At 40.6% G+C, this 72,089-nt stretch overlaps 1 protein-coding gene across 1 annotated transcript; it reads right to left on the reverse strand.

Annotated features, from left to right (window-relative positions):
* Positions 1-15,268: 15,268 nt before the first annotated feature.
* On the reverse strand, positions 15,269-50,267 carry LOC126426634 (putative sodium-dependent multivitamin transporter). Its single transcript, XM_050088522.1, has 6 exons — positions 50,115-50,267; positions 33,885-34,090; positions 30,457-30,685; positions 26,757-26,908; positions 19,974-20,151; positions 15,269-15,397 (listed from the first exon to the last, which is right to left on the reverse strand). Exons 1-6 carry the CDS (start codon positions 50,265-50,267, stop codon positions 15,269-15,271), a joined length of 1,047 nt encoding a protein of 348 aa, XP_049944479.1.
* Positions 50,268-72,089: the final 21,822 nt, after the last annotated feature.

The following is a 72,089-nucleotide window of genomic DNA, read 5'->3' on the forward strand; positions in this document are numbered from 1 at the left end:
TATTTTTGTGGTTGCTAGTTTCCTTCTGTTACTATCTGATGGTAGGTGGTATGGACTCCACAAAACTCCGCAGTTGACATTAATGCATTTTGTAATGCCTGCTCTGTTCTCTGCCAACACCTGTCAGCATTATATGTGGTCTGAAGGTGGTCAGTAACTGACAGAAACCAGTAACTACAAAAATAAAGTTTTTTGCAGTCGAGACTGTTTATCTTCATTTTTAAGCTCTGGGACAAGTAGAAAATTGACCAAAGTTGGTAGTGAGTGAGTCTGACAACACTAGTTGCGAGGCAACATAAATGGCAGAGTTTTCTGCATTTCTAATGTAATTTTTGTTTTTCTAGGAACTTGATATGTTCCATGCATGATTTTGTAACAAGACATTCATCACTGAGGACTGTATTTTATTAGAATATTTATTTTTGTTAGGACACAAATTACATTACTTGAGATGCCAAAGGCACATGCTAGTAGGATTAGGAAGTAACATACAAAATGTAATGAGACGAGACAGCAGACAGTAAGATTGAGAAGATTTTAGTTGCTGGCAAATTTTTTGGGGTTGTACTTTCATGGTCCACAAATGTTTTTGGCCCTGACATGTCATATAGAGCAGAGTCAGATATCTCCACAGCTGCTTCTGATTCTGCCATGTCTTGCCGAGACTCAGGTCAGGCATGTGACATGAATATTGTGAAAAGGGGGCATGGTACGTGTTTTAATGTGATTGACAGACGTAATCACCATCAAAGATGAAACTTAACTATTGATTCTTGATTCATAAAGAAATTAATAGTGGACAAAGAACAGCAGAATTAGTACAGATCATTGACCAAAGTGTCCCTGCATAACACTGGTATTTAAAATTCTGACAGTGCATCTATGCCATTGTTTAAAACATGCATCAAAGCCAGTTTGGAATAATTCAGTATTTTGCTTCTTGACCCACCGTTTTAAAGCTGATTTTATGTCATCCATGAACCAAGCGTGCGGTGATGCTGCAGTCAACACCAGCTGTGTGTGCTACTGCGTGAAAGAGTTGGGTTACAGAGAAACAGATACTGCTGTGCCAACATATGTCACAGATGTCAATTGAAGATGTGTTGTTGAAGTGATTCACAGTGACAGACATGGTGACAAAAATAGGTTAAGAAGCAAAAGTGTGACTTTTTTCCCCCAAATTGGTTTTGATGCCTGGGTTCAATGATGGTGCAAATGTGTATAAATGCATGGCAACTGTGTTGAATAGTTGTGTTGTCTAGAGGGCTAAGATCTGTAACAATTCCAGTGCTGTATGTTCATTATTAAATATTTTTATCAATCCACATACCACTAAGTCTCATGGCTTCTTTTCTGTTAAAATCATCCACGTATTTATGTACTTTGATGGCTTCTCTATATAGCTGTGGACAACATTTGATCACTGAATATGAAATATTTGTATTTATATTTCTTTCCAATGCCTAACTCTTCATTTGGCAAAACAAAGTGGCACCAGGAGCATCTCTGAAGATGTCAAAACACAGCTCTGGACGTTAACCACACAAGTTGGAAGATTCGTTAGCAACTATGACAACTGCCCATGAAAGCATTAACTGTGTGCTGAGCAGGTTTTACCACTGTCTTGAAAAAGTTTATTTTGGACTGGGGATATTTTGTAACCCACACCTATTTCACTGGTGGTGCAATCAGTGTACCCCCTGCAAATCCTATAGCCACTCAGTGGGAACTGAAGACAGTGTTAACTAGTAGACAGATTACCAGAGACAGGATGCAACTTTAATGAAAGACAGAGGGGCTATATATTGAAAGATGTTCGGCCAAGGGATGACAACATGCGGAATGTGATGTCGATGGTGCCAAATTGTGGAGGATGATGTAATACTTAACATTAAAAAATAAATCGGCCTGACATTTATTTGGATGCTGTTGGTCCCTTTGCCACATTTTCCAAAATATGAAGTGATGACAGTTTTGGATGGATTATATAACTAGTGGAATACAAAAAGAAAACCACATAGGATTCAGAAGAGGTTCTAGGCAGTGGATGCACATACAGGTAAAGTAGTAAACATGTGGCTAATTTTTGCAGCTCTGTACTTCAGTCTGCAATGCAATGTTGTCACTGTTTTTCATCACAGCCAGAATTCTCTGAACACAATTTGCGTCCAAAACTTACTGTGTTTTCCAGTAGAAAATGAACACAGTCTGTGGAATTTGAGTGCTTGGTAACAGTGTGCCTCACACATTTTCACTCAGTGTTGGCCTGTGGCATAATCTTCACTCATTCATTAATTCACATACTGTGTACGGTAAATCCCATCATAGTGCAGAGCCTGCAGCAATGCGGGCTGATATGAGTCATGGATCACCAGGCAGAAGCAGCCAGTCTAGGAAACATCCACAAAGCACACTCACTACCAATTGAGGCTCTATCGCAGAGAAGCAGAGGTCAAAAAACTACTTAGTCTATAGTGAGAATATTGAGTAAAGTGGAAAAACCAACATCAACAGATAAACATATGTTCACTCTTTTGTCTTATCTGAGGTAAATAATAATGAATTTAGGACAAACTGCCAAAATACTAGAAGTAAAAATGCTTTTCATGTAGACTATGAATCCTGACTGGGGTTTGGGACTGAGTTTTTTGTTCTGGTGAAAATGTTTTTGGAAGGTTGCCAACAGACATCAGGTAGAGAAATGGAAATCTCCAAATATTCAAAACTAAGGTGCAGTGGTACCATCACACTTACAGGTTATCAGAACAATGGAGTTTTAAATGCCCTAACACTGATAATTAGTCAGGTTTAACTACGGTCTAACACATACAGTCGTGACATTCCGACTCATTTATGTTATATATTGCAACAGCAGTGTTCCAAGCCAACAGAAAGGTACGTTTACAAATATGGTATCAGACTAGTGTAAACAGTACCATTTATGTTGATTTCTAACAGCTTTTACAATAGGGAACTTCATGTACTGCCGTAAAAATAAGCACTAACTAAGAAAGAAAAAGAAGGAAGGGTGGGCGAGACCACATTTGTCTTTCTTTAGTTTCCTAAGGGCCTTGGGAGGTATGAAACAGTCCGTTACAGAATAGTTTGTTTATGTTTCCCTTATAGCCTACAGATATTTGCTGAAGCATGTTTTTTTTAACCCTTAACCCAAACCAATGGTCTCTCAGACCCATCATTCATTTTAAACATTCATTCTAAAACATGTGGCAACATTCAACAATGAGCTTGACTTTGTCAGCCTAGCAATAAGACATATCATTTCGAAGTTAGTGCAAAATTGAGTGCCTTTGTGACCACGTTTCACATTATGTATAATAATTAGGTAGGTCCAACACACTGCATGTTTCTAGTCAGTACATATTTTGCTTTCAGTTGATATTTTGGATATTCTTACTTTATAGCATTTTATTGTATGTGTGAATTTATGCTATTTTTAGCTTCAGCATGCAGCAACTTTATAAGAAGACAAAGGGGTCTGCAGTTGAACCAAAGAAGAGGAAGCAGAAAATGGGAAAAACAATAACATTTTTGATGATTCTAGTATCGATTCTGACTTTGTAGTAGCTGATGGTCACCACAAAACAGGAGTGGTACAATAAAGACGTTGCTTTACTGGAAGGAGAGCCTGTTTGAATTGTACTACAGCTAATTACTCACAGCAAACACAGTAATTTTATGGCAAAGATAATTTCAAGTAGAAACATTCAGTCTGTTACAGCAAGAAAAACAGCTCAGCATAATATTTTGGAAAGAGGAATGGTTCTACTAAAAGCAAAAATCGAATTTTGGTGCAAATGTCTATTAAATCTCAAACACAGGAGAATTTATTTGATGACACCTTAGAGGCATACCAAATGATAGAATGGAAAAGAAGAAGATGTGTATAAAGTACCCAGCATAAAAAAAGGAACTGGTGGTCTCATAAGTGCATCAATCGTGCTCAGCCAACATTCATGGAATGCAATAGGAAGATGTGCATCGAGTGTGAAAAAGTTATCTGAATTGCTTTTGTTTGCATTTTCTGCAATCTTTCATTTATACTCATGTACATCGTGATTGATGTCACAATATTAAATCATTTCAAGATTCTTACTAAATGACTGCACATATGTTTTTTATTCATTTTGAATACTGTAAGTTCTCAATAGTATTGCATCTACTCGTAATATGAAACAGTTGACTATTCACTTAATTTTTGTCAGCTAATGTGGGGATATGTGATAACAATATTACAAACTTTAGGAGACATGTTTCTTGTTACATACTTGAGAGATGTTTTGGGTTAAGGTCTTAAGAACAAAAAGTACTAGTAAACAGCAGAAGAACTGACTTTTTGCAGAAAGACACCCATGTTGAGTATCTACTCAATTATGTTAACTCTTTTCATTACAGTTCCAATCAAATCAGAGAATATGTAATGTAGGAAAGCTATTTGAAACGCAATACCTGCATTATTTAATGTACTACATATGCCTCCACAGATGCAGCTGAAGGTGAAACCACACAGACATTACAATAAAATGCCAAAAGCAATAATCCTGCAGGATTTCTCGCTGCAACGTGCACTAGTGTTGTTCCAGCTTGCAGACAGTAACAGTTCCCACAGCAATGAATATCATGACCATATATGTTAAACTGTGCTTTAACTTTAATGTTCTGTAGACAGCTGACACTGTTCTGTGCAAATTTACTCAAAACTATTAGATAAAAACAGCAGCTAGTAGTATGATAAGAAGATCAGTAATTTCCTTTAAAAAATAATAATGTTGCTAATGTCCAACTACATTCTGCCAAACAAAATTCTAGAAACTAAATACAAAACAATTAAGTGATTCTTGAGTCAAATATTTGGATAAATTGTTCTAGGAACTAGTTTTGAAAACAGTATGGATGTAGCCCACTAACAAAGTATTTCAAATGGGCAAAGAGGCGCTGAGGAAATATAAAAGAAAAGAAAGTAATCACAAATTATTTTGTTAATAAAAGGATGGATGAAGGAGCAAACAAGGAGATTCTAAATTAGATCAATATTTCTTCACATGTAAAAATATGCACTAAACTTCTATGGGATATTACAAGAATAGAGTCAACCAGATTAACCAGGTAAGTTGTGGAGCTCTACAAAACCAGCAGTAAAGCTAGAATACAGACAATGGAACTTGTCATGACAGTAAAGACGACTTGAAAAAAGCAGGGATAACACAACAGCCAATGTTCGACAAATTTCATGTCTCTACGCACACCTTTTAATGAATACTTTAACTCACTCCATACCCCTAATGTGGAGCCAGAACAAAATGGGTGAATGAATGGATGAAAAACATGTTTACCACTAAATTCTTTTTACACTGTACAAGTTGAACCCACATTAGAAATACCATATTTGTTGATTTCTTTGCCATTTATGCAATATGTGTTTGTATAAGTTCAGCCGTGACGGAAGTGGTGCAGATAGCAATGCAGTGTGTTGTATTGAGTTCTATTTAAACTGATGCATTATTCAAAAGAGTGAAGTACAGATGCAGCTTGATTTCGAATTACTCAATTTAATACAGGTACCAAAAATCAGCTGACAGTGGGTGAGTGAATGATGAAATAAAGAAACATTTATATTTAAAAAAATTTTAAAGCTGAAATGGCAAAATGGTTTTAACCTTAAAAAAATTTACTTTGGCAAGGAACCCATACACACAAGACAAGACAGATTCTTCTAAAGTGCAACATGCTCTAGAAAAATAATTACAGTGCAGTAAATATGATGGAAAACGTACATGTGCAAATTTTTTGATTGGTTTGTATCTGTGACCTTTTATAGGCAACTAGTTTTATTTTGGAGGCATCTTTTCTATGCCATTCAACAATATTATTCAGCCATCTTTACACCATCCAATGCCTCCCCCCTTCTGTAGTATTGTTCTTCATCACACGATTATTGATTTCCTGGTCAGAACTTTTTCCAATATTGTAATAATTATTGTCATACTTTTGCTCACAGTTTACCAGGTAAGCAATTGCCCATATTTAATAAGTCCACTGAAATGTTACATTTGTGAAAGTTTCTACACTGCACAGTATTGCATCACCAGTTAACTTTAGCAACATTTTTCTGCCTCATATAATCTCTCCCACTCTCTTTGGCTGCTTCTGTCGAAGCTTCATGCACCTATAAAACTGATTTTGCAGTGCTTCATTATTTGCAGCAATTCAGCTGAACAGAAGAGAACTGACAATAAAAAGCACAGCTATTACAAACTGAGGAATACTGAGTGTTTACAATTTTTTCCTTTTTTACAAAACTAGAAAATAAATGGACCAAGTTGTTGCAGCCTCTGTAGAGAAGGCTGGAATGTCTCAGGCTGAGAACCCACAGATCAGCACCTGCAACACAGTAACAGGGAAAACAAACAGTCACACATACTGGATTTCAAACATCCAGTTTACGTGGTTGTGGGAAACATACAAGCTGTGTAAAGGGAAATTAAAGAAACCTTTGGAAAAGCTCAGAGGGCAAACTCATATTTAGCAAAGAAAGGAAGGCTGAAATGTGGAAGAAATATACAGAGGCAGTAGATGAACATGATATGGGAGATATGACATTGTGAGAAGAGTCTGACAGAGCATTGAAAGATGTAAGTGAAAACAAGGTACTTGGAAATAGATTAAATTCCCCCAGAAATACTGAGCTCCTTGGAAGAGTCAGCCATGACAAAACTATGCTGCCTGGTGTGCAAGACATATGATACAGGTGAAATACCCACAAACATAAAGAAAAATTTTATAACTGCTATTTAAAAAAAAAAAAAAAAAAAAAAAAAAAAAAAAAAAAAAAAAAAAAAAATTATTCTGATTGTGAAGCGAGACGAAAATTTAATAGTCATGGGTGACTGGAATTCGAGTGTAGGAAAAGGGAGAGAAGGAAACGTAGTAGGTGAATATGGATTGGGGGACAGAAATGAAAGAGGAAGCCGCCTGGTCGAATTTTGCACAGAGCACAACATAATCATAACTAACACTTGGTTTAAGAATCATGAAAGAAGGTTGTATACATGGAAGAACCCTGGAGATACTAAAAGGTATCAGATAGAATATATAATGGTAAGACAGAGATTTAGGAACCAGGTTCTAAATTGTAAGACATTTCCAGGGGCAGATGTGGACTCTGACCACAATCTATTGGTTATGACCTGTAGATTAAAACTGAAGAAACTGCAAAAAGGTGGGAATTTAAGGAGATGGGACCTGGATAAACTAAAAGAACCAGAGGTTGTACAGAGATTCAGGGAGAGCATAAGGGAGCAATTGACAGGAATGGGGGAAATAAATACAGTAGAAGAAGAATGGGTAGCTTTGAGGGATGAAGTAGTGAAGGCAGCAGAGGATCAAGTAGGTAAAAAGACTAGGGCTAGTAGAAATCCTTGGGTAACAGAAGAAATATTGAATTTAATTGATGAAAGGAGAAAATATAAAAATGCAGTAAGTGAAACAGGCAAAAAGGAATACAAACGTCTCAAAAATGAGATCGACAGGAAGTGCAAAATGGCTAAGCAGGGATGGCTAGAGGACAAATGTAAGGATGCAGAGGCCTATCTCACTAGGGGTAAGATAGATACCGCCTACAGGAAAATTAAAGAGACCTTTGGAGATAAGAGAACGACTTGTATGAATATCAAGAGCTCAGATGGAAACCCAGTTCTAAGCAAAGAAGGGAAAGCAGAAAGGTGGAAGGAGTATATAGAGGGTCTATACAAGGGCGATGTACTTGAGGACAATATTATGGAAATGGAAGAGGATGTAGATGAAGATGAAATGGGAGATACGATACTGCGTGAAGAGTTTGACAGAGCACTGAAAGACCTGAGTCGAAACAAGGCCCCCGGAGTAGACAATATTCCATTGGAACTACTGACGGCCGTGGGAGAGCCAGTCCTGACAAAACTCTACCATCTGGTGAGCAAGATGTATGAAACAGGGGAAATACACTCAGACTTCAAGAAGAATATAATAATTCCAATCCCAAAGAAAGCAGGTGTTGACAGATGTGAAAATTACCGAACTATCAGCTTAATAAGTCACAGCTGCAAAATACTAACACGAATTCTTTACAGACGAATGGAAAAACTAGTAGAAGCCAACCTCGGGGAAGATCAGTTTGGATTCCGTAGAAACACTGGAACACGTGAGGCAATACTGACCTTACGACTTATCTTAGAAGAAAGATTAAGGAAAGGCAAACCTACGTTTCTAGCATTTGTAGACTTAGAGAAAGCTTTTGACAATGTTGACTGGAATACTCTCTTTCAAATTCTAAAGGTGGCAGGGGTAAAATACAGGGAGCGAAAGGCTATTTACAATTTGTACAGAAACCAGATGGCAGTTATAAGAGTCGAGGGACATGAAAGGGAAGCAGTGGTTGGGAAGGGAGTAAGACAGGGTTGTAGCCTCTCCCCGATGTTGTTCAATCTGTATATTGAGCAAGCAGTAAAGGAAACAAAAGAAAAATTCGGAGTAGGTATTAAAATTCATGGAGAAGAAATAAAAACTTTGAGGTTCGCCGATGACATTGTAATTCTGTCAGAGACAGCAAAGGACTTGGAAGAGCAGTTGAATGGAATGGACAGTGTCTTGAAAGGAGGATATAAGATGAACATCAACAAAAGCAAAACAAGGATAATGGAATGTAGTCTAATTAAGTCGGGTGATGCTGAGGGAATTAGATTAGGAAATGAGGCACTTAAAGTAGTAAAGGAGTTTTGCTATTTGGGGAGCAAAATAACTGATGATGGTCGAAGTAGAGAGGATATAAAATGTAGGCTGGCAATGGCAAGGAAAGCGTTTCTGAAGAAGAGAAATTTGTTAACATCCAGTATTGATTTAAGTGTCAGGAAGTCATTTCTGAAAGTATTCGTATGGAGTGTAGCCATGTATGGAAGTGAAACATGGATGATAAATAGTTTGGACAAGAAGAGAATAGAAGCTTTCGAAATGTGGTGCTACAGAAGAATGTTGAAGATTAGATGGGTAGATCACATAACTAATGAGGAAGTATTGAATAGGATTGGGGAGAAGAGAAGTTTGTGGCACAACTTGACCAGAAGAAGGGATCGGTTGGTAGGACATGTTTTGAGGCATCAAGGGATCACCAATTTAGTATTGGAGGGCAGGGTGGAGGGTAAAAATCGTAGAGGGAGACCAAGAGATGAATACACTAAGCAGATTCAGAAGGATGTAGGTTGCAGTAGGTACTGGGAGATGAAAAAGCTTGCACAGGATAGAGTAGCATGGAGAGCTGCATCAAACCAGTCTCAGGACTGAAGACCACAACAACAACAACATTTCAAAAAAGGCAAGTGACAGGTTTGAAGGCAAATGACAGGTGTGATAATACTGAACCATAAATTTAATAATTCATGACTGCAAACTACTGGCAAATTATTTATAGAAGAATGGAAAGAATCATACAAGCCAATTTGGAGGAGAATATTCTCTTTGCAGTTGCTAAGACAGCAGGAATAAAATTCAGGATGCAAAAGCTTACAGTCAGTAAAGAAACCAGAGTATAGTTATAGGAATTAAAAGGTGTGAGAGGAATGAGTCAGGGTTGCAGCAAACCAGACTGCAGTTACAAGAACTGAAGGACACAAAAGGAATGAGACCAGGTTGTAGCCTATCTCCCAAGTCACTCAGTTTGTACATTGAGCAACAGAAAAGGAAACCAGACAATTTTGGACAGGGAATTAAAATTTAGGGAGCAGACAAAAAATTGTTGTTTATTGATAACATCATAATTGTCTCAGAGACAGCAGAGGACTAGGAGAATCAGACGAATGGAGTGGATAATGCCTTCAGAAGAGGCTACAAGGTGAACACCAACAAAAGTAAAGCAAGGCTAGTGCAATGTAGCCTAATTAAAAAAGGAGGGGTCAGGAATATTTTATTAGGAAATGAGACACTGAAAGCTACAGATGAGTTTTGCTATTTGGGCAGCAAAATAACCAAAGCAGACACGATGTCAAATGTAAATAGGATGATAAGTTTTCCCAAAAAAGAGAAATTTATTAACATCAAATACAAATTTAAGTGTTACGTCAGTCTGTTCTGAAAGTATCTCCCTTAAGTTCCACCCTGTATAGAAGTTTAATGTCAATGATATCGATTTCTGGGAAGAGACATGGTGCTATAGGAGAATTCTGAAGATTAGATGGATAGACTGGAAAACCAAATTATGGAAAAACCAAATTATGGAAAAAAAGGAAATTTATGGCACAACGTGACAGAAAGAGCAGTTTAATTGCGAGGGCTTAATCCTGAGGCAGCAATGAATTGTTGGAGGGGAGAATCTGCAGGGGAGGGAAGGAGAAATGGTAGAGCTTTGCTGCAGAAATAAGGCTGATACAAACCTAATCTCAATCTCTTTTACCATGAGAAGGCATGTTGCATATTTTATACTATTTTCATTATGTTCAGTCATGTATAACTGAAATTCATATCTACATCTACATCCATATTCTTCAATCCACTGTGAGGTGCACGGCAGAGGATACATAACATTGTACCAGTTATTAAACTTTCTTCCTGTTCCATTGATGTATGGAGTCCAGGAAGATTGATTGAATGCCTCTGTGCACGCAGTAATTATTCTAATCTTATCCTCACAGTCCCTGTGTGAGTTATACATTTGGGATTGTAATATATCCCTAGAGTAATCATTTAAAGCTGGTTCTCGAAACTCTGTCAGTAGACATTCTGGGGATACTTTACACATATCTTTGAGAGTCTTCCAGTTCAGGTCCTTCAGTATCTCTCTGACAATCTTCCATGGATTAAACAAACCTGTGATTATTCAAGCTGCCCTGCTCTGTATACAAGGTGACAACTATTGAACTATATGAAAAAAAGTTAAATTAATTACAAATTATGGCATGCATACACTCTATTCAACATGTAAATGTCACTGCAGATATTTGGGTTTAGGTTATGACATGTTTGATATGTCTGCCAACATTGGCGATGATGTGACGCAGATGAATAGCAAAATTGTACATGATTTGCTGAATTGTCTGAACTTTGATGCTGTTGATGACCTCCGAAATGGCATTTTCCAGCTCGGCAATGGTTTTGGGGTTATTGTGTACACCTTGTCTTTAATATAGCCCCACAAAAAGCAGTCACATGTTTTCAGATCCAGAGAACCTGAATGAGAGGAATGAGGCCCATGCCAGTGGCCTATGGGTACTCCAGAGCCAGGATGGGGTCCCCAAAGTGCTCCTCCAGGGCATCAAACACTCTCCTGCTTCCATGAGGTTAAACTCTGTTTTGCATGAACCACCTCCTGACAAAATAAGGATCATTTTAGATAATGGGGACAAAATCGTTTTACAAAACATTCACATACTGTTAGGTAGTTACTGTGCCAGCAAGAGATACGGCACCGATTATTCCACGACTGGGCATTGCACACCAAACAGACACCCACTGAAGGTGAAGAAACTTCTCGATATTGAAATGCAGATTCTCAGTCCTCCCAAATGCACCAATTTTGCTTATTGACGGACACATCTAAATGAAAATACGCTTTTCCGTTAAACCGAACAATATTCAGATTGAAGTCCTGTTTGTCAGTTCTGTGGATAATAGTGCTGGTGAAACACAACCACTGTTCCATACCCTTGGGGCTTAATGGCTGACGGGTTTGAATTTTGTATGGGAAGAGACGCATGTTTCAACAACAATTCTCTCCGGTTGGTCCCCACCTGTTGTGCAGCTCATCTGATCAATTTCCTGTGGCCGGTTTGAAACACAACACACGTATCCTCGATGTTTTCAGCCTCTTTCGATGACCGATATTGCCGGCGCTGTCTTCACGACACTACCCATTCTCTCAAATTTGTGAATCAAATTCTTGATTGTTAGCACACTTGGACTAGTTGTCTTCAGCTTGAACTCGGTTGCAAATTTCCTTCGGACCACAGCTGGGGTGTTATTGCTCGTATGGTAGGCCTTTACAAGTGCTATACACTCAGGCACGCTGTACTGTGACATTTTCATGTGCAAATGGTGAAAGACCTGTGTGTATCCACATACTAATTCCCATCATGCCCTGCAGCCAACCATGTAAATAGCTGTCAGAATGTATGTTCAATATCTCCTGTTAGTCCTGTCTGGTATGGGTCCCACACATGAGCAATATTCTTGAACCAGCCACACAAGTGATTTGTAAGCTATCTCCCGTGTAGACTGAATGCATTTCAACAGTATTTTACCAATGAATCAAAGTCTAACAGCTGTTTTACCCACAAATGAGCCTGTATGAACATTCCATTACATATCCCTACAAATCGTTACAACCAGGTATTTGTATGAGCTGGCCAATCTGAACTGTGGCTCATTGATATTATAGTAATAGGATAATGAGTTTTTTCATTTTGTCGAGTGCAAAATTTTACATTTTTGAACATGTAGAGAAAATTGCCAATCATCTCTGCATCACACTGAAATCTTATTAAGATCTAACTGAATATTTATCCCACTTTGTTTCAGATAGTACTTCATTATAGATAACTGCATCATCTGCAAAAATCCTGATTTTTACTATTAATATTGTCTGCAAGGTCATTAACATACAACAACAGCGTGGGTCCAACACACTTCCTTGGGGCACAACCAAAATTACTTCTGCATCTGACAACAACTCCCCATCCGAGATAGCATGCTGTGTCCTTCTTACCAAAAAGTCCTCAATCCAGTCACAAATTTCACTTGATACCTCATATGATCATACTTTTTACAATAAGCAAAGCTGCAGTACTAAGTCAAATGCTTTTCAAAAATCAAGAAATATCACTTCCACCTGGTTTCCTTGATCCAAAGCTTTCAATATGTCATGTGAGAAAAGTGAAAGTTTGGTTTGAAAACCATGCTGTCTGGCATTGAGGAGGTCATTCTATTCAATGTACATCATTTTGTTTGAGCTCAGAATATGTTCTAAGATTCTACAACAAATTGATGTGAAGGATATTAGATGACATTTTTGTGGATCACTTCTACTACCTTTCTTGTAGATAGGTGTGACCTATACCTTTTTCCATGAACTGGACACAGTTTTTTGTTTGAGGGATCTACAATAGATTATACTTAGAAGATGGGCTGACTCAGCCAAATTCAGTATAGAATCTGACAGGGATACCATCGGGCCTGAAGCTTTGATCAGCTTTAACAATCTCAGCCATTTCTTAACACCACTGGCACCAATACTTCTTTCATTCATCTTTTCAGTGGTACAAGGACTGAATTGGAGAAATTCTCCTGGGTTTTACTTTGCAAAGGAAATTTGAAAATGTAGTTAAGCATTTCAGCTTTTGCTCTGCTACCCTCAATTTCAGTTCCTGTCTCATTCACTAGGGCTGGACGCTAACTTTGTGCATTAACAGCCTTTACACAGGAACAGAATCTCTTTGGTTTTTGTGAAATGTCATTTTCACAATATTCTGCTATGGTAGTCACTGAAGGCATCACTAGTTGATATCTTGACAGCCAAATGCATTTCATTCAGTATCTATCTATAGCCCTACTATTTGTTTTGCACCTATTATGCAGTAATCTTTGTTTGTTTAGAAGTTTCTTTGCAGTGACTGTATATCATAGAGTTTCCCTAATGGCAGTAAATAGACAACCTTGACATAATTTACTTTTAGATATGCACTGTGAAGTGTTGGATGAAAGTTCAGCCTATTCCCCTGGCATGTTTCACTCAGACTTGCATTTCTTCTTAAAATTCAAAGTTGCTCTTGTTCATCAGCATTTTTCACCTAACACAGAAACAACTCCAGCTGTGGAAGAGAACCCTTCCAATGGTACACTACAAAGATGAAATTTCACTGGATGAAATATGTTAATGTTAAAGAAGATTATGTTGAAAAACATTCTGTAAACATAAATGCACGTTTTTCAGTATGAGGCAGAGAACTTTCGAGACCTCCCTCCTATCTTCACTGATTTCATCTCTACTGGTTACACTTATTACACATTTCAGTTAATTCTGAAGTCCATTATGAAGTGCACAGCAGAAGACACAGCCCACTGTACCACATATTTACATTTCATCCTTCTCCATTACCTCATACAATTCTGTCTGTATTATGTCTGAAATGCAAAGTCTTTTTTGTGAGGTAAGGGAGATTGTTACACACAGAGAAATAATCCATTTTAAAAATGACATTCCTACAGCGTGACTATATCAAAACTATGGAAATGCTGGAAAGGCATTATTTCAGTGGATAAAAAGTGGTATTATTGGTTTGTCCCATGCATGATATCTTTATGTAATTACTGATGCAAGGGGATGGGAGATTGTCACCCCCAAGGAAGTTGCATCACAGGAATGCCATTTTTGAAAATACTGCAGTGAATGGAAAGAGTAATGACTCAAGAAATAAACTCTGGAATTTTGGTGTATGGAGTTATTACTCCTTCTATGAAAACAGGCAACAAATGTTCATTATATTGAGGTATTAAGTGGTGTGATTCATTACCATTTGGAAAGCAAGTATTCATTTATTTGCATACCATTTATATATATATATATATATATATATATATATATATATATATATATATATATATATATATATATATATATATATATTTATTTATTTCTTTTCACACATTTTGTAATTCTTCCATGAGGTCTTCCATGAGATCCTATAGCTCTGATATTTTGCTTTCATGGACTTTTACATGCTTGTAGTATTGTGATTCTTCACTGAATAACTGTCTATTAAAGTTGGAAATCTGCTGCTTGCTTTAGAAAATATGTTGCTCTGACATCCACAAATCCACAAAAATATTTATATAATAGGGCACCAGGTGGTGGTGATGAAAGGACTAATGCACATATAGCTGAGCACGACCTCACAAATTAAGTTCTGACACAGGTAAACAAGAAAAATTATCCAGTCAGTATACTCTGTGACCTTGCTACAGTCTGTGACATCATGCCTTCTACAAATGGCATCTAACCTTCAGAATAGAAAGTAGAGGGTCACACTGGTGCACTTAGACACAAGAACGAAACAAACTTGACAATTGTATAACATCAAATGTGGGTCCCATAAGTGACAGTACCAGGTCTGTTGTTTATCTTAGGTCAAATTATGATGATCCCTCAAGTACAGGGAACAAAAATTTATGGTCACATGCCATGTGGATTCACCTTTCAGCTCACAGCAGTCCCCACTGTACTCTGTCGACATCACATTGGGGCGACATGGTGGCCATCTATGCCATTGAGCGGCTCCTCCTGGGTCTTGGTGTCTGCAGCTGGTCCCACACCATTGGACAGGTCACCGGCCACACGTGTCAGCTGCAGTGAGTTGGAGCCCTGCACACAGATATATACTGGCTGTAGCCACTGACTGTACTAGAGCCAAATATGAGAAACTTTAAACTGTCAATATTTTATGGAACTTTTCCAAGGCCTTCAGATGCACAGATCATTTAATTCTACAAGAGAAACTATAAAATGTTGCATTGTGAATAGAGTCTTGTCTCAAGGACAGAAAACAGACCACATTAACAAATTGTAATACAGGAACAAAACCAAATTCACAGTGAGAGAAACACTAAGTATGGAGATCCACAAGGTTCAGTATTTGGCCCACTACTGTTTTGACCTAAATAAAACGTGATATATTGTTGAGCAATATTTCTGAGCGTTTTGTTATGAGAAATCCATGCTATCCAGTGGCTTGTTACAGAATAACTGCATCTAGTTTGACACTTTACACAAATTTTTTTCATATCTGGATTGGGCTGTGCACTAAGCTTTTATTTGATTCAGCTGCTATATTCGGGACCTAATTGTTAAATATTGTATATTGTACTGTCATGGTAAGCTATTTGGACGTCACTTATAACTCCCTGCAACTGACTTTACGAGAATATAATGATTTCAAAGCAATCTAATAAACAGGACATTGAACTTACAGAGACACAGAACTACACTGTCCACTGGTTGTAGCTTTTCTGATCTGGTATGAAGATATTATGATATGGTTTGCCATCCATGTGAGAATATTTCATTATAGCATCACTGTATTGTTCCTTCCACTGCATTCAGTGAACCTTCACACTAGATGTATTGGCCAACTCGATCCATACTACTCTGCACTACTGTTAACATACAGCTAACACTGCCAGAAAAGAAACCTGAGAAAGTACTGAGCTGTTTGAAAAGCCAGCTTGAGGGCTAGGACTAAAGTGGACATTATTGACATTGGCAGCAAGAACTGTGAGCAAATTGAACAAATTTGTTTCCAAACAAGACACACAGTGCATAAAATAAATGTTGGGTTGCAAATGTCTATGATATGCAGACATTTGCAGCACAACCACATCACAATACCTTCACAGCAGGCCAGAAAAGCTACACCCAGGCCTATCACTGAAGCCTGTTTGTGTACAGTGTAGTTTTGCCTTTCTTTAAGGTTACAGTTCTGTTAGTTTGGTTACTCTGAAATCTTCTTCTTCTTCTTCTTCTTCTTCTTCTTCTTCTACTACTACTACTACTACATAAGCCAGTTGCTGGAAGTTATAAGTGAACTTTAAGTAACTTTCAACAATAAGTACAATGTAGAGTAGTTAACAGTAACTTTCTGAATATAGTGGGTAAGTTAAATAAAAACTTAGTTTCTCCAGGGAATTATCTAATTCTCTTAGGAAATGGCTTTCAAAGACTGCTATCTGAAATACACCTCTATGATACTGGAAAGGTGGAGATTCAGTCACTGAGTAAATAAGTGAAGACTAAGAACTCTCAGGTACATGATGGATTATCTAGCGGAATACTAAAGCAATGTGCTGCCTATGTTGGTCCAGTACATGGCCAAATTTGTAATTCTTCTTTTAGGAATGTTTAGTTTCCTGAATGATTAAAGAACATAACAGTGAAACCACTTTATAAAAAAAAGAGAGAAAAGGATAATGGAGACAAATTCACATTTCAGTGCCAATGGCTTTTCAGAAGAAGTTTAAAAAAATTAATAAGTAGCAATAATATTTTGTCTAATTCAAGTAATTGTGCAACTGGGAATTTGCAGAAGTGACTTTATACTGGCTGACAAACCCAGTGACTGTACATGGTTGTGCACGAACTGACCTCTGCTCTGTAGCAGCAGCTATTTACAGATGCATATAAATCTGTCTTTACAGAACAATAAATTATGTATAAGATTTTTGAAAACATAGTCAGTGATCTTAAAAGTAGTTAAAATCAGGACTCTTTTAAATTTTAATTTTAATAAACTATGCAGTTGTTGAATTTCAACAGTAACATAAAAGACAGAAAAGTAGAGAAAACATATATACATTAAGCAATTAAGTTATTTTGATTAACAACTAGCTGGATGCACAAAAAACAGCACATGTAGCTGGTTCTGGTTTTATCAGCAAAATTTTAAGTGTGTACTAGGATTGTGTGGAAGAAAACATTGAGATTTGAGGGGTCTCACTAAAATCCATCATCCTGGTGCTGTAGGGAACAGAACACCATGTTATAGTAAAAGTAGCTTCTTTTCCACATTTTCAAAGGTCTAAACGAAAAAATTTTACTGTGCAATCAAGTTTTGAACACAACACAACTGTTCAGAAGAGGAAAGTTTACACTTTTATCACAAATGCAATGTAGAATGAAATGAGTCAGTTCTTAATTGCAAAAGCCAGAGAATCTGAAATCTGTTCAATACTGCCCCACCTACCACAAATGAAAAGAAAGTTTCAGGTAAACCCTAGGTATTTTTTGGCATAGACTCCAAATCTGCGATGAAATGAAGATTTCCATTTGAAAATAAAAAATTGACCACTGCATTGTGGGAATGGAAGTTAGTGGGTAGCACATATATATACAATCCAAATGGTGCTCCGTATATCTGAAAGAATGCCTATTCACTGTGAAGTAGCACTGAAGGATGCATCAGAATGCATGGTAAGCGCATGCCTGTAGCATATACTTCTATGTAACACACAGATGGGAAAGAGAGGACACATTGGGCCATATCTCAACAGATACTGGTTTCCGAACACATCTTTTATTCCATTTTTGACCAATATTAGCTCCTATAGGTATATGTAACAATTTTCTATAATACCCTGTATATGCAATGGGTGACATCACAGTAAGTGGAGGAACTGTACCTCACTACATTCTGCCATGTCTAAATATAATATGTCAGGCTCTTACTTTCTCCCCATTTTATTATCAGTTTCTTGGTAGTTCTCCTTTTACCTTAAGTTGCTTTGTTTGCAGAAATATTGAGCTTTTCGGTCACCCCGACACCGCTATATGTGATCCAACATGACACACGGCATTTCCTGTAAGCTCAATCTCTCTGGTGAGCGAGATGACCTTCGACAAATGATCGGCATATATAGTGGAGCCATTCTTCTGACTCTCAGCATCCATTAAGTCACAGAGCATGTTGTGTAGCTACATCATAGAAGCTGAGTTGTCAGATCGGCCCCAGTGGGGTCACAGCAGAATGGCTCATGTGACTTTTTTTAAAACTAAGTGCCAAGATTAGTCTCTTGAGAGCCATTTAGGCCACTAGACTAAATACATTCTGCAGTTGAGAAAGACACTTTATAATTTAATAATAAAATTAAATAAATTAAGTTTAATAATAAAGTTAAGGACAAAAGAGATAAAGCTAGTGTTCTTTATGCCACAGAATCTTGGTCAAACACATGTAAATAAATAGTATGTGGCCTGTGAAAAGTACGACACTGCTGGTATATATCGCATCAGTTGTGACAATTGTCCTGCCAGGTATGTGTGGCAGACTGGCAGAGGGTCTGCTATTACGTTTCGAGAACATGATAGTCTGAGAAATTTGAGGTCTACTTTAAGTAGCCACTTATGTGATTCTGGCCACTCCATAACAGGTGTAGTCAATAATTTAAAGGTCTTACACAGAGAAGTGAAGGACTAGATCTTTAAAGGATGAGATTGAAATTATGTGGAGTCTAAAGCTATACCCCAAACACATCCTTAACAATCAGCTGGAGTTAAGACGTTAAAATATACTGTCTAACTTTGATTACCTTTCAAAGATGTAGTGTCATATTTGCTTGGTTATTGATCCTGGGCTTGTTGTTACATGTTCTTACATCTGGTCTATTTGGTTTTACAATTTTTTTGCCGACATATTTTATAATTTATATGATTATGCTGTGTAACAGAGGCCTCAAACATTCCCAAGATATTTTGATTGAATAAAAGTGTTTGTAGCTTTCCCTGCTATGTGCACGGTGATGCTAGTGCCCTCCATGATACACATGAACACACTGGCACACTGAGCAGGCTGAAGCATTGCTGTCTGCAGCTTCCCAGTATGAAGTGAGGATTCATAACCAGGGGCGTTCAATGTATCTAGCTGGGGCTTTTACTTTTCTTGTTTTTTTATTTTGCTCTTTTCACTGTAGGTAGGTGCACATTTAATATTTCAGTTTTCAACCTGTCAATTTGAATTACGACATCCCGCTTGTTGTGGGTAACAGTACTTTACTTTGAGATGTCGTCCCCCACTCCTTTTTGTATCAGGGGTTAAACATTTCACTGATGTGTATTTCATATTGGTTGTCATCAGCATAGGTTATTAGGATAGCTATCTGTTTATCATAATGTTCATTGTACATTTCCTATCTTGTACACCTGAAGATGTGATTTTAAATCACGAAAGTTTTTGTGTTCCCATAATAGTTCATATACAAGTGAAAGAGGTTTATTTCAGAAACACTTCATAATTAACTCCACCACTAAAACAGTTTTTAATTCAACAGTAAATGTGTCTCCAAAGAGATTATATCTGAAATTGACTGCCTAATCACTTGTCAGGGCATCGCTCAGGTGGAGACAGTGCTGCCACTGTTACCACTGCCACTCACCCTGCCCCTCTCCTCACGAGCAGCGCCCTCCGGACTGGCGGCACGAAGAGGTCGGGGTCTGGTGGCGGCACGCTGCGGTCCCCCTCGCAGGCGATGCCCGCCACCCACGACGCAACGGCGCCCACGACGAGTGTCAGCAGGAATCCCAGCACGACGACCCACAGGTACGACACGCGGTACAGGTGGAAGTACTCGCTGCAATGTGGGGGATAATACGTATTGTACATACGTGTAACATGTGGATCCCAGGAGTGGGGTGCATGTGACATCACGATATAACTGCCGATGTTCTTGTTGTGGTCTTCAGTCCAGAGACTGGTTTGATGCAGCTCTCCGTGCTACTCTAACCTGTGCAAGCTTCTTCATCTCCCAGTACTTACTGCATCCTACATCCTTCTGAATCTGTTTAGTGTATTCATCTCTTGGTCTCCCTCTACGATTTTTACCCTCCACGCTGCCCTCCAATACTAAATTGGTGATCCCTTGATGCCTCAGAATATGTCCTACCAACCAATCCCTTCTTCTAGTCAAGTTGTGCCACAAACTCCTCTTCTCCCCTTTTCTGTTCAATAGCTCCTCATTAGTTATGTGATCTACCCATTTAATCTTGAGCATTCTTCTGTAGCACCACATTTTGAAAACTTCTATTCTCTTCTTGTCTAAACTACTTATCATCCACATTTCACTTCCATACGTTTCTACACTCCATACAAATACTTTCAGAAACGACTTCCTGACACTTAAATCTATACTCAATGTTAACAAATTTCTCTCCTTCAGAAATGCTTTTCTAGCCATTGCCAGTCTACATTTTATATCCTCTCTACTTTGACCATTGTGAGTTATTTTGCGCCCCAAATAGCAAAACTCATTTACTACTTTAAGCGTCTCATTTCTTAATATAATTCCCTCAGCATCACCCAATTTAATTCGAGTACATTCCATTATCCTCGTTTTGCTTTTGTTGATGTTCATCTCATATCATCCTTTTAAGACACTGTCCATTCCGTTCAGCTGCTCTTCCAGGTCCTTAGGTGTCTCTGACAGAATTACAATGTCATCGGCAAACCACAAAGTTTTTATTTCTCCTCCATGGATTTTAATTCCTACTCCAAATTTTTCTTTTGCTTCCTTTACTGCTTGCTCAATATACGGATTGAATAACATTGGGGATAGGCTACAACCCTGTCACAGTCCCTTCCCAACCACTGCTTCCCTTTCATGCCCCTTAAGTCTGCAATCTGGTTTCTGTACAAATTGTAAATAGCCTTTCTCTCCCTGTATTTTACTCCTGCCATCTTCAGAATTTGAAAGAGAGTATTCCAATCAACTTTGTCAAACACAGGCTTGCCTTTCCTTAATCTATTCTCTAAGATAAGTCATAGGGTCAGTATAGCCTCACATGTTCCAACATTTCTACTGCCAATACGGAATTTTAATTGAACGCTACTCTTTCCGTTTACTAAACTACCCCATACACTGTGCATTTTTTCATATTTCCATCCTTTTATTCTCAGGTGATGCTTCATTCCACTATTATGAGTCACATTTGAATGTTTTCTGCATATTCTTTACTGATTTTATGTTAATCTCGTTTTATGAGACATTGTATTTCATTAATAGTTGCTTGTAGGTGGAAGGTACACAGTGTTTCAATAGCTTTTCAATAAATTATTAGGAACAGTATAAATGTATTGAAGTACTCATATATGCAGAAATGTTAAGAATAATCAAGAAGTTAGTATTGATTAGAATGAAAGCAGTTGCTGACGTGTGTGAATATTACCAGACTATCAGTTTAGTAAGTCATGGTTGTAAAATACTAAAACAAGTTCTTTACAGAAGAATGGAAGAACTGGTAGAAGCTGACCTGGTGGAAAGTTTGTATAGATTCTGGAGAAATGCAGCAAAATATGAGGCAATAGTGATCCTACAACTTATCTTAGAAGATACATTAAGGAAAGGCAACACTACATTTACAGTATTTGTAGACTTAAGAAAGCTTTTGACAGCCTTGACTGGAATGCTCTCTTTTAAATCCTGAAGATAGTAGGGGTAAAATACAGGGAGCAAGAGGCTATTTACACCATGTGGAAGTTATAACAGTTGGGGGAATAGAGGAAAGCAGTCATTGAGTGAGTGAGGCAGGATTGTAGGTCTATCACTAATGTTATTCAATCTGTACATTGAGCAAGAAGAAAAGGAAACCTAAGAAATATTTGGAGTAGGCATTAAAGTTCAAGGAGAAGAAATAAAACTTCTGAGGTCTGTCAATGACAGTGTAATTCCCTCAGAGGCAGCAAAGGCCTTGGAAGTGCAGTTGAAAATTATGGACAGTGTCTTGAGAGGAGGATATAAGGTAAACATCAACTAAAGCAAAACAAGGATAATTGGATATAGTTTAATTAAACCAAGTTATGCTATGGGGATTAAATTAGGAAATGACACACTTGAAACAGTAGACGAGTTTTGTTATTTGGGCATCAAAATAACTTAGGATGACTGAAGTAGAGAGGACATAAAATTTAGACTGGCAATGGCAAGTAAGGCGTTTCTGAAGAAGAGAAATTATGTTAAAATTGAGTATCAATTTAAGCTTTAGGAAGTCACTTCTGAAGCTATTTTTATCAGTGTATGTAGCCATGTTCGGAAGATAGAGTTCACACATGAAGAGACTAGAAGCCTCTGAAATGGGGTGCTATAGAAGAGTGTTGTAAATTTAATGCCTAGATTGTGTAACTAATGAGGAGGTACTAAATACAGTTGGGGGGCACAACCGCACTAGAGGAAGTAATCGGTTGATAGGAGACATTCTGAGATACCAGGTGATCAATTCTGTACTGGAGGGAAGTGGGGGTGGGAGGGAAGGGGGCTGTAAAAATCATACAGGGAGACCAAGACATGAACAGAGTAAGCAGATTCAGTAGGATGTACGTTGCAGTAGTTACTCAGAGATGGAGAGTCTTGCACAGGCTAGAGTAGCATGGAGAGCTGCATCAAACCAGTCTCTGGACTGAAGGCCACAACAACAGCAATAACAAATAATAATAATAATAATAATAAATAACAAAATATATGTTCACATTTTGTGCATGTCCAGGTGTGCAATGGGAACATGTGGTGATAAACACTGGAACCAATCCTTATATCGTTCAGTGTAATAGCATCGGTGCTCTTTTTACACACTCGTGATCTACAGCCTTAACTAAGACAGGTAGTGCAAAGCTGATCTTCACTAATTTTCTCTTTTAGTTCCAGGTGAGAACATAGGAAGGCAGGTTGTGGTGTCGACACTGCATTATCTGTGGCTAACATTATCCCAGGCTGAAGTTATCGCTGAATTGTTACTCGATATTTTATTAAAAAGATTTATGAATGTAAGTCCTATATGCTATGGAAGGTAGAAAGTGTACGAGATGTGGCAGTAGCTGCTCCATGCCTGCTCGGGTGACTTTTGGCACCCACTGTCCACAACCTCCTCACTGCCCCACTACTACTGCAGGCCGACACCACCGTGGACAGTGAAGCTCTTGACACTGTGCTTCCAGGTGACCAGCTGAGTTGCGAAATGCACGTTCCTGTATGATATTTCAACAACAGACACAGTTGTCACCTTTGGGAGCTGCTAGCTGGGTCACTATGCATACTTGCTGCCTGGCCTACAACTGGACCGAAACACTGTCTACGTCACACAGTTATTCGTAGCTGAGACTGATTCCTAGTGCCAGTTACACACTGTGATCCTCTTTTGTTTTTCAGAGACCGCACTGATATTCCGTGAAATGCAAATGCCTTCAGTGTTTACCACCCCTGGTGGGCAAGGTGCCCAGCCTTATTTAAACTGCTATCTCCATCCCAGTTTACTAAACTTTTTGGACTTCTTTGTATTGCTAGAATCCTTAATTACAGCGTCCCAGAAATTTTGTGTTTACACGAGGACACTGGCCTTAGAGCATTTCATCTTGAGATTATATCAGAGGCAGTGCTCAGCAACAACTGATTTGCCAAGCTGTTTTAGTTGGGTGTGCCAGTGAACCTGTTCTCAATTGTTCTACTAGTCTGCCCGATGTAAGATATGCTACATACACTTGACCTTCTGAGAAGAACATCATCTCTAATATTGCAAGCCACATTGCTTATCTTTGTTGACGTGAGTGAAAGACTGTGGATGCCATTTTCCATACAGGCATACTAATTTCAGTAGATATTGAGTAATTATTTGTATGTAACCTCGCCCCCCCCCCACCCCACCCCCACCCCCCTGTATCTCAGGAGTTGATTACAAAGCCCACTCAGTGTACCAATCCAACTAACCTCTATTTCAATACACTTCTTGTAGATGATATAATTCTGCAGCAGTGCTCTCATGATATGACACTACACGAGGAAGGCTTTGTTGCAATGCCCATAGTTCGTAATAATGGCACAGTACAATGAGCCTACACCTGTGTAGTTCTGGAGTACATCGGATAGTGATTCAGCTGGAACTAATGTATAAAGTAATATATCTTTTGTTATTATAATATTTTGTAACAATAGCAAAATGTATTTCCTTAGTTTTAATTTATTGATTTATTTTGATGTTTGGGGACCCATGTTTCTTATGTCACATTTAACTATATTCCTTTATTTCTGAAAGCCTATGCCTTTGTATTTTGAGTTTCCAGGATGAAATACTGATAACCATATGTGAAAAATTATGTTCCCACTTATCAATTATCAGCAGAGAATTTTGGTCTTATCAATATTTAAAACTGTTAAAACCCCATTTTAAATTTATTGCATCTGACACTAATTGATTATTCAAGCTTAACAAAACTTAAATCACTATTTGGTTAAAGTATTATACACATTCCATTTGTGAACAAATATTGATATGAGTGATACTCTACAATCCATCTTATATCTTTGGTTTATGTTTCTCTAGCTGGAGGTAGTTGGCAGTGAGCTGTGGAGAAAGGAACCCGTTTTGTAACTGTGTTGATGATCAGACATGTGGAGGCAAAACTGCAACTTCTCTCCATTGCACCCATGTGAAACACATTGTTTATGTGTGAACAAATCTGAAAAACTGAAATTTATTATTTTATTTATTTCTTTATTTTTTTTTTTAAGAATTTTATTTTATACCTGATTAGATAATTCTGAGAACATGACAGAAATGCATTGTTTACTATTTTATTGCATGAATGAATTGTGCTAGTATACTGAGACCAAGAAGGAGAAGGATATATTGTTCTGAAACGTTGTCAAGATCCAGACACCCTTTTGATAAAATCATACCCCATTTTTTTTCCAGACAGCAAGCAAGAACAACAAGTACAACAATGTACTTATGATTAGTGTTATTCTTAACTATTTATTGTTCACTATGTTAATGAAATATTTCTAGCACCTGAGCCCTGCAATTTCTTTTAGTCAACTCTACATATCGTGTCCACAGACAGACGTGTGACTTTTTATTGCAACAATTATTCAAACATATTTTAATCATACAGCAGGACACGGTGGCTTTAGAAGACCCACTACATACCAGCTAGCAAAATATCTGGAACACCAAGAGAATGTGTATTTCAGAAAAAATTGTGTCATCTCAGTAAAACAAACATGTGAAGCAGTGCAGCAGGAGCTAGGAGTCAAACTCAGCTATAAATAGTGGTGTAATACAAATTTTAACATCATTCTTTACAAAAAGATATCTCCAAGTCAAAAACAAAGTCATATTCTATGCGAAAATGGGAACATGTCTTTCAGCACCCATGTAAGGAACTATAATCTGGGAACTTCCCTCCATTACTCAACAAAATAGACCAATTAGTACAAAATAAGTCATTAGGTGGAATCCTTGGGAATCTCTGTGCACCCCCCCCCCCTTCCTTCCCTTCCAAATTGGGGCATCTTTACATTCTCACTGTGCACTCAGAGCTGTGAGGAGCGATGTGACGTGCGGTCGACAGGTGTATTACAGACACTGTCCTACAGATCTGTGCAAAACTTCATCAGGGTTTCACTGTGGTTTCCTTTTTTGCAACTGATTGGACCTTACTTTCTGAATAGCCCTCGTATGACTTTCTTAAAAAAAAAAAAAAAAAAAAGGTAAATCAAGTGTGGAATGTAACAACATTATGAAAAAGATAATTGCAGTCTCTGGCTACTGAGACCTGACTTGGTTTGTGGCCTCATCAGACAGAGACTGCTGTCATGTGGGAGTGAGCCCCATTTGAATGTCTCTGTGTGGGGGGGGGGACGTGCGCCCAATGAGGTCTTGTTGGCCAAACCCTCATTTTCTGGTGCCTGTCTGCAACTCAGTATATCTGCTATATGGTGAGTAGCAACTATACTTTTCACAATACTGTTACTAAGAAATGAGATTTATGAAGAAGAATCTAGACCCCAAAACAGGTTCTATGTGCTATTAAAAATTACATATCAATAAGCAAAGTTTTTCCTCTGTAGCATGGAACCCGTGAGGTGTGGAACTAACAACTTATGACCCAAACCTTCCCCCAAGGGGATCAAAAGAATGTGTGCCTTCAAGGTTATAAACTAAATATTTTAATGTCATGCAGGTGATAGCAAAGGTGATATAATGTGTGAAAAAAGGGAAAAAAATTGAATTTTGTGAGAGTCCAGGCAGCAGGTACACTTATCAATACATCTCACGTCAACTGAAGAAGATGACTGCATCAGTCATTGAAGTATCGTGTGGAATAATGGAACTGACAACTCTGCTGAGCACCCAAAAGTACAGTGTTAATTTATGACGCTACGGAAATGTTTGAGGAGATGCTGCGGCCAACCTTGGGTCCTGGGTGGGCGGCAGCGGTGTGGCCGTTATGTTGAAGTCGCAGCCATCCGTCCTCGTGGGCAGCCTTACTGCGTCCGGCCGGGGGACGCCGAAGCCGACCCACATGGAGAAGGTGAGCCACGTGGCAAGGCCCGTTATGGCTCCCTGCAACACCGTCACATAGCAGTAGGCCTCAGTGGGAAGAGGTGATGAAAAATAGTCAAAAGAGTCTGCAGGCATCTGAGAAAAGTTCACGTCGCTCTTTCAGTTGACGGTGAGCAGAAAGAACTGAAGGATGAGAAAGCCTCGTGGGCATCTGTAGATATTTATGCAATCTGGGCAAGACTAATACTGCCATTTCTGATACCAAAGTATTTGGGAAATTCGTGTCGATTGTTAAGAAAAGTAACGAGGAAAAATGTCACTGATTACTACCCTTAAAAGTGAAGCAATGGGAAACGAACTTAACCATCCAGTGGGTTCACCATTTTTCATAACACAAGCCGGCATACGGTATACTTTGTACACTTGTAAAGAGTAGTGGTCTTTATGATACCGAGATTAAGATGTGTGAGCAAAATCATTGTTTAATCTTAGTTAGATTACACAACCGTATAATAAACTTACATACCCTTGCTAAAGCATTGCTTAACTAAACTATAATGAAATAAACTTTCATTACGTCGCTCTGTTGCCAAGGATAGGTGTTACTTGTCGGTAATGACCCACGGTATACAGCTGCATCAGACCCCAACTAACCTATTATTTCATTACTAATTAACTCGTAGAGAACAGCTTCATTAGGGGGTTTTGCTGCTAGCTCACCATCTGTGTCACTTTCGTGCGTGACCCATGAATTTTTTTTGTTTCCTAACACGCTGTTTATTTTATGTTACTGCTAATCACTTGGACATATGTCAACCACCAACCTAGCTGATGCAAAAACGAAGGAATTGGTATAGCCCCACAACTGTGAAACAACAATGGAATAGTGCAAAACAGTGTCATTTGTGTTGGCGGACTTTTTACTGATTGTTGCCGCTTAATGATGTCGGCAAAGATACGGACATTCTATAGTTCACAAAGCTGACCATCAACTGAGCTGTGTGTTAATAAATGTGAAGAGAAACGAACACATTGTTCCACAGTGTTGGGATATCATTTAATAACAGTGCACCACATTCAACTATCAAGCAGCAGAAGGTGCAGATGTTTATGTGCAAGTTCGGTAAGCTAAAACTGTTATATGACATATACTGAGCTGTTACAATTCTCGCAATGTCTGTCTCAGTTTCACGGATGGCTGCCATCAGGTCAGTAAGTTGACCTTAACACTGGAATAGCAGTCTTGCATGGCTAAAACTGGTGTCTCATGTGTCAATTCCTTTACAGATACAAAGCGAGCTGGTGCATTGGTTAGCACGCTGGACTCCTACCTGGGAGGGCCACAGTTCAAATCTGTGTCTGGTCATCCACATTTAGGTTTTCCATGATTTCTCAAAATGAATCCAGCCAAACTCCAGGATGATGCCTTTGGAAGGGCATAGCAAATTTTTTTCCACATCCTTGAACATCCTGAGCTTCTGCTCCGTCTATTGATCTCAATGTTGACTGGATTAAATACTAATTTTTCCTTCCTTTCTTTCTTTCTTCCTTCCTTCCCTTCACACATGTATTGCATATTCTCAGGACCCTCCCAAATCCTGGTTTTTCAGAACTTTTGCTACAACTGGTTTCGAGATTTCATTTTATAATCATTCTTAGTATTATCTTCGGACAGGTGATATGAAAGCCTACACAAGCTATCATCCATTTTTTAACTGAGTGCTATCAGGTTCCCTCCTTTTATAATACCTTTTATCTTTCATTTATTCACACTTCTATCAGAGTACTGCTCATCCTAATTGACAATTATTTTATAGACCGATCTAAAGCAAAAGGGCTAATCATTGCAGTTGGCACTATGGCACTATTAGTTCCTTTCTCAGGGAACAGAGATGGATAGATTGGGGAATGTTAGAAGGAGGGGTAGCTCACCTGGACACCAGAATGAAAAGGAGCCACTGATTGTGACAATGAGGGCAGAGAGGATGAAGGAGGGAAAGGGAAACTTTTCTGAAAAAGAGAAATACCTTAATTTCTAACACATATTTAAGTAAGTTTTTTCTGGAAGAATTTGTTTGGAATGTGTCATTATATGGAAGTTAGACAAAAACAATAAACACTACAGACAAAAAGAAAATAGAACGTTTTCAAAATGGGTGCTACAGAAGAATGCTAAGAGACATGTGGGTTGTTTGGATAATTACGGAAGAGGTACCAAATCAAAATGGAGAGAAAATAATTGTGGCACACCTGAAAAAAGATCAGATGAGTGGTACACATCTGGAGGCATCAAAGAATCATCAGTTTGGTAACAGACGGTAAGTATGGGGGACAGAAATTGCAGAGGGAGACCGAGGCTCAAACACAGCAAGCAGGTTCAAGTGATGAAGGTTGCAGTCATTAAGCAGCTTAGACATGATGTGTTTGGGGAGAGCTGTATGTAACCAGTTTGTTGGTGATGTTCAGTATGTAATGGAACAGCTCAATTGTATCAGTGAAGTATGTGATAGACTCCTAATTTCCTTTATGGTACAACAAGATATCTTCCACAATTTTTTTGGATTACAACATTAAAAAATTAGTGTAACATTCACACACAAACTAACAAAAATTCATATAAGGAAAAATATTCTCACACAAATAATGTAATTTTAAAACTGTCATGCATATTTTGTGCATTCATGTAACTAGAAACATTCTCCCCCTCCTCCTCCTCACCATCACCACAATTACTACTACTGTTGGCATTAATATTGGATACTGAACTACAAAAATTAAAAATTAATTATAAATGAAATATGCAAGAAGTTGCTTATATTTACGATGTGATTGATACTTACAGCAAGCAATATCTTTGGATGTTTTGGACCCACTGAACCTTGGCGAGCAGCACCAGTTACAGTCTGACATGTTTTGGAAGTAAGTTTCCGTGTAGCATAAAGGCAAGGTGCATTGTGTCGTACAGGATGCGACAATTCAGATAGGGATTGTGAGGGTAAGATTAGAATAATTACTGCATGAACAGAGGCATTCAAAAATCATTCTTCCTGCACTCCGTACATGAATGCAATGGGAAGAAATCCTAATAACTGGTACAGTGGGACATACCATCTGTTATGCACTTCACAGTGACGTGTATGGTAGAAATATAGATGTAAATTATCAGTAAAGATTGAATGAAATGTGGAGAAAAGAAGTAACCTGCCTGTTACAGATCCTTTAATATAGTACACACAACGAAATTTGAACCCTAAAATCTCTTCCGCATCTGTAGATGCCTTGTGCATGGCACAACAAACCCTGATAATGAATTAACACTGAATGGCAGATAAAACAAAATCATTTATTTCAACACTGACAGAAAAACAGGTCTCATGTCGTCTCTTGTATTTACTTCTGAGAACACTGAGGGGTAATGGTACAAACAGATCACTGTGGGAGTTTGTCAGGCTTGCTATGTCTCATCTGCTTTACTTCAGTTATTTCATCACAGTGCCAATAACAATAGATAAGTGAGTTCACTACCGGTATATCTCGGCATCCCAGTTCTACACACCAGACCTCTCTAGCAGAGTCTCTGGCGAGGCAGCAGAACGAGGAGTACGTACCAGCTCGTTGGCGTGGGGCAGGAACATGCCGAGCGAGAAGAAGCCGAGCACGGGTCCGCCAACGGCGCCGAATATCGTGAGGCTGGCCTGCAGCATGCCACCCAGGAACTGCGCCATGAATGCCAGTCCCAGGAACAGCAGTCCGAACACCAGTGCCAGCAGCTTCCCCACAAGCGGCGACCGCGACTCCGCCAGTGGGTGGCCCCGGTACCGCACGTACACCGCAAAACTGCGTCACCGTTTCGTCATGAACGGCAATCGCACAGCTGGCTAGCGACCATGTACGCAGAGCCCCTGCACTAACACAGTAACTGATACCTGTCTCTGCAATGTTCCGGCGGTGGTCTCTCGGCAGTCTGTTCACGGTATCGTGACAGTAATCCGTGTTTACACCGATAGGACAAAATTGTGAGGCCGCTGCCTATTGCCAGATTCAGTGCAGCCTGGTGCACTGTAGGTATGTGATGTGAGAACAAGTGGCTATGAGCACTGTGGAAACTGCACAGTTCATTGGATTTTGGCGTACTACCGTCATTAGCATCTACGGACAGTGGTCGAAGGGTGGTGGAATCGCAAGTCGGTGACAAGGTGTTTAATGTCTGTGCCAGTTAACAGAGTGTGGAGGTCTGTGGCTCGCCTGCTCTGTGAAGAAGCACGGATGGCAGTCTTAGCGATATCTGAACGAATTCACCATACGCAGCGAGAACTAGCGGAAACTAGCAGTAAGCTCTTACATCTCCATTTATACATCAGTAACATAATGCAGTGTTATGACTGGAATGAGGTGGACTGTAACATTCAGGACCGTGGAGATCAGTGCAGAAATGGCAACTAATAGGCAATAAGAGGAAATTCCATGGCCTACAGAAAGGCAGAGGTGAAACATCAGTCGCTGGCAACTCTCAAACTGTGATTAACATGTCTGGGAGAGAATTAACAAAATAGGAACATTCAGTTCTGTCGAAAGGAGGCAACTTTCCAGTCACGCCACTAAAGGTTCCTACGGAGGACATTATAGCGAATGTGGAGGCAGGAATCCGTTTGTTACCATCGCACTCCGTGGATGCAGTTGGGACTGAAACAGTCAGAATATTACGCCAAGCGAAACCATCTACCAGCAATTTGTCTCAATCGGAAAGGAGGGCACTGAGGGAGATCAATGCGCGTAAGAGCATTATTGTACTTGCAGCTGATAAAGGAAATGCTACGGTTTTCCTGAATACTGAAGATTATCACAAGATTAGTGACCTTTTGGATCCCACTATGTACAAAAAGCTTCAGAAGGATCCTACAACCAAAATATTGAGAAATACCAATCAACTGGTGAAACAATCTTCTCTTTCTTTGGATGATAAAAAACAACTCTGCAAAACGAAGCTTATCCACAAAGACTTTTTGGACTCCCAAAGGTGCATAAACCACAGGTCCCGTTGAGACCAATTGTGAGTGCCATAGGATCTCCGACACAAGAGGTGGCCAGATACCTCACCTGCTTGCTGCAACCACACATCGGCAGAACGGACAGTTACATTAACAACTTGGCGCATTTTATTGAAAATCTGAGGGAGCTTAACATCAGCCCAAGTGATATTCTTGTGAGCTTCGATGTAGTGTTTACCATTGTGCCTGTAAACGAAGCTATTTCATATATAGCAGATATTTTTACGACTGACATAGTGGCTTTATTTAAACACTGCCTGACAACAACTTATTTCCAGTATAACTAGTTTTACGAACAGATCGACAGGGTGGCTATGGGAAGCCCTCTCAGCCCAGCTGTTGCCAATTTATTTATGGAGATCTTCGAACAGCCAGCACTGCAGACTGCCAGTAAAAAGCCTGCTAAATGGTACCGCTATGTTGATGACACATTTGTAGTGTGGACTCATGGTGAAGAAGAGTTGGATGTCTTCTTGGTGCACCTGAACAGCATTAATCCGAAGATACAGTTTACGATGGAGAAAAAGAGCAATGGTCAACTCAATTTCCTGGATGTGTTGGTAATTAAACGGGTGGATGGGACGCTGGGCCACAAGGTATATAGAAAGAACACTCACATGGACTGATACCTCCACAAGGAATCTAACCCTCATCCTAGGCAAAAAAGAGGTGTCATTAAAACCTTGGTGGCCAGAGCCAACAAAATCTGCTATGTCCAGAGCAACAATGGTCACCTACTGGAAAAGTTTTCCTACCATTTACTAATAAGGTTACGGACCGTGTCGGGAAAGTTCTGGCCAAGTATGGGATCAAAACAATCTTCAGACCCACCAAGAAGATTAAGGAATATTTAAGAATTGCAAAAGACGCCCGACATCCCGTAGCAACACCTGGGTATACAAAATTCCATGCAGTTGCGGACAAGTATATATTGGAACAACGAAAATAAGTGTAAATACCCGCTTAGCTGAACATAAAAGAAACTGTCGCTTAGGACACATCAAAAAATCGGCCGTAGCTGAGCATGTTTTTCGAGATGGGAATCATGAAATTAAATTTAATGAGACAAGTGTTCTAGCACGAACATCCCATTATCATGCGCGCTACTATTTATAATGATTATAATGTGAAAGTATGATTAATGAAGCATCAAATGTATGTAAACGTGTCAAATGAGTTAGAAGAGAGATTGCATAATCAATGAAAAAGATTTTTATTTATTCAGGTCTAACATTAAAAACCTCTAAAATGACAGGCATCATCAATTTAATTACAGCTACCATGCTCTTAAGCAGAGAGAATGATAAAATATTTTGTACATTTTTAGTTTAGTCAGCACAATAGACACACATTCATACTTGTTTACTTTTGCAGAATTATGTTATGCTTTACCCTTTTAACAAGAAGAAACAAGAAAGCTTGTACTTATTGGCTCCATTCTCACCTGATGATGCATGTAATGGATTTATCATCATTCTCACATCCCCAGCTGGACCTGTAAGAGCTTTGGCAACTATCTACTTATCATATTTCTTTTTGTTTCGCACTTGTTGTGTGGATCGCTTGGCTCCCAGAAGCATATATGATACATATAGTGCTGTATCACCAACATTACTCGTTTTTTTTTTTTTTTCAGACCACTCTATCACTCACTCCAGTTCAACCAGTGGAACAAGTGTGAGTGTAAGTAACTGTGAACCAAATGTGATCAAAGGCTGTTCACTTACGTACCATTTACAAAAGACAGAACATTTCTTGGCAGATGCTCATTCTCCTGTATCTTCTCCTGTGCAGACCAGGCTCCAGACAACAAAAATGATCTACAATTCAAAACAAATAATAAAGTAGGCCCATCCAGTTAATGCATTTAAAAACAAACACACACACACACACACACACACACACACACACACACACACACACACACACACACACACACACACACACACATTGGTGCACAAACACCATACATCAACTGTTTTTAATACAGGGACATATGACATCCATCCACACATAGCCCACATATTCCTCTCATCGCAGCTGCAGTAGGCCTCACCTTAAAGTAATCCTCCAATGTGACGGCAGCCAGCGAGTTGACAGCTGACGAGACGGTGCTGAGGGAACCACTGAAGATGCCAGCGACGAAGAGGCCCGGCATGCCGCTCATTGTGTCCACCACATACAACGGCATCAGCTGCAAATGAAGTGCTCGTGTCATTCCGAGGGCAGCTGCATTACATCCGGCACAGGAGACCGTGACAGCGCTGACTCGGGTAAACACAGGATGGACCGACATCTGCCAGATTTCTTGTCAAATACCTCTCAGTTCAGTTACCACAACTGCATTGTAATTTGGAACTTCCTAGCAGACTAAAACTTGGTGCAGACCACGATTCAAACCTGAAATGTCACCATTCAGTGGAATGCTCTTCCTGGCTGAACTACCCTGGTACAGTTGGCACCCCATCCTCACAGTCTGACTATTGCCAGTGCCTCTCCAGTACTTTTCAAACTTCACACAAGACTACCAGTACTCCTTGCTCTATCACAAAATTATCTCAAATTACCTTATAAATTATGTAACAAGAACCAAATTTGTTACTGAAATAAAGCATCTAATTTAATTAGATATTTAGATACCTATTTACTGTGAAAAAATTGGAAAGAAAGTTTATGATAGTGCTATAAGCTTTACTGGAGTCAAGAGCAATAATTACAAGTATACACACACACACACACACACACACACACACACACACACACACACACACACACACACACACACACACACACACAACGGGTAGAATGGCCATAAGAGTGCATTACTGTTTTTTATGTTTTGTGTTGTTACCAGGTCTGGTACAATATAAAAAAGGCATGAACATATTAGGACATTAAGTGGTCATTGTGAAGGAGACAGAGAAGCTGCATAATCATATGAGAAGCGTTATCAGCACCTGCAGAGGCCTCATATTGAATTTCCATTTGGGCAGATTTTCTAATTATGCAATATCCAAATTAAATTTTTGAAAACAGCTAAAAGTCACACTTTTTTTGTTGTATTGACTGGTTTCACTCTACAGATTAACAAGAGCATCATCAGAATATACACTGTAAAAGATACAAATTGAGGCAATACAGGAAACTTACACTGACATCACATGAAGTACATATTCTCCTTTCAGTATGGTGACTTACGTTTAAAGTTGGCTGACAGGCCTAATGATTAATGTGGCTCTACTATAGTACTTAAACTTGTGTTTAAAGTGTGTTTAAAGTACAGCAGTAAACGATGACATAGATATGACAGCATGAGAGGAACATACAAGTAAATCTGTAAAAATCAAAATATCTTTCAAAATACATGATAAAAATACATATCTAAAATATCCATTCAAAAATGCATTCAAAACTACTGCATTTAAAGATATTTCTAATAGGATGATAGGGCAGGTAATATATGTTTCCAGAATGAGATTTTCTCTCTGCAGAGGAGTGTGCGCTGATATGAAACTTCCTGGCAGATTAAAACTGTATGCAGGACTGAGACTCGAACTCAGGATCTTTGCCTTTTGTGGGCAAGTGCTCTACCAAGCTCTACCAACTGGGCTACCCAAGCATGACTCACGCCCCGTTCTCAAAGCTTTACTTCTGCCAGTACCTCATCTCCTAACTTCCAAACTGTATATTAAATCATATACACACATCCAAAAAAGCTTTGCATCACCCCGGTTCCCAGAACTCCTGAAGACAGATGTTGTCTGTGGATATTGAATCACAGACACGGTCCCTTTGACTGTTCAGAGCTCCATTAAAAGTGCCCAAAGATGTAAACAACCATGCATGAGCAGCACCTATTAGATGGAGGGGACTGACAGCCAATCAGTTCCAGTGATTCCACCACGAAGGAGGTACACGGCTCATGTTGTCTATAGTTCAACCGTGCCTAGACAGTTAATACTGCAGTTTGATCATGTCTGCATTGTAACTTTGTGCCAGGAAGGCTCTCAACAAAGGAAGTGTCCAGGCGTCTCAGTGTGAACCAAAGCGATGTTGTTCGGACATGGAGGAGATACAGAGAGACAGAAACTGTTGATGAAATGCCTCAATCAGGCCGTAATACTACTGCAGTGGATGACCGCGACCTATAGACTATGGCTCAGAGGAACTCTGTCAGCAATGCCACGATGTTGAATAATGCTTTTTGTGCAACCACAGGATGTCATGACTTGACTCAAACTGTGCCCAATAGGCTGCACGGTCTGAAACTTCCCTCCCAACATCCGGGGCAAGGTCCATCTGTGCAACCATGACACCGTGCAGCGTCGTACAGTTGGGCCCCTACAACAGGCCGAATAGATCACATCAGTGTATCAAGCGTTCATGACTATGACATCATGAGTGAACTGCTTAATCTTCTTCAACTCTTGCAATCATACTCTTAATACATAGTACATGGAACAGAAAATACATTGGATTAATTAATCATCATCATCATTTAAGACTGATTATACCTTTCAGCATTCAGTCTGGAGCATAGCCCCCCTTATAAAACTCCTCCATGAGCCCCTATTCAGTGCTAACATTGGTGCCACTTCTGATGTTAAACCTATTACTTCAAAATCATTCTTAACCGAATCCAGGTACCTTCTCCTTGGTCTGCCCCAACTCCTCCTACCCTCTACTGCTGAATCCATGAGTCACTTGGGTAACCTTGCTTCTCCCATGCGTGTAAGATGAACCATCTAAGCCTGTTCGCCCTGACTGCTACATCTATAGAGTTCATTCCCAGTTTTTCTTTGATTTCCTCATTGTGGACACCCTCCTGCCATTGTTCCCATCTTCTAGTACCTGCAATCATCCTAGCTACAGTCCTATCCGCAACCTCAACCTTGTTGATAAAGTAACCTGAATCCACCGAGCTTTCGCTTCCATACAACAAAGTTGGTCGGAAGATTGAACGGTGCACAGATATCAAAGTCTCTGTACTGACTTCCTTCTTGCAGAAGAGAGTAGATCATAGCTGAGCACTCACTGCATTAGCTTTGCTACACCTCGCTTCCAGTTCTTTCACTATGTTGCCATCCTGTGAGAATATGCATCCTAAGTACTTGAAACCTGTTCTAACTCTGTTCCTCCTATTTGGAACTCAATCCATTTATATTTCTTTCCCACTGCCATTACTTTCGTTTTGGAGATGCTAATCTTCATACCATAGTCCTTACATTTCTGATCTAGCTCTGAAATATTACTTTGCAAACTATCAATCGAATCTGCCATCACAACTAAGTCATCCGCATTGCTTATTTTGTGTTCACATATCTTAATCTCACCCAGCCAGTCTATTGTTTTCAACATATGATCCATAAATAACATGAACAACAGTGGAGACAGGTTGCAGCCTTGTCTTACCCCTGAAACTAGTCTGAACCATGAACTCAATTTACCGTCAACTCTAACTGCTGCCTGATTATCCATGTAAAGACCTTTAATTGCTTGCAAAAGTTTGCCTCCTATTCCATAATCTCATAGAACAGACAATAACTTCCTACTAGGAACCCAGTCATATGCCTTTCCTAGATCTATAAAGCACAGATACAATTCCCTGTTCCACTCATAACACTTCTCCATTATTTGCTGTAAGGTAAAGATATGGTCCTGACAACCTCTAAGAGGACTAAACCCACACTGATTTTCATCCAATTGATCCTCAACTAATACTCGCACTTTCCTTTCAACAATACCTGAGAAGATTTTACCCACAACGCTGATTAAAGAGATACCTCTGTAGTTGTTACCATCTTTTCTGTTTCCATGTTTAAAGATTGGTGTGATTACTGCTTTTGTCCAGTCTGATGGAACCTGTCCCGACCCCAAGCCATTTCAGTTATCCTGTGTAGCCATTTAAGACCTGACATTCCACTGTATTTGATGAGTTCTGACTTAATTTCATCCACCCCAGCTGCTTTATTGCACTGCAATCTATTGACCATTTTCTCCACTTCCTCAAATGTGATCCTATTTCCATCATCATTCCTATCCCATTCTACCACGAAATCTGAAACATTACTGATCGCATTTTCACCTACATTGAGCAACTCTTCAAAATATTCCCTCCATCTGCCCAAGGTATCCACAGGATTCACCAGCAGTTTTCCTGACCTGTCCAAAATACTTGTCATTTCCTTCTTACCTCCCTAATTACATTCCAGAATGGTTTTCCAGCAGCTTGACCCATAGTCTCCAACCTGTTTTCAAAGTCTTCCCAAGATTTCTTCTTGGATGCTGCAATTATCTGTTTGACTTTGTTTCTTTCTTCAACATAACTTTCTCTGTCTACTTGAGTTCTAGTATGTAGCCATTTCTGATACGCCTTCTTTTTCCTTTTACAGGCTGCCTTGACTGTGTCATTCCACCAAGCTGTTTGCTTCATCCTACTTTTACACACTACTGTTCCAAGACATTCTTTAGCCACTTCTAGTACTTGTAATGGTACTTTGACTACCGCGCCTCCGCCAATACAAAGATATAATTTACGATCGTGCACGCAGAAGAGCGCTGCGCCAGCGACCGATTTTCATAAATAATTTTGTTCGTCTTTTTACTTTTTGTGTCGGTTTTTGTTTTTAACAACTAATTGATGACACTCTCTCTCTTGTCTTCATATGAAACACGTGTATTTTTCGGCGATGTGTTGAATGTGCTTTTGGGTGGAAATGAAAATTATATTACAAAGTGAGGTTGTTTCAATAGTGATTCGAGGTGGTTATCGACAAATTTGTAAATTGATCATGACAGTGACAACTTGACGTTTTCAACAGACGGAGAAAATTGAAAGACGGGTCGTCCTACAAAAGAAATTAGGACAGCCATGAAGACTATATTGTAATTAATACTGCGTATCTAACAAGATTATAAGGTAAATTTCAATTAGTTTCTGATGCTATTTCCGTACAGTCGCTTTTTGTAGTGTTGCCAGCCCGGTCTGCCATGCACGGTCAAATTACAGCATGATCTCAATCAATAATACGAAGTCCACCTTATCCATAACTGAAACCACCAAAATTCAAAACCCAATCAGAGTTTCTATTTTATATTTTTCACGGCAGAACCCTGAGAAAAAGGAAACACTACAATTGGCGTCCTGGTGACAGGACTTACAATCTCCGGATTTGATACAGGTGCAATTATTATAAATTTTGGACATTTGATCTCATTTTAACCACTTTATAGCATCAGAAAATTAATTTGGACTAAGTCTCATTCATTTCAATTGTAATGTTACGTGCATGAAATTTACAACAATAATTTTTCCCTGTTATTAATTCGTGTTAATTTTCATTTTCATGCTGAGGAAATTAATTTGGTAAAAAATAAAAAAAATAAAAATAAGGAAAAAGAATAACGTTCCATAAAATAATTTGCACGGACACGAAAGAAAAATTTTGGATTGAAAACTGTATATTTGACGCTACATTTGCAACATAAGACTGAAGAACAAAAAAAAAATTGATGAGTACCGAAATTTACATTTTTTCCAGTTCAAGCAGCCACCTGTACTTCCTTTATTCCGATCCATTTATTTCGCAATTATTTTTTCAAATTGTAGTTAAAATTGATTTACTATTATTGCAAATGATAGGTGAAGAGCATATTCACAGTCATTTATTTGTGAGAGGGAAATTTCAGTACCAGTTTAATAATAATTCAATTTCTAATTAAAAATCATATCGAAATATCCATTTCCATAAGAGAACTTTCAGATTTCAACACATCATATTTTAAATATATTTTTTTTTTTTGCCATTGGAAAATTTTATTTGCAATTAATTACGAAAACCACAAGATGGACGCTAGACGCGTAGAAATTGTTTCCGCGGACGAGCTTAGTGAAAGTGACACATTGCAAAACATGTCCGACAGTCAAATGAATACTGAACTTAATTGTGAGGATGTTCAAGACATAATTTTACCGGATCGATTAAGACAGCAACCCCTATTATTTAAACAGATATACAGGCGAATGGAGAGTGAGTACTACGCGACAAAACGCGACATTGACAACGTCAACTTCAGAACCAGACATCAATCAGACACGAAAAAATGACGAAACTAAGACACAGGACTCTGACATGCTCAACCAGATTCTGAAGTTACTTGGTGACCGAAACAGAAAATTTTACGAAAGATTTGACGCTTTAGAAGAGAAAAATGACAATTTAAAACGTGACATTGGGAAATTTGACACTAAATTCGATGAACTGACACGGGACATAAAACAAAATTTTGAAAAACAATCGAGACAAATTGCCGACTTGACAGAAACCACCAGTAGTCTTGAAAGGAAATTTACTGACTTATCAGACAAGGTTACGAGACAAGAAAAGGTATTTGTGGAATTCAGTGACGAGACAAAAACTGACTTACAACGATGTAATGAGAAATTTTTAACAGTAGTTTTTGAACAACAGAAAACCAGTATCCAAGTTGACGAATTACGACAGTCACACAATTCCGTAAAAACAAACCAAGAACACTTAGACCTGACAATTACAGACCTTTCAGACAGATTAAATGATGTAATATTGGAGCAGAAATGCTTACAGGAAAAGTTAGAAAAACTTGAAGACAGAGCAGATGTAGCATCTCTGAAGAATGACACAACTCTAGCAGAGAAACTTGTACGTGAATGCAAATTATGTGATGATTATTTAGATGAGAAGTTTGAGACAATGACACAGATCATTTTAGATAAGACAAAGGAACAAGTAAAGGGAGAAACAGATAATATTCAGAAAGAGGTACATAAACTTAAAGAAAATGTAATACCAAGTTTGTCAGTGATACCAAAACTCATAACAGGCAACCAAAACACAAATGAGAATCCGAATAATGCTAGACCCAGCACACAGCCGAAAATATAATTACCAATGAGTGATACAAATCCCAATGAACCATTTTCAATGCTACCACAAGATCAAAATTGCTATCAGACATCACCACATACTATGCACAGTTTGACACAAAATGTAGGACCCATAATACCATCGGGAGCAGCTGATGAAACATTAGTACGACATGGATACTTTCAGACATTTTCATGTGATGAGAAAGACAAAGTGGATCTAATTGTTTTCATCCGCTCTTTTGATGGTATTTTCCCGAGACATTGGTTAGAAGCTGATAAAATTCGATATGTTACAAATTTGTTACGTGGAAGAGCAACTAAGTGGCGAGCAGCAATGAAAAGACGATGTTTAACATTTGAACAGTTTGAACAAGCATTTCTTGAGGAATTCTGGTCGATCACAGAACAGCAAAGTTTAAAACGAGAAGTGTACAATCCAGAAATTTACAACCCAAGGAAAGAGACTTTACGTCAATACTTTGAACGCTACCTAGACAAAACATTATATTGGACAAAACCAGCAGATTTACCAGACGTAATTAGAACACTTAAAAGCCACTTACCATTTCCTTATCGTGATAAATTAATAGGAGTGTCCGGAGACAACATAAAGAATTTTTTCAGTTATGTTGATGAGACAGATGTTGTTTACAGAGATGAGATCAGGAATTTCAATCAATTGTATCCGAACCATCCAAGCAATTCACGTACGCACAACAGAAATGACAGAGGCTATTGGAATCCGCCTCCGACACCACAACAAAACACTCAAAGAAACAATTCGCACTGCACTGGGACAAATCCATTCAATATTAGGAGAAACAACTCGCAGCATTGGCAAGGAAACAGTAATTATTACTATAATTGTTATCCGAACAGTAATTACAATCAGAACAATAACAGTTATATTCAAAATAACAACAACAGAAGAAGGAATCGAAATCAGAGATCAAAGAAGAGAGGATAACAGGTAGCATCCATGATATTTTCAGAGAAACAACGTACAACAACATCCAAACATGTTTTGCAGGAATAACAGTAATGACAATACCAGTTACAGTCGTGGACGAAATAATGTATGTGGAAATCACAATGGACCACCGCCACGACACATGCAATACAGCAACCCTCAATTCCTACCTAACGGAACTCCCAATGCGACGCGAGTTAATGTCAACAACCAAACAGCTGATACTTGGGTGACGCGCGACAGAAATGTAAATATTATTGAGTTGGGCAATGAACCCAACCCGCAGCAACAACCGAATTTACCAGAAAACGAACGACGACCAAGCTAAGCGCTCGAGTTACGGTCGATAGGGAGCAGGGCGCAACGGAACCGACGATTTGTTTTCTCGGATATGATGACAGTAAGAAAATAGAAAATGAATTATATCAGGATGTAGATTTTAATAGTACCAGTAAAACAAAGAAGATTATTCAGGCTATAACACGAGTTACGATTGGTAGTTATGCAGTGGAAGTAATGTTAGATACAGGAGCAGCAGCAAGTGTCATTTCAATGTCCTTATATAATGAACTCAAACAAATAATGAACATACAAACATTGCCAGTACAGAATTGTCACTTTATAAGTACCACCGGTAACAAATCGAAGAATGTGAAATTTCAAGCGCTAATTAACTTCAAATTTTCAAATATACCACTCAATTACAATTTTCTGGTAGTAGACAAATTAGTTATGTATTGCATATTAGGGATCGACAGAAGCGTCCGATACCACGCGTCGGCTTTGACCCGTGACGTAAGGGTGTTGTCGTGTGTGACGTCATGACGGCGAGGAGTTTGGTTTGAGTGTGGCTGCCTACAGTTCTGTTTTATCTTATCTTATTTACTTTTGTGATCTGTTCTTTCTATCTCGTGAGATTTTTTTTTTTTAATTTAAAAACACTTATTACTTATTTTAATTATCTGTTTCCTCCAATTTCTGTTTTAGTTTATTATATTTATCTTTCTGATATGTTCGTTCTAACCCGTGAGATTTTTTTTTTTAAAGACAAAAAGCACTAATCAGCTACAGAAGCATCTTTATCTTCTACGGGTTGCAGGGGTTACGACCCCTGGGGAGGTGGGTGGGTATTCATGCATGGCTGTCTTCACTTACACGTTGTAGCTACGCAAGGCATCTAAATTTGTTTATATTTAGTTTGCCCCCCACCCAAAACACTCCATTTCCAGCGCTTGTCCCGTTAGTGTCATTAGGTTTCTTGTGGAAAGTGTGTATGTTTGTTTTAGTTTCCGCCATATTTGTGACGTCATGGGTCAAAGCAGACGGGCGGGATCGGACGCTTCCGTATTTCCCATATTAGGAATTGACTTTTTGAACCAATATCAAGCAATCATAGATTTAGGAAAAGGGAAATGTCATTTAACCGTAAACCAACAACAACTGACAATAGAGTTAACACAGGGTACAAACTTAAACAGTAAACAAGGTAAGTTCGAACAGTTACATTTTGTGTATCCACCAGCAACAAACATATGTGATTTAACTTTTAATGAAGCTGTAGCTCAGGAATTATACCTAATGATTTATATGAAAAATGCACAGAATCTGAATATCTGACAAAGGTTCAAAATGGCTCTGAGCACTATGGGACTCAACATCTTAGGTCATAAGTCCCCTAGAACTTAGAAGTACTTAAACCTAACTAACCTAAGGACATCACACACACCCATGCCCGAGGCAGGATTCGAACCTGCGACCGTAGCAGTCCCGCGGTTCCGGACTGCAGCGCCAGAACCGCTAGACCACCGCGGCTGGCTCTGACAAAGGAACAACAACTTGAATTACTTGAAGTTTTGCAGCAATTTGCTGAGGTATTTGTGGAGAAACCTCGAATTATTAGAGGCTATACTTATGAGATGGATGTTAAACCACACAAAACATACTGTAGAACATATTATAATATTCCTTAGTCAAAGAAACCCGCAGTTTTGAAAGAGATTGAAAAAATGCAAGCTTGGGGTATCATTGAAAAGGTCACATTCACCATATTGCAGTCCGATCCTAGCAGTTAATAAAGAGGATGGTAGTGTAAGGTTAGTGCTGGACGCACGAGAAATTAACAAAGTTATAATCCCAGTCAACACACGACCGACAAATTTGGAAGAACAACTTTTAAAATTTCATAATGTACAGTATTTAACCAATATCGACCTCCGCTCATCGTTTTGGCAGGTGAACCTCCATAAAAACAGTCGTAAATACACTGCATTTCTATGTGAGGGACGTAATTATCAATTTTGTGTTCTACCCTTTGGTCTACGAGTGAATGCTGGAGTATTTATTGAAGCCTTAGATGCTGTTCTTGGACCACAATTGTTATCGCAAATCACAGTTTATGTTGACGACATTGTCATTGCCACCACTACTTGGGAAGAACTTGTTAATCTTTTGAAGCAACTTCTGACTAAATTTTCTGACGCAGGTGTCACTATCAATTTATCAAAGACGAAATTAGGGAGGGGAGACATCAAATTCCTTGGTCACATCATATCAACTGAAGGCATCTATCCAGACTCAAGAAAAATTGATGCAATAAAGAATTTTCCATCCCCACAGAATCGTAAACAACTCAAAGCCTTTCTTGGTCTATCTTCATTCTTTAGGAAATTTGTACCCTACCACCTTCTTAACAGTCCACATCTTCTATCTTTACTCAAAAGAAATAATATTTGGAAATGGACAGAGTTCTGTCAGACAGACTTTGAAGCGATTAAGAATGCTTTAGTTAATGCACCGTTGTTATGTCATCCTGACATGACATCAGACTTTTGCCTAGTAATAGATGCTAGTTCCTATAGGCTCGGAGGATTTTTATTCCAAATTCATGTAGAAAATGAACAAACAATCATCAAACCTATAAGTTTTGCTAGCCGCACGCTCACTGAATGCGAAAAGTCATATTCAGTGACCGAGCGCGAAACACTTGGCATAGTATGGGCATTTTGCAAGTTTCGCTACTTTCTATGGGGAAAACGTACTAAGCTTTATACTGATCATCAAGCTCTTTCTTTCCTGCTATCATGCAAGTTATTACATTCACGTCTTGCACGCTGGTGTGCATCACTACAAGAATATGATTTTGATATTATATATATAAAAGGAGAATCCAACATTATAGCCGATGCTCTATCTCGTTTGCCACAAGGCCTACAAAAATTTTCAGATGTGACAGAACAAACATCAGATTTCAAAATTTTACTCATGTATGACGGTACATTTGCACCTTACTACAAAAACATGTGCAGGAAGCTAGCCATATTGCATGACAATGATCCCAGGTGGATCCAGAAAAAGAATAAATTACGTGCAGGAACAGACCCACATCTTGAAAAATATTACACATTACACAAAGAAGTATTATTTCACCGACGAAACCCGGAATCACAGCATTCGTGTGTTTGCTTACCTGAAGCTCATGTCGATGATTTTATTTTATTTACACACAGAACTTGGGGACACTATGGTGTAACCAAATGTACAGATAAGATTATACAATATTGCTATTTTCCAAATTTAAGGCGAAGAGTATTGAGTAATATTAGGAAATGCATCATATGTCAGAAAGCCAAATATTCTAATCGCACAAGCATGAATGAATTGCATCCAATCATACCTAAGAGGCCATTACAGCTAATTTCTTTAGATATTGCAGGACATTATCCACAAGCACATGGAGGAATGAAATACATCCCTGCTGTGTTAGATGTTTCCACAAAGTATTTAAAATTATATGCTTTATGTTCAGTTTATACCACTGCTATTACCAGACGTCTATTAACAGATTATTTTGTAAGAATAGGAAAACCTGAAGTTATGATCACGGATAATGCAGCATATTTTACCAGTTTAAAATGGAAGTCTTTTATTGAAGAACAGAATGTTAAACATATTTTAATTTCAAGATTTCACGCGGCAGGAAACCCAGTAGAAAGAACATTTCGGGAATTTGGACAGTTTATGAGAACACACACACCAGAGCAGCACACAAAATGGGTAGAATACCTGGCACCATTTGAACAAATAGTGAACAATTTAACTCACATTTCTACTGGATACACACCAACTGAATTAATTATGGATAAAACAGAAAGAAATGAATGGACAGACCCTCTACCTAAATTTACAGCAACAACAAATCATGTTAGTTTAGAAGAAAAGGTAAGACAAGCTTACACAACATTATGTGACAAAGCTAAGGAAAGAAAGCAGAAATATGACAGAGGTGTCAGGAAAGCACAAACATTTCAAGTTGATGAGTTAGTTTTACTAAGAACACATCCTTAAACCCACAAAACTGAAACATTTAAACAGGAAATGGCAGATCTTATACTCTGGACAATACCGAATTGAAAATATTCCACACCCTGGCTGTTATTCATTAGAATATCCATTAACACATAAACCCAGAGGTCTACATCCACACAGACATTTGAAAAAATACATACAGTAAAATGTTAGCCAATGAGAAGAAGATAATTAATATGATATACAGTTATGATGAGCCCACATTTAAGTTATACAGATACTTACAATCTAATGAATGCAGGTAAGTCTAGAAAGCAATGTGAACCATGCAATAGCTAATTAGATATTTGGTTATAAGAGGAGTTGCTATTGAGGCATATACACATTAGAGGAGGCAGAAAACTGAATACAATTATTTTCTTTAGGAGGCATGTGATAATAGTAATGTTGATATGAGAGATGTGAGTGACTGAATGGGATGAGTGAATGTAATTTTAGTTTAATAAGAGGATAAATAGTAATAAAACATGCTGAGAAATAAGTATGTTATTTCGTGAAGAATGAATAATGGTTGAGTAATTGAGAATATGTTGAGAGGAGAGAAACTAGATTTGAATGCTATATCACATGTACTCATGGAATACAGAATGAAAGTAGTGGAAAGAATATTATTTATTGAAAGATTGGTATGCCTGAGATAGTAACATATGTGATGTCTTCTATATTCTTATAACTACAGGTGAAAGTACAGATTTATGTGGAAAGAATTATTTACAGCAGCCACTGTTGGAAATATACCAGAAGATTTAAATCTATAACACTTTAACACTAAACTAATGGGAACTTGTAATGAAATTTTTGGAGTTATGTAGGCTTGACACTTCAGATTGGAAGAATTATTTAAGAGAACATATTTAGCAGTCATCTAATGATATAATTAAAGCTCATCTACTGTACTGAACTAATGCACTATTAAATAGAAAGGAGTACACAAAACATCAGTCCTCTGTTGTGGCTCATACTCTCATCCCTCCCTTAGAAAAATTTATACATGATGATGAAATATTTGACATTATATAATTCGTAATTATCTGACAGTATGGAGAGACATACACACATATTTATTTATGAATAGAATTTTACAGGTACCACAAGGTAAATACAGAATAGATATACAGCATGGAACACAGCAGCAATTATCTAAGAAGATTTATTTATTTATTAAGTAAAACATTTATTTATATTGCTTGATACTCATGAAAGGAAGGAGATGAACTACACAAACTTTATAAGAACATGATTGACTTGAACTAGATATGTGTGTGTGTGTGTGTGTGTGTGTGTGTGTGTGTGTGTGTGTGTGTGTGTGTGTGTGTGTGTGTGTGTCTGTGTGTGTGTGTGTGTGTGTGTGTCTAGTTCAATATAGAAGAATTAGAAACAGTATTAGGTATAGGAACTTTTACATTATATTAAGTTAACATGTATTTTATTTATCATATTTTATTTTGTGTAGTCCACTGTAGGAGATGACTTTACTAGTATTTATGAAGTAGTTAGCAACCATCCCATGAACCTATCCTCCTACAGAGGGCTGTCTTGAAGCTTGAAATATGTGTAAATTTTATTCCAGGAGACAAGATGAATTTTAAATTGAATATTCTAGCGAGTTGCCACAATTATCTTCAAATGTTGCAAGTGTAACGAGAAAAAAAAAGGAATGAAAGAAAAAAGAATGAGCTAACAAATAAAATGTATATTTCAATCTGAATGTAATGTAATTCACATGTCAGCGCAATGATATTGAATGTAACGTAAAAATTTACTATATTTATCACTTAATTCTGTATATGTACTATATGACAACAATGTAACTATCTAATGTAATGATTAATTGTAAATATTTGTATATTTATGTACTTACTATATCAAGAAATGTATTTTAATGAGATGTTAATGAACTGCAAAGGACTTGTGCATATAGCACATGATTCATATAAATGGAACTGAAAATGCAAAGAAGAAACCAACGTGATGGAACACTGGTCAAGAAATATTTACGTAGTGCCTATATGTCTTGAAGTGTATGGTCTTCAGGTTGGTGTAAAAGACAAGCTCATCACCTGTCGTAGGCAGTGAGGTGTTTCCTTTATTTTTTTTTTTCTTTATTGAATTTCAATTCCCCCCGAAGGGGGCAGCCTGGCAGCAGCTTAGTACGCCGCTCTTCAGCCTACAGATTTTGTGACAAAGATCAGGAGAACAAATAATAATAAAAAACAGGCGATAAAATTGGGGACTTAGAGAGTAACAAGGCGAAAAGAAATCATGGAACTTAAAACAAACAACAGAGGGATGATAATGCTAATAAAAATACATACGAAGCAGACAGGGAAAACAGTAGACAATTAAAAAACACGGCGACAGTCTGGATTCTGTTCGCAAAAGACATGAAATTCACACCAAGCAACAGCATGGTTTCTGTTCGCAACACGAGAAAGACAAACAACACTGAATAGTCACTGGAACACTGCACGAAAAAGGTGGCAAATGTGACACCACAGTCGAGAGCAGGTGTGGGGAAACTGGACAGAAGATGGGAAAACAAAAAAGGGGGGAAAGGAGAGTAAAAGCGAAGGTGGGGAACCGGGAAAGGAGCTGATGGAGGATGAGGACCCATAAGAGGGGTGGGGGGCAGACGCGACTGGGAGGGGGGTAGGCAGAGGAGGGGAATACAAAAGGACTGGGGGGAGAAGGGAGGTAGGGAGAGGTTTAGTGGGGAGGAAACAGGACGGAAGGGGGGGGAAGAGGGAGCCCAGGGAAAGGACAGAGGAAAGGAGGGGGAGGGAGGATCAGAGTTGATAGGAAGGATAAATGGAGGGAGAGAGGGCATCATCCGGGAGGGGGAGTTGATGGAAGCCATGAGGTGTTTCCTGTGCCCTCATTGACCATTTATACCCCGGTACACGCCACCAAAATTCGACTGCTGGAGATCACAATTTCGTGTTGACACATTGCACAAACTTTGGATTTTCTTCAAGTCACACGCAAGAGATCCAGGCAGTACACACACACTCAGAATCCGATACTACGTTTAAAGACATTGGAGCAATATAATAGAAACATTTATTGTTCGAATTAAATCCATTGTAAACACAAATCATGTGATTGTGAACTGAATTCAAACGCTGTGCTAAGCAACGATAATACGCTGCAATTCAAAGACATTAATGTTGCGACTCCAAAAGAAGAAACACACCGGAAAGACTGTATATAAAGACTGATAAGCAAAGAGCAAATTTCTTATTTTCTCATATATATATGTATCTATGTAAATTTTCTATACTGCCACGCTCGCTTGCGGAGCGTGTCAGTAGTGGAGGCATTGTAATGGTACATTGACTACCGCTCCTCCGCCAATACAAAGATATAATTTACAATCGCGCACGCAGAAGAGCGCTGCGCCAGCGACCGATTTTTATAAATAATTTTGTTCGTCTCTTTACTTTTTGCGTAGGTTTTTGTTTTTAACAACTAATTGATGACACTCTCTCTCTTGTCTTCATACGAAAGACGTGTATTTTTCGGCGATGTGTTGAATGTGCTTTTGGGTGGAAATGAAAATTATATTACAAAGCGAGTTTGTTTCAATAGTGATTCGAGGTGGTTATCGCCAAATTTGTAAATTGATCATGACAGTGACAACTTGAAGAAGTTTTCAACAAACGGAGAAAAGAGAAAGACGGGTCGTCCTACAAGAGAAATTAGGAGGACAGCCATGAAGACTATATTGTAATTAATACTGCGTATTTAACAATATTATAAGGTAAATTTCAATTAGTTTCTGATGCTATTTCCGTACAGTCGCTTTTTGTAGTGTTGCCGACCCGGTCTGCCATGCACGGTCAAATTACAGCACGATCTCAATCAATAATACAAAGTCCGCCTTATCCGTAACTGAAACCACCAAAATTCAAAACCCAATCAGATTTTCTATTTTATATTTTCACGGCAGAACCCCGAAGGAAAAGGAAACACTACAAGTCCTGTGGTGGCGCGGATGGCTAGCGCGGGCGCGTACAGCACTATGCCCATGTAGAGCACCATCTGCAGCGAGAAGGCAATGCTGGCGCACAGCCGGGCCGCCACGCCGAAGCGCATCTCCAGGTACTGCAAAAGCTGAGCACCGGCCATGGCTGTCAATATGCTCGTGCTCATACGCACACCACAGCCGACAAAGGCATACGCGGTCAAAAGCACAAAATGGAGCCACGCATTAACATGAAGTTCTGCTTCAAATTAGGGAATGAAACGACCGAAATTCATCGAATACCAATGCAGGGCTGCAGTATCGAAGCAGGGGGTAAAATGTATAGTCGTGGACAAAACGAGCGAAACCCCTGGCCTTTTCGTTATGCTGATTCGCACAGCTTTAAAGTCTGCTACACAGCGTATCAGGTAAGGCGACGAAGTGCTACCAACATACTATGCACAGGCGTGAAATTGAAAAATTAGCCGAAATTTGTCAGACTGTTTTCAATCAAGTTTAAGACTCTATTAATACTGAAACTTCCTGGCAGATTAAAACTGTGTGCCCGACCGAGACTCGAACTCGGGATCTTTGCCTCTCGCCGGCAAGTGCTCTACTATCTGAGCTACCCAAGCACGACACACGGCCGGTACTCACAGCTTTACTTCTGCCAGTATCTCGTCTCCTACCTTCCAAACTTGCCAGAAGTAAAGCTGTGAGTACGGGGCGTGAGTCGTGCTTCGGTAGCTCAGATGGTAGAGCACTTCCCCGCGAAAGGCAAAGATCCCGAGTTCGAGTCTCGGTCGGGCACACAGTTTTAATCTGCCAGGAAGTTTCATATCGGCGCACACTCCGCTGCATAGTGAAAATCTCATTCTGGAAACATCCCCCAGGCTGTGGCTAAGCTGTGTCTCCGCAATATCCTTTCTTTCAGGAGTGCTAGTTCTGCAAGGTTTGCAGGAGAGCTATTGTAAAGTTTGGAAGGTAGGAGACGAGATACTGGCAGAAGTAAAGCTGTGAGTACTGGGCGTGAGTCTTGCTTCGGTAGCTCAGATGGTAGAGCACTTGCCGGCGAAAGGCAAAGGTCCCGAGTTCGAGTATCGGTCGGACACACAGTTTTAATTTGCCAGGAAGTTTCATATCAGCGCGCACTCCGCTGCAGAGTGAAAATCTCATTCTATATTAATACTGATTAGTGTGTTAACCACAACACCTAAATATAAGATAGAAATGAAAGAATAAACGCTAGGTAGGTCTCTAGAAGGGCGTAGCGATCCAAAGGGTTGGAAAAGGGCACAGGTTATCCCCGTCTTCAAGAAGGGACGTTGAACATATGTGCAGAACTATAGACCTATATCTCTAACGTCGATCAGTTGTAGAATTCTGGAACGCGTATTATGTTCGAGCATAATGACTTTTCTGGAGACTAGAAATCTACTCTGTAGGAATCAGCATGGGTTTCGAAAAGACGATGGTGTGAAACCCAGCTCGCGCTATTCGTCCACGAGACTCAGAGGGCCATAGACACGGGTTCACAGGTAGGTGCCGTGTTTCTTGACTTCCGCAAGGCGTTCGATACAGTTCCCCCACAGTCGTTTAATGAACAAAGTAAGAGCATATAGACAATCAGACCAATTGGGTGATGGGATTGAAGAGATCCTAGATAACAGAACGCAGCATGTCATTCTCAATGGAGAGAAGTCTTCCGAAGTAAGAGTGATTTCTGGTGTGCCGCAGGGGAGTGTCGTAGCACCGTTGCTATTCACAATATACATGAATAGTGCAGGGAATAGCAACTGAATCTCAATGTAGACAAGTGTAATGTGCTGCGAATGCATAGAAAGATAGATCCCTTATCACTTAGCTACAAAATAGCAGATCGGCAACTGGAAGTAGTTAATTCCATAAATTATCTGGGAGTACGAATTAGGTGTGATTTATAATGGAATGATCATATAACGTTAATCATTGGTAAAGCATATGCCAGACTGAGATTCATTGGAAGAATCCTAAGGAAATGCAATCCGAAAACAAAGGAAGTAGGTTACAGTACGCTTGTTCGCCCACTGCTTGAGTACTGCTCAGCAGTGTGGGATCCGTACCAGATAGGGTCGATAAAACAGAGAGAGAAGATCCAACGGAGAGCAGCGCACTTCGTTACAGGATCATTTAGTAATCGCGAAAGCGTTACGGAGATGATAGATAAACTCCAGTGGAAGACTCTGCAGGAGAGACGCTCAGTAGCTCGGTACGGGCTTTTGTTAAAGTTTCGAGAACATACCTTCACCGAAGAGTCAAGCAGTATATTGCTCCCTCCTACGTATATCTCGTGAAGAGACCATGAGGATAAAATCAGAGAGATTAGAGCCCACACAGAAGCATACCGACAATCCTTCTTTCCATGAACAATACGAGAATGGAATAGAAGGGAGAACCGGTAGAGGTACTCAAGGTACCCTCCACCACACACGCTCGGGTGGCTTGCGGAGTATGGATGTAGATGTAGAAGAATTAGCATGAACTGTACTAATGAAAATGAATTTCAGCTTATCGAGGTAACATAACTGGTTTAGTAAGACTAAGTACCCCAGATAGTTACGAATTAGCAAAATATTGTGCGCATTCTTTCTCGAAATGATCTGTGTCAACGTTCAACCCAGTCATACTGGTTTACCATTGCTGACCTACCATGAAAATGTGCAAATTTAGCAATGCGTGAAGATTCATAACGAAATTCAGTTAAAAATCATTTAGCGATATGAAGTGGGACAAGCATGTAATGGCAGTCGTGGGGAAGGCAGATAGTCGTCTTCGGTTCATTGAAAGAATTTGGGGAAGATGTGGTTCATCTGTAAAGGAGACCGCTTATAAAACACTAATACAAAATAATCTCGAGTACTGCTCGAGCGTTTGGGATCCCTATCAGGTCGGATTGAGGGAGGACATAGAAGCAATTCAGAGGCGGGCTGCTAGATTTGTTACTGGTAGGTTTGATCATCACGCGAGTGTCACGGAAATGCTTCAGGAACTCCAGTGGGAGTCTCTAGAGGAAAGGAGGCGTTCTTTTCATGAATCGCTACTGAGGAAATTTAGAGAAGCAGCATTTGAGGCTGACTGCAGTACAATTTTACTGCCGCCAACTAACATTTCGCCGAAAGACCACAAACATAAGATAAGAGAGATTAGGGCTCGTACAGAGGCATATAGGCAGTCATTTTTCCCTCGTTCTGTTTGGGAATGGAACAGGGAGATAAGATGGTAGTTGTGGTACGAGGTATCCTCCGCCACGCACCGTATGGTGGATTGCGGAGTGTGTATGTAGATGTAGATATAGACGTACGGTCGTGGACAAAACGAGCGAGACCCCTCGCCTTTTCGTTATGCTGATCCGCACAGCTTTAATGTGTGCTACACAGCATAACAGACAAGGCGACGAAGTGCTACCAACATAATATGCAAGTTCACTCACAAGGAGAGGGCACGACCGTGGGGGATTTGTCCGAAATTGTGTGGTGAAACACGACCCCTAACATCTCACATGGTTAAAATAGTAGGACGCACTACTCGGAAAATCCCGAGAAAAATCGATCCAAAGTTTCTTAGATGCCTTATCAGTATAAAATATTAGTCCATGGCCAAACTGCTGTCTAACCTACATGGTTAGAGCTCGGACCCTTACGCCAGAGGTCTCGGGTTCGATTCCTCCTCTGGTACTTTTTTTTTTCTTCTGTTGCTTGCAAAATTACAGCGCATTGTTAGAGGAGAATCGTGAAATTAATTCCTGGGACGATTGAAAAAAAAATCATTCTATAATTCACCCTCAATTATCGTCACCAATATCCCGAGACATGATTAAATATGCCCAGTTTGCCTCAAAATTATCAGAAACTCAAAACATTTTCGTAAATGTTAATGGGGCATGTTTTTGTACAGATTTATTGGAAACGCACTGTGATTGTAAAAAATCCGCTTTTATGTGCTGCGCAAGATGTTGCAAAAATTATTGCTTTGTTTGTTTTTACGATAATTACCACTGCGGTTCTTGTTTATAATTATTATATACATAAAAATAATTGAATGTTTCCCAATCGACTTTGTTATTCTGATTAAAAGCCCAATGTTACTCCTCATCTACTTTACAATGAAAAATGGAAAACCCACCGCCATGAATTGTGTTGTTGGACAAAAAGAAAATACTTTTTATTCAATAATGTAACTATTTGTTAAAGATAATGTAGGTTTGGGAAGCTTTCTGCATAATTGGTGGAATAACCAAAGAAAATGAAACAGAACAGAAAAAATTGTGCTGGAGGAGGAATCGAACCCTAGACCTCTGGATTAACACTCCGTGCCCTAAACATCCAGGCCACTCGGCGGCTGGTCAGTGGGCTAACATTTTATGTTCGTAAGGCACCTAAGAAACTTTAGATCGATTTTTCACGGGATTTTCCGGGTAGTGCATCCAAATATTTTAACCACGCGGGTTTTAGGGGTCCTCTTTCACCACACAAAATTTCAGACAAATCCCCGACCCCACGGTCGTGCCGTCTCCTTGTCAGCTGATTGCTGAGATAGCTAGCACTGGAGAAACAGCATCCTCTGCCACCACTTCGCGGGAAACGAAATACCTCAAGTACAAGCCAACGTGTTGTATTTGCATATATGTGACTATGACTTGTATCTAAAGTGTGGTTATGGATAGTACGTATGCTCAGATTGCGAATCTAACATCATGAATAAAGACAAGGGGAAATGAATTAAGCGTCCAACCTCTTCTGTAACATCAAATATATTTCAGTTATTCATTTTTAAATGAACTGCGCAGAAAATCATTCACCAGAAGTGAGTAACTTCTTAGTAACACCAGATGATATTAACAGCTTGCCGGCGCGGGTTAGCCGTGCGCTCAACGGCGTCATATCGCGGACAGACTTGCTCCTTGTACCGTCAGTTCGAATCCTTCCCCGGGCATGGATATCTGTTAGGTTGTTGTTGTTGTTGTTGTTGTCTTCAGTCCTCAGACTGGTTTGATGCAGCTCTCGATGCTACTCTATCCTGTGCAAGCTGCTTCATCTCCCAGTACCTACTGCAGCCTACATCCTTCTGAATCTGCTTAGTGTATTCATCTCTTGGTCTCCCTCTACGATTTTTACCCTCCACACTGCCCTCCTATACTACAATGGTGATTCCTCGATGTCTCAGAACATGTCCTACCAACCGATCCCTTCTTCTAGTCAAGTTGTGCCACAAACTCCTCCTCAATTGTATTCAATACCTCCTCATTACTTATGTGATCTACCCATCTAATCTTCAGCATTCTTCTGTAGCACCACATTTCGAAAGCTTCTATTCTCTTCTTGTCTAAGCTATTTATCATCCATGTTTCACTTCCATACATGGCTACACTCCATACAAATATTTTCAGAATCGACTTCCTGACATTTAAATCTATACTCGATGTCAACAAATTTTTCTTCTTCAGAAATGCTTTCATTGCCATTGCCAGTCTACATTTTATATCCTCCCTACTTCGACCATCATCAGTTATTTTGCTCCTCAAATAGCAAAACTCCTTTACTGAGTGCCTCATTTCCTAATCTAATTCCCTCAGCATCACCCGACTTAATTCGACTACATTCCATTATCCTCGTTTTGCTTTTGTTGATGTTCATCATATATCCTCCTTTCAAGACACTATCCATTCCGTTCAACCGCTCTTCCAAGTCCTTTGCTGTCTCTGACAGAATTACAATGTCATCAGCGAACCTCAAAGTTTTTATTTCTTCTTCAAGGATTTTAATACCTACTCCGAATTTTTCTTTTGTTTCCTTTACTGCTTGCTCAATATACAGATTGAATAGCATCGGGGACAGGCTACAACCCTGTCTCACTCCCTTCCCAACCACTGCTTCCCTTTCATACCCCTCGACTCTTATAACTGCCATCTTGTTTCTGTACAAATTGTAAATAGCCTTTCTTCCCCTTTATTTTACTCCTGCCACCTTCAGAATTTTTGCCTTTCCTTAATCTTTCTTCTAAGATAAGTCGTAGGGTCAGTATTGCCTCACGTGTTCCAACATTTCTACGGAATCCAAACTGATCTTCCCCGAGGCCGGCTTCTATCAGTTTTTCCATTCGTCTGTACAGAATTCGCGTTAGTATTTTGCAGCTGTGACTTATTAAACTGATAGTTCGGTAATTTTCACATCTGTCAACACCTGCTTTCTTTGGGATTGGGATTATAATATTCTTCTTGAAGTCTGAGGGTATTTCGCCTGTTTGATACATCTTGCTCACCAGATGGTAGAGTTTTGTCAGGACTGGCTCTCCCAAGGCTGTCACTAGTTCTAATGGAATTTTCTTTACATAAACGGCCGTATCTTTAGATTGTGTTGACATAGCTCACTTTTTTACACCACCAAGAGACCGTATACCGCAGAAAGTGTGATACATTTCCACTTATTATGTCCACCCCTACTCGAGGTAAACGTGTTTTAAGGGTTAGGTAGACAGACAGACGGTCAAGAAAGTGATACGAGTTTTTACCGATTTACGTGACGATATCCTAACAACGAAAATAGTTACCACAGTTACTGAATATGAGGGCTGCATAATAATTTCCCCTACTCTTTATTCGAAATGTTTCAGTTGCAGTCGATACATCAGCATACTAATCGTAGCTACGCTTAGGATCCAAATCACGTATAAAGGAATGCAAATAAAATCAGTTTGCGTATACACGTGGTAATTCAGATCCCACTATTAATGCAACCGCGTTTTAAATGTGCGAGCATTCCCATTACTTGCTACCTTAAGGAACACGTCGGCTAATAAACGATTTCTGGCTGTGGCAGAATGGAGAATTCGAAACATTTTAGAATACGTTTGGCAGCTGCGTCGCCGTTTATTTCCTGGGGTGGTGCAGAATTATCTTACTAAATTTACTCGCTAATAACAATTTTTTGTTATTTCGAGAAACATCCCGAATGATTGTCACATAAGCGGTGGCATAAAGTCAGACGATTCATGTTTTTGAGTCCAGAAAACTTCATCCAACAGAAAATGCAGATCATTTTGCCATTTTCATTGCGAAATTGCCGGCTTATTCATGTCTGGGGTAATAATAGAGGGCTGTTTGCCTGGGTTGTCTGCTAGCGTAGTGAAAGGTGTTTGCTACTGCAAGGGAGGTCTGGTTTGTTTTCTATTCGATGGAGGAGGATAGACTATCAGTTAAGGAATTTTAAGAAATTCTCCCGCCTCCAATAGGTTTTATTGCTACCTTTATTCTGTACTGGTGCCCTGTGGATATCGATGTGAAACTCTTGTAGAATTTCATACTTGTTACTGCCTACTTTTTCCGCTTCTGTCAATAACTGAATGATTTTTAACTGAATTTCGTTATGAATCTTCACGCATTGCTAAATTTGCACACGTTCATGGTAGGTCAGCAACGGTAAACCAGTATGACTGGTCTGAACATTGACACAGATCATTTCGGGAAAGAATGCGCATAATATTTTGCTAATTCGTAACGATCTGGAGTACTTAGTCTTACTAGAACAGTTATGTTATCTCGATAAGCTGATATTCATTTTTATTAGTACAGTTCATGCTAATTAGCGTTTATTCTTTCATTTATATCTTATATTTACGTGTTGTGGTTAACACACTAATGAGTATTAATATAGTCTTACACATGATTGAAAACCGTCTGACAAATTTCGGATAGTTTTTCAATTTCACGCCTGTGCATATTATGTTGGTAGCACTTCGTCGCCTTGTCTGTTATGCTGTGTAGCAGACTTTAAAGCTGTGCGGATCAGCGTAACGAAAAGGCGAGGGGTCTCGCTCGTTTTGTCCACGACTGTACGTCTATATCTACATCTACATCTACATGCATACTCCGCAATCCACCATACGGTGCGTGGCAGGGAGTACCTCGCACCACAACTAGCATCTTCTCTCCCTGTTCCGCTCCCAAACAGAACGAGGGAAAAATGATTACCTACATGCCTCTGTACGAGCCCTAATCTCTCTCATCTTTGTGGTCTTTCCGCGAAATATAAGTTGGCGGCAATAAATTGTACTGCAGTCAGCCTCATATGCTGGTTCTCTAAATTTCCTCAGTAGCGATTCACGAAAAGAACGCCTCCTTTCCTCCAGAGACTCCCAACCGAGTTCCTGAAGCATTTCTGTAACACTAGCATGATGCTCAAATCTACCAGTAACAAATCTAGCAGCCCGCCTCTGAACTGCTTCTACGTCCTCCCTCAATCCGACCTGATAGGGATTCCAAACGCTCGAGCAGTACTCGAGAATAGGTCGTATTAGTGTTTTATAAGCGGTCTGCTTTACAGATGAACCACATCTTCCTCAAATTCTAACAATGAACCAAAGACGACTATCCGTCTTCCCCACAACTGCCATTACATGCTTGTCCCACTTCATATCGCTCTGCAATGTTACGCTCAACTATTTAATCGACGTGACTGTGTCAAGCGCCACACTACTAATGGAGTATTCAAACATTACGGGATTCTGTTTCCTATTCATCTGTATTAATTTACATTCATCTATATTTAGAGTTAGCTGCCATTCTTTACACCAATCACAAATCCTGTCCAAGTCATCTCGTATCCTCCTACAGTCACACAACGACGACACTTTCCTGTACACCACAGCATCATCAGCAAACAGCCGTACATTGCTATCCACCCTATCCAAAAGATCATTTATGTAGATAGAAAACAACAGCGGACCTCTCACACTTTCCTGGTGCTCTCCAGATGATACCCTCACCTCCGATGAACACTCACCATCGAGGACAATGTACTGGGTTCTATTACTTAAGAAGTCTTCGAGCCACTGACACACTTGGGAACCAATCCCATATGCTCGTACCTTAGTTAGGAGTCTGCAGTGGGGCACCGAGTCAAACACTTTCCGGAAGTCGAGAAATATGGTATCCATCTGATACCCTTCATCCATCGTTGGCAAGATATTATGTGAAAGAAGGGCGAGTTGCGTTTCACAGAAGCGATGCTTTCTAAAGCCGTGCTGATGTGTGGACAGCAACTTCTGTCTCAAGGGAATTCATTATATCCGAACTGAGAATGTGTTCGAGAATCCTGCAACAAACCAATGTTAAGGATATTGATCTGTAATTTTGAGGATCTGTCCTTCTACCCTTCTTATACACAGGCGTCACCTGCGCTTTTTCCAGTCGCTCGGGACAAGAGATTCGCGATAAATGCAAGCTAAGTAAGGAGCCAATGCAGTAGAGTACTCTCTGAAAAACCGAATTTGAATCTCATCAGGACCTGGCGATTTATTTATTTTCAACCCATTCAGCTGTTTCATAACCCCAGGGATGTCTATTACTATGTTCTCCATACAGAAATCCGTATGATACTCAAACGGCGGTATGTGTGTGTGTGTGTGTGTGTGTGTGTGTGTGTGTGTGTGTGTGTGTGCGTGTGTGTGTGTGTGTGTGTGTGTGTGTGTGCGTGTGTGTGTGTAAACGCTTCAGAGACGGAAAGGAGGGTGTTGAGGATAAGCCGCATTCAAGCCAACATGCACAGTCCCAAACAGCCTCAAGGGAGAGTGACGGATGCTTCTGGATGACCGGCAACGAACTTTAACAATGAGAACAGAAGAGTTTAAAATAAGCTAAGACAGTAAACACACACATAAAAAAAAATTCTGTATCACCCCAGTTCCCAGAATTCCTGAATATAGATGATGACTGAATGTTGTGCCACAGACACAATCGCTTTGGCTGTTCAGAGATGTCACTAAACCCGCCGAAAGATGTAAACAACCACGCATGAGCAGCACGTATTAGATGGAGGGGGTCGGACAGCCGATCAGTTCCAGTCATTCCACCAGGAAGGAGGTACATGGCTTGTGCCGTCTGTAGTTCAACTGTGCATAGACGGTCAGTACCGCGGATTGATCGCATCCGCATTGTTACTTTGGGCCAGGAAGGGCTCTCAACACGGAAAGTGTCCAGGTGTCTCGGAGAGAACTAAACCGATTGTGTTTGGACATGGAGAAGATACAGAGTGACTGGAACTGTCAATGACATATCTCGCTCAGCTCGCCCAAGGGCTACTACTGCAGTGGATGACCGCTATCTATGAATTTTGGCTCGGGCCAACCCTGGCGCAACGCCACCATGTCGAATAATGCTTTTCGAGTAGACAGGACGTCCTGTGACGACAAACTGTGCGCAATAGGCTGCACGATGGGTAACTTCACCACGGACGTCTGTGGCAAGGTCCATCTTTACAACCACGACAATATGCTGGGCGGTACAGATAGGCCCAACAACATGCTGAATGGACCATTATTCACTGACGAGTGCCGCATATGCCTTCAACCAGACAATCGTCGGAGACGTGCATGGAGGAATCCCTGTCAGGCTGAACGCCTTAGACACACTGTCCAGTGAGTGCAGCAAGGCGGAGGTTCCCTGCTGTTTCGGGGTGGAATTATGTGCTGCCGACGTACGCCGCTGGTAGTCAGAGAAGGCGCTGTAACAGATGTACGATACGTGAATGCCATCGTCCAACTGATAGTGCAAGCATATTGGTAGCATACTGGCGAGGCATTCGTGTTCGTGGGCGACAATTCGCGCCCCCATCGTGGGCATCTTGTGAACGACTTCCTTCAGGATAACACCATCGGTCGATTCGAGTGGCCAGCATGTTCTCTAGACATGGACCCTATCAAAAATGCCTGGGATAGATTGAAAAGGGCTGTTTATGGACGACCACTCTGAGGGATCTAGGCCGAATCTCCATTGCAAAGTTGGTCAATCTGGACCACCAGTGCCTTGATGAACTTGTGGGCAGTATACCACGACGAATACAGATATGCATCAATGCAAGAGGGCGTATTAGAGGTACCAGTGTGTACAGCAATCTGGACCACCACCTCTGAAGGTCTCGCTATGTTGGTGATACAACATGCAATTTGTGGTTTCCATGAGCAATAAAAAGGGCGGAAATGATGTTTATGTTGATCCCTATTCCAATTTTGTGTACAGGTTCCCGAACTCTCGGAACTAAGGAGATGCAAAACATTTTTTGATGTGTGTACTTTATTCACAAATATTCGCAAACTTCGTAAATATCCAACAACGTGAGACCACTGTACGTACAGATTCCACAAGAAGCACTTGTTGATAGGTTCGAATAGTTTTACAACCAGTGTGAGAAGTTTCTTGTATTTAATGGTGATTGCTCTGCAGGCCAGTAAAGGAACTTTGCTAGCAACTTTTGTTTCCTTTATTTTCAGAGAGTATCAGCGAACTTTTCAGGTGCACCTCGTGTTACGACAGTGTCACCAGAAGTGTGAAAATTCCGCAATAACATGAGGTTAGACAAATTGCTGTTTATTAATGTAGCTTTTCTAACGTGTTTCATACAAAATTAAAAGTGTGTGACAAACGCCAACATGTTTAATATGTTGCTGGTCCAACGTCTCTTGTTAAGTCTATGACCAAGTATCTCATAAGTGTAGCTGAAATTTAAATGCAGTTTAAACCTTTGTGATCTGAAACGACTTCCAACACCCGTGTCATTAATAAAAATGGCATCTACTCTGCCTATTTCTCATCTGGAGTCTCAAACACCACCAACCCATTAGAAGTCAGACCAAATGGTGAGCAGATATTATGTTGTATTAGATAAGGGCTTCAGAAAGAAGTGCCAGCTAATTATACAGCGGCAATTCCCCCTTGCTTCTTACTTTACAGTATTTACATACACTATGCGATCAAAAGTATCCGGACACCTGGCTGAAAATGACTTACAAGTTCGTTGCGCCCTCCATCGGTAATGCTGGAATTCAATATGGTGTTGTCCCACCCTTAGCCTTGATGGCAGCTTCCACTCTCGCAAGCATACGTTCAATCAGTTGCTGGGAGGTTTCTTGGGGAATGGCAGCCCATTCTTCACGGAGTGCTGCACTGAGGAATAGTATTGACGCCGGTTGGTGAGGCCTGGCACGAACTCGGCATTCCAAAACATCCCAAATGTGTTCCACAGGATTCAGGTCAGAACTCTGTGCAGGTCAGTCCATTACAGGGATGTTATTGTCGTGTAACCACTCCGCCACAGGCCGTGAATTGTGAACAGGTGCTCCATCGTGTTGAAAGATGCAATCGCTATCCCCAAATGGCTCTCCAACAGTGGGAAGCAAGAAGGTGCATAAAACATCAATGTAGGGTTGCGCTGTGATAGTGCCACGCAAAACAACAAAGGCTGGAAGCTTCCTCCATTGAAAACACGGCCACACCCTAACAAAAAATGGCTCAAGTGGCTCTGAGCACTACGGGACTTAACATCTGTGGTCATCAGTCCCCTAGAACTTAGAACTACTTAAACCTAACTAACCTAGGGACATCACACACATCCATGCCCGAGGCAGGATTCGAACCTGCGACCGTAGCACACCCTACCACCACCGCCTCTGAATTTTACTATTGGCACTACACACGCAGTCAGATGACGTTCACCGGGCATTTGCCATACCCACACCCTGCCATTAAATCGCCACAGTGTGTACCATGATACGTCACTCCACACAATGTTTTACCACTCTTCGATTGTCCAATGTTTACGCTCCTTACACCAAGTGATGCATCATTTGGCATTTACCGGCGTGATGTGTGGCTTACAAGCAGTCGCTCGACCATGAAATCCAAGTTCACTCACCTCTCACCCAACTGTCATAGTACTTGCAGTGGATCCTGATGCAGTTTGGAATTCCAGTACGATGTTCTGGATAGATGTCTGCCTATTACACATTACGACCCTCTTCAGCTGTCGGCGGTCTCTGTCAGTCAACAGACGAGGTCAGCCTCTACGCTTTTGCACTGTACACGTCCCTCCACGATTCCACTTCACTATCACATCGAAAACAGTGGACCTAGTGATGTTTAGGAGCGTGGAAATCTCGCTTACAGACGTATGACGCAAGTGACACCCAATCACCTGACTATGTTCGAAGTCCTTGAGTTGTGTAGAGAGCCCTATTCTGCTCTCTGACGATGTCTAATGACTACTGAGGACGCTGATATGGAGTACCTGGCAGCAGGTGGCAGCACAGTGCACCTAAGATGAAAAACGTTTGGGGGTGTCCGGATACTTTTCATCACATACTGTATCTGCATATCCTCTACAGTTAATTCTGTTTCTCTCTTCTTAACTTCCGCAGTTTAGTCTGCGCAGTCCTCCTGCTGGAGATTCCTGGTGCTACATGGGCACCTGTCAGCTCACTCTGAGATAAGTGCAGTTACTATATACATGAATTCGAAATATGGGTTAGCCACCTGGACACACGACAGCATGGTCGTGTATGCGACAGGCAGGTTGCCTTCACTCATACAGAGTCTGTGGGCATCAGGTAGCCCGCAGGTGGGCATGTGAGCTGCAAGAGCCTACTGTACTCCTCACCTACTGAAAAAAAAATACAGAATTGACCCAGACGCTAAGGCAGACATTCTCGTAGAAGTCTTCACAAATGACTTCATCCACATCCATGAACCTACCAACCCAGACCACGTTCCAGAAGCAGTGGGACAGCTACAAATATTTATGGCGAGTCAGGATAAAAACTGCCACACTGAAGATATCACTGCAGAAAGAGTGACGACTCCAACCACCTCAATGCAAGGAAGGCAGGTGACCCTGACCTCATGAATAAGATGCTGAAACTAATGCTCCCAATAGCAGCCTGGCCAAGGCATTCAATATCTTACAAACTGGACAGTACACCTGTTATAACCTTTAATCACCAATAATTGCGTGATAACAACTCAGTATGTCTCATTCGACTGCCGTGCCGTGACATGCGGCCGGCGCCGTTCGTAGCTAGGTGGCGCTCCCGCGCTCAGCCGAGTTGCGGAGCGCCTCTATCGCCGTTTGCGCGTACTGTCGTGGCGGCACTGTTAAATGTCGTGGCACTGTCACAACACTTTCTACACCCTTGAAAAAAAAAAAACACTCACTTCCTTGGAGACACGGACAGCGCGGAGACATCCATGGCCTCTTGTGAGGCCCCGAGAAAATTCCGCAGAGAGACACGAGAGTATGGTCGAAAATGTCCAGGACGGAGCTCGTGCGTGGAACGTGCCTCCTGGACGAGATGATGGGTGAAAACTCCGGAGCAGCATCCATAGGTGTCGTGGACCTGGGGGTGTTCTCCAGCGAGATGGGTCCCGGAGAAGGCGGCGTCGCGACTGGGGCCGGTTCTGGTGTACTCGGAAGCGGTAGCGACGTCAGCTGCATCAACACGTACGGTAGACCGGCAGCAGCAACAGGACTGGTTCTCGGGCTGGAGGAGGTGAAGGAAGGGGCGGTGGCATCGGCGAGGCTACCACTCGTGGGCGCATCTGGTCGTAATGGCGAACAATCGTGCCGTCGTCCGTACGTATTTCACAAAGCCGGCGGCCGCGAAGAACCTTGACCACCCCTGGAATCCATTTAGGGTGAGATCCGTACCCTCGTGCCCACACGTCGGCGCCCACCGAATATTTTCCCGCACTAGGGGACACAGCACAAGGCCTGACAGGGTGAAGCAGGTGCAGTAGAGTGCGCGGTTGGCGGCCATGCAAGAGTTCAGCAGGGCTGCGATCACCCAGAGGCGTGAAGCGATAAGAACTCAGAAATTGCAGCAGAGCGTCGTCTGTGGAAAAATCACTATGGAATTTTTTCATCTGGCTTTTGAAAGTGCGGACAAGGCGCTCGACCTCCCCATTCGATTGCGGATGGAAGGGCGGTGCTGTAACATGATGAATCGCTTGTCCAGTACAAAAATTACGGAACGCCTGTGAAGAGAACTGAGGGCCATTGTCCGTGACGATCGTGGATGGAAGGCCTTCTAGCGCAAAGATTTTGGACAAAGCCAGCGTCGTCGCCGCTGTGGTGGGCGACGGACATCGAACAACAAACGGAAACTTCGAGAAGGCGTCAATCAACTAGCCAATAAGTACCGAGGAAGGCGCCGGCAAAGTCAGCGTGCACCCGTTCCCGTGGCTGCGCCGGATCAGACCACGGAGAGGGCATTGTACGAGGTGCAGCCAGTTGTTCAGCACACTGGCCACACGCAGCAACCATGTGGGCGATGTCCAAATCAATACCAGGCCAATAAACGTGTCTGCGGGCCAGGGACTTAGTCCGAGAAATCCCCCAATGGCCTTCATGCAACAGTTCGAGAACATCCTTGCGAAGAGAGGCTGGCACCACGACCCGGGGAGATGCGCCATCCGTGGCCAGAAGAACAATACCATCACGAACAGACAGACGAAGGTGCAAGGCATGGTAGTTGCGAAGGGGATCCGATGCCCGGCCCTCGGTCCTGTCCAGCCAACCGCATTGAACAAAATCGATCACCTGACGCAGGACCGCGTCCCGCGCAGTAGCCGACGCGACCTGCGAACCAGTAAGTGAAAAACCCTCGACCGCATGACGTTCTTCCTCATCAATGTGGAAACAGAGTAGTTCATCACGATCGAAAACCGGGGGGGGGGGGGGGCCCATCGGCAATCGCGACAATGCGTCAGCGTTGGCGTGCTGGGCCGTGAGGCGATAGTGAATCTCATAGTGAAAACGAGACAAGTATAAGGCCCAACGTTGCAGGCGGTGAGCTGCCTTATCCGCAAGTGACGCCGATGAGCTGAACAGAGAGACCAGTGGCTTGTGGTCGGTGATGAGGTGAAACTTAGAACCATACAAAAAACTGCTGAACTTTTTTAGAGCATAAATGATAGAGAGCGCCTCCATTTCGATTTGAGAGTAACGCCGTTGCGCATCGTTGAGGGTCTTGGAAGCATAGGCGATGGGTTGTTCCGACCCATCCTCATACCGATGGGTGAGAACAGCCCCTAGGCCATACTGTGATGCGTCAGTCGCCAGAACCAACTGCTGAACCGGACGGAATGTGGCAAGACAAGGCGCCGAATGGAATTGAGCCTTCAGGCGGACAAAAGCCTGCTCACACTCGTCGAACCAACAGAAAGGGACGTTTTTTCGTAACAGCTGATGCAGAGGATGAGCTACCGCCGCCGCGGATGGAATGAATTTGTGATAATAAGCAATCTTGCCTAGAATCGCCTGAAGTTCTTTGACCGTAGACGGCCGGGGTAGAGCGTTAATGGCCGCAACGTGCTGACGTAGAGGACGTATACCCTCACAGGACAAGTGGAAACCAAGACACACAACGGAGGGTTCGAAGAACTGTGACTTGTCCAGATTGCACCTCAACCCAGCCAAACGCAAAACCCGAAACAGTGAACGCAAATTGCGATGGTGCTACTCAGTGGAGGCCCCCGTGACAACAATGTCACGGGGGCAGCCGGAAACGGAAGCCGTGAGCTGCTCCAAAAACCGCTGAAAAATGGCCGGCGCGCTAGCGACGCCAAATGGTAACCGCTCGTACTGCTACAACCCACAAGGAGTGTTGAAGACGAGAAATTCCTTGGAAGAATCATCCAACGGCAACTGATGGTATGCCTCCGATTAGTCAAGTTTGGAAAAGAACTGACCCCCAGCGGGCTTGGTAAATAACTCCTCAGGGTGGGGAAGAGGATAAGTGTCAATGAGGCTCTGAGCGTTGACAGTGGCTTTAAAATCACCACACAATCGCAGACTCCCATTTGGTTTAGAAACCACCACGATTGGCGATGCCCATTAAGTGGAGGTAACAGGAAGGAAAATCCCTGAAGCTGTTAACCTGTCTATCTCAGCCTTGACAGGTGCACGCAACGCTACCGGAATAGGGCGTGCCCAGAAAAACTTAGGGCGAGCTGTAGGTTTAAGAGTAATGTGGGTTTCAAAATCCTTGGCGCGACCCAGACCAGCATAGAATACGGACGAAAATTCAGAACACAAGCCATCCAGCTGCTGATACGGAATATCCTCAGATATGAGGTGGACATCATCATCAGAGGAGAACCCGAACAACTGGAAAGCATCATAACCGAACAGGTTTTCAGTGCCCGCATGATCCACCACATAAAAAGGTTTATTATAAGTTCTCAGATTTCGCGTAACTGGAGACAAGGGAGGGGAGCCCAACTCCAAATACGTGCGAGAATTAATGAGAGTTACTGCAGAGCCAGTGTCCACTTGCATGCGAATGTCTTTATCCAGAACACAAACAGTAACAAACAACTTATTTGTTTGAGAAAGCACACAGTTGACATCCATGTCCGATGCCTCGTCCTCGTCGACAGGAACTTTAGGGGACTGACACACAGAAGCAATGTGGCCTTTTTTCCTACATGAATTACACGTGGTCCAACGTTTTGGACACGCGGCCCTGTCATGCTGTACGAAACAACGTGGACAAGAAGGAAGTGCGGAACGAACTTGCTTCTGTGGGTGCTGTTGTCGCTGCAAGCGTTGCGGCCCACCGCGACGTTGTGTACGCGAGTGAACCGCCGCCACATCTTCGTTCTCCTGTGAAACAGGCAAATTGTCCGTGTCGAAAGTTGACTGTACAGCGCCTACATCACACCACGCGTCTATTTGCCCGCCATCAGCGTAAGACACTTCAAAGGATTGAGCGATGCTTAGAACTTCCGACAACGACGGGTTTGGCTGTTGTAGGGCGCGTTGCCGAACTTCTTTATCAGGAGCAAGCCGTAGAATAGCATCCCTAACCATTGAATCAGCATAAGACTCATGATGAGTGTCCGTGACAAACTGACATTTCCTACTCAGACCGTGTAGTTCCGCCGCCCAAGCCCGGTAAGATTGATGGGGCTGTTTACGACACCGGTAGAACGTCACGCAGGCGGCAACGACGTGGGTGTTTTTTCGGTAATAGTTAGACAATAAGTCACACATTTCTTGGAAGGACAGTGAGGCAGGTTCCCGCAGAGGGGCTAACTGAGATAGCAGCTGGTAGATCCGTGGGGAAATCCAAGATAGAAATAACGACTTACACATAGGAGCGTCGACAATGCCGAAAGCCAAGAAGTGTTGCCGCAAATGCTTCTCATAATCCTCCCAGTCTTCAGTGGCCTCGTCGTAAGGAGGGAATGGAGGTGGAGAAGAGGAAGACAGACGATGAGTAAGCGACGTAGACAACGCCTGAATAGCAGCCGTCAATTGTGTTTGTTGTTCAATGAGCGCTTGGATGAGCTGTTCCATGTCTGCCCCGTCACGAACACACAAATCCACAACGCAGTGAAAATATCCGACCTCGCCACCAAAAAGTGTTATAACCTTTAATCACCAATAATTGCGTGGATATTCAAACACACTCACTTAGAAACAATAGCTGGTTACATGATAACAACTCAGTATCTCTTATTCGACTGCCGTGCCGTGACATGCGGCCGGTGCCGTTCGTAGCTAGGTGGCGCTCCCGCGCTCAGCCGAGTTACGGAGCGCCTCTATCGCCGTTTGCACGTACTATCGTGGCGGCACTGTTGAATGTCGTGGCACTGTCACAACAGTAACAATGAAATCTGACCTGAATAACCAATGAGCAGATTTATGCATACATCACATACAAATATTACTGAAAATCAGAACCAAAACACCCGGAGATAGAAAAGAGAGAAAAAAATTATTGGTAATAGTTACGGTGTAATTAGAGCAGGTGACGGATGCCAGCTTGATCTGCCACAGTATGCCATGACCATCCCCTGTGATATGTTCAGTTGTAGCTTATCTTCACTGAGCCAGTGCTTATTAACACACAATGTAGTCTTCTTGTTTACACCTAATAGACTACTAAGATTACCAATTTTATTTTTTAATGACCTGACATTTATATATAAGAATAATCATGAGTCATCACCACAAAATGGTAAATGTGGATTCTTAGGCAGTAGCACGTCATTGTCTTCACTTTATACACAGTCTTCTGTTAAGAGGAGATTGCATACACGCAACAGCAGATAGCTCCTTGATTGCATTGAATGCAGATGCTCCCGGCAAAGTAATTTGCTCAGAACCACCCACATAAAAATCACGGTTGCTTTCTTGTTCTGGCAGTCTCTCATACAATGACTTCTTTCTTTTCATACAAAATTCTTTGTATTTGTTTTATGCAATGTCCTACTAATATAATTGAACATTTGTAATACTGTCCAATGAAAGGAAAGTAATTGTTTCCTTTTTTGTCTATGCATCTGTAGCATCAACAGTAAATATGAAAAGATGACCAAATAATGTATTACTTATATTATTATAAGGTGATAATTAAATGGCACAACTGAAAAATGGGACTGCCTGTTCGGACACATCTTGAGACATGAAGGAATAGTCAAGTAAATTTGGTACTGAAGGGAAGTTGGTGGGTTAAAAATTACAGAGGTGCACCTAGGTCGGACTATGGTATGCAGGTTCAAATGGATGTAAGTTGTGCTTTATAATAAAATGTAATGGAAGCTGTGCCTTATAACAAAATGTATCCAAGTTTCCTGAATAAATTAATTACAGTTACAGCTCATGCTTTTAAGTGTGATATCCTAATGGATTTGTGCATCAATACAAATTGTGAGGCGTATCAAATACAAGTCGGTATCACTTTCATTTTCAATTAACTATTCTCAGTTCAAATACTAGCAACAAACATTTGATATAATAGTCTGTTGATGTAGACCCATTTATAATATGATCCAGCATGTTAAAGAAAGTTTACAAGAAAAACACTCCATCCGAACAGCCCTTGAAGGACCAACGGTACTGACTGGCTGCTGTGTCATCCTCAGCCTTAGTCATCACCGGGTGTGGATGCAGAGGGGCGTGTGGTCAGCACACAACTCTCCCAGCCGCTGTCAGCTTTCGTGACCAGTGTCGCTACTTCTCAGTCACGCAGCTCTCAATAGGCCTCACAAGAACTGAGTGCACCTCGCTTGCCAACAGCACTGCGCAGACCCCGATGGTGACCCATCCGAGTGCTAGCCGAGCCCAACAGCTCTTAGTATCGGTGATCTGACGGGAACTGATGTTACCACTGTGGCAAGACCAATGGCCAAGGAATATATTGGTTTCATTTTTTATTGTGTTGAGACCACAGGAAACTAAGGTGCAATTGACTTGCGCATGTTCCTTGGTGTAATACGTAACTCACAGACTTCAGCATGTTTACGCAAAAAACATTAAATACAAAGTAATTTTTAATCATTATGGGCTCCAAATATTTAGGTATTCTGTGTAATATTTTCTCCCCTAGCTGATTTGTATGTTTGCGATATTATTTATTTCAGTGTTACAAGGTCAGTGATTAAAAAATGGCTACTTAGAAATGGCTTTCACACAAATAAAGAGTATTAGATACGTATTTCAACACAGGAGGCAAGCTTACAGGATACTCCCTCAAGGTAAAATTCACATCTGTTGGCAATAGTTTGTCAGTGGTGTTACTAATGCAATATGCCTTATGCCCTTGTTCCCTGCAAACCAAGTTGAACCTGGAATATTAGACCATGAATGCCTGTGTAATAAAATCTCAATCAGTACTGTAATGTTTAATACAGTTACAATTCCACATTTTGCTCGTCTTTACTCTCAGTGCATTTCCTTTGCCAAAACTGAATAATAAATCTATAAAAATGTAATTGCAAAAATCACAGTACAGCGTGTAAATATACTATCAATAGTGTACAGATTACAGTGAGTACTGATATTAGCTAACAAGAATAGACGCTATGTTAACCATTTTTGATTATCATGTTGATGACTAATGTAGAATAGAAGCAAATTCTTCCGAGAATGGGACATTAATACAATGAAAAATCTTTATATACACGTCAAAATAAGAGTTTAAAACTGCATCAGAATAATGGCCACAAAAGATGAAACTCTAGAAATGTACCAAGAACTGTTCTTCACTTTTTGATAGAAATAATAAAACTACATTAAATGTGTACATCATAAGCTATTTATTTCACAACATTACTTTCCATCCCATGATTGGAATACAGTCATTTTTTGAGCATTCCCCTAACCTACTCTTTCTGCCCAGGTATCTTAAATAAGCCAAAAATCTATAGTCATTCTTGAAGCACTTAACGATGCTGTATTTTACGCGCATTCCTCCAGCTTGCAGCAGTATCAGTATTTGGGCATAGTCTGAGAGCGTTAAGACAGTACACAGTAGTTGAAGCGGATTGAGTAACTTCTGTGAACTATGTTACTTCCCAAATCTGTTTAGCTTCACACTTGCAAATATCTATTTTAATTTTTTTCTTTTTTTTCCTTTATTGGATTTCGATTTCCCCCTGAGGGGCGGGCGGGCCTCGCAACAGCACAATACACCGCCCTGCAGCCTAGAGATAAGTTAACAAACAGAATTAGGAGATATGAGGACAATAAAAGCAGGTGACAAAATGGAGACTGTTAAAAATTGAAACATGGAGAAAAAGATGCGAAGAAAAGATAAAAACAAACAGTCGGTGATGTTGATTAAAACACATAGTAAATAAACAAGCACAATTTAAAAAACACGGCGACAGTCTGGTTTCTGTTTTCATGAGATAAAAAACACAACTAGCGACAGAATGGTGGGTGTTCACAACACTGTCAGGGGACACACAACACTGAACACTCAATTGAAACAGCACTATAGAGGCGACATGACACCAGATGGAGGGAGGGAGGACCCAGACCAATGAGGGGGAAAAGGGGGAGGAGAGGGAAAAATGGGGCAGCCAATGGAGGGAGGGGACATAGAAAAAAGGGGGGCTGGGTGGACGCAAGAAGTGGGAAAGGCAGTGGAGGGGAGAGCAAAAGGGCTCAGGGGAGAGAAGGGAGTCAAGAGCGAGGGCGGGTAGGGGATAAACAGGATCGAAGGATGGGAAGAGGGAGGGTAGGCAGGGAAAAAACAGGATGGAAGGACGGCGAGGGGGAGCCCAGGAAAAGGGTAGAGGAAGGGAGGGAGAGGTGAGGATCAGGGTTGATAGGAGGGATAAATGGAGGGAAAGTGGTCATCATCCGGGAGCGGGAGTTGATGGAAGCCAC

This window comes from Schistocerca serialis, chromosome 11 (genome assembly GCF_023864345.2).
Source record: "Schistocerca serialis cubense isolate TAMUIC-IGC-003099 chromosome 11, iqSchSeri2.2, whole genome shotgun sequence".
In the NCBI taxonomy this organism is placed as follows: domain Eukaryota; kingdom Metazoa; phylum Arthropoda; class Insecta; order Orthoptera; family Acrididae; genus Schistocerca; species Schistocerca serialis.

Excerpts from the sequence above, each read along its gene's own strand:
- LOC126426634 (XM_050088522.1), bottom strand. The coding sequence starts at position 50,267 with ATGGCCGGTGCTCAGCTTTTGCAGTACCTGGAGATGCGCTTCGGCGTG. Across the intron at positions 34,091-50,114 it reads TCCGCGCCACCACAGGACTT|CTGATGCCGTTGTATGTGGT; the intron begins GTAGTGTTTCCT and ends CTTCATTTGCAG. Across the intron at positions 30,686-33,884 it reads GATGGATGTCATATGTCCCT|TTTTGCGGTGTACGTGCGGT; the intron begins GTATTAAAAACA and ends ACGGTGACGCAG.